The sequence below is a fragment of the Cornus florida genome, unplaced genomic scaffold (assembly GCF_030987335.1).
Source record: "Cornus florida cultivar Cherokee Brave unplaced genomic scaffold, ASM3098733v1 CherokeeBrave_3.0.0_Hap2_Chr09, whole genome shotgun sequence".
Classification (NCBI taxonomy): Eukaryota; Viridiplantae; Streptophyta; class Magnoliopsida; order Cornales; family Cornaceae; genus Cornus; species Cornus florida.
Genome location: NW_026775579.1, coordinates 56,677,383 through 56,738,330, shown reverse-complemented (window position 1 = coordinate 56,738,330; position 60,948 = coordinate 56,677,383). Strand labels below are relative to the sequence as shown.

General features: G+C 34.6%; 2 protein-coding genes and 1 non-coding gene across 3 annotated transcripts; 1 reads left to right on the top strand and 2 right to left on the bottom strand.

Annotated features, from left to right (window-relative positions):
* The first annotated feature begins 7,938 nt into the window (after positions 1-7,938).
* Positions 7,939-12,788, top strand: LOC132274025 (F-box protein At3g12350-like). Its single transcript, XM_059775169.1, has 2 exons — positions 7,939-9,025; positions 12,180-12,788. The coding sequence occupies exons 1-2, from the start codon at positions 8,120-8,122 to the stop codon at positions 12,648-12,650; spliced, it is 1,377 nt and encodes a 458-aa protein (XP_059631152.1). The 5' UTR covers positions 7,939-8,119; the 3' UTR covers positions 12,651-12,788.
* A 1,015-nt stretch (positions 12,789-13,803) lies between these two features.
* LOC132274024 (LIM domain-containing protein WLIM1-like) lies at positions 13,804-16,067 on the bottom strand. The gene is made up of 5 exons (XM_059775168.1): positions 15,694-16,067; positions 14,923-15,019; positions 14,788-14,831; positions 14,620-14,700; positions 13,804-14,309 (listed from the first exon to the last, which is right to left on the bottom strand). The coding sequence occupies exons 1-5, from the start codon at positions 15,826-15,828 to the stop codon at positions 14,082-14,084; spliced, it is 585 nt and encodes a 194-aa protein (XP_059631151.1). The 5' UTR covers positions 15,829-16,067; the 3' UTR covers positions 13,804-14,081.
* Positions 16,068-60,721: 44,654 nt separating this feature from the next.
* LOC132275707 (small nucleolar RNA R71) lies at positions 60,722-60,828 on the bottom strand. The gene has a single exon (XR_009470714.1). It is a non-coding gene; the product is annotated as a small nucleolar RNA R71 (small nucleolar RNA).
* Positions 60,829-60,948: the final 120 nt, after the last annotated feature.

The following is a 60,948-nucleotide window of genomic DNA, read 5'->3' as shown; positions in this document are numbered from 1 at the left end:
TTAGGGCTCTTTCTTTTCCTGTTGATCAAGCTCCAATAACTTATTAAATTGCAAAACCTTAACGAGCCACCAAGCAATGAGAAAAGAAATATACATACATATATTTGTTCCATCTTACCATTTGTTATCGGCCTATTTCTCCGATAGATTATCATTCTATCTCTCAATTCTTTTGTGAATCTCTCGGTTTGCTTGTGAGGCCATGAGTACACACAAATAATAATATATGGTTATATATGTTTGTATTATATGAAGGGTTGAGATCAAAAAAAAAAAATATATGGAAAGCATAATTTTATCAAAGAGAAATTATTAGAATAAATTATTAAAAATCTTTCACCCTATTCCTGAATATTTTCATAAGACAACAAATGTTGTTATTTTCCAACTCCGTTGGAATGATCACCATGCTCAAACCTTTAAAGTTACATCCATACGTTTTTAATTTCTTCCCATATTTCAATTTATCAAAGCCATATATATATATATATATATATATATATTGATGTTGAAAAAAAAGAAAAAGAAAACTAATAATAATAAAACAAATAATTTATAGGAATGAATAAGTTTCTTATTTAGCTCATTTTATAGACATTAATAATGTGAAGAAAAAAAAAAAAAATCATTCATGATATCCATTGTAAGTGAGTGACAAGATTTTGTATTATCACAAATTATATGACTCCCAATATCATACAGTAATTGTGAATTTAAATTATGAGAAAATCATAAAACATGAGGATCAAATAATTAACATGTAAAAATAAAAAAAATACTTCAATAATTAAAGAGAAAATTTTCTCTCGTACCTAATTGATGATTAAAGTATAGAGTACATTTCCATTTCAGATAATATCTGTAGAGTTCTTTGAAATCCTGCAATGTTTAATTACTACCGGCAAAACAAACCCATGTTTAAGTTTCTAAAAGTTTGGGATTATTACACATACCTGGTGTTATGGACTATATTTATTACTTGATTGAGTTATAGTCATGATATTTAGAAAAAATAAAATTGATAAAAATGTTGAAATGGATATAAAAAAAATACTATATATGCCGAAACTACTCTTACAGAGGTACCACTCTTTGTCATCGGATATTATTTTTTGTGCTGCAAAAAAAAATAATATATGCATGTACAAAAAGTGATATATTTGTACATAAAAATGGTACCTATGCATAAAAATGGTATCTCGATACTTAAAACAAAAGTAGTAACTGAAAATATTAAAAGTAGTTTAAACAATAAATAATATTTTTTAATATTCACATCAATATTTTAGTCAATTTTATTTTTTTCGAATAACTTCGTCAAATGGTAAATATCTATTCGTCAAGCCCATGTATGTTGAATAAAAGTTTTAAGAGCATCTCTAATCAAATGCTAAAAGGGTTGTCATTTCTAAAATATAGCAAGGGGACTTCAAAAGGGGCTCTTCAATGCAAAGCTAAAAGGGCTGCCAATTTTTAACTTTGCCAAAAGTTTTGCCAATTGTAGCACAAGAAATAGCTACTTCTATTTCAGAGAGAGAGGCGGGGTTCAGAGGTATATATATATATGTATAAATATATTTAAAAAAGATCATAAAAAATTTCACCAAATATGATTTTATTTGCAAAACAAGAATTACAGACCTTGATTTTAGTTGATTTAGAAAAAAAAATTAAAACAAAACCCATACGTACAAGTTAGCAGTTGCACAAAGAGAGGGGGCAAGCTTGAGAGTTGAGAGACAGAGGTTGAAGCTTGCGAACGGAGATCCCGAACTGGAATAGTGAGTGATGGAAACTGAAAGATATGGGTTTTGAACTCTGATTCTTGTTGTAGTTTGCAGTTGCAGAGAAAGAGAGAGAGAGGGCAATTTCAGAGTTGAACGAGAATAAAGATGGAGGCGATTGGGGAGGCTGAAATGATTTGCCCTAAAAACTTATATGATGAGGAGGTTGAAATGATTTGCCCTATATATATATATATATATATATATATATATATATATATATATATATATATATATATATATATATTTAATAATAATATAATTAAATATATAGAATATACATATATTGTAACGACCCAGTCATTTGCCTTCCTTTCCTTTTTCCTGAAATTTTACGAATGAAATTTTTTCGTTTAATTTTCTTTTCTGAGCTCTGTTTCGTGCCGCTTAGTGTCATCTCGAGTGCTCGGAATTGGTTCCTGAGACTCTTTTCCGTGGATTGACAACTTCCTTTGAGGACCGAGTTATTTTCACATTTTTCGTTTTTCGACACTATCACTTTTCGTCATTTTCCCTATTTCGTCATTTTCCCTATTTCGTCTTTTCCCCGTTTTACACTTTGTTGGCGTAACCACACTTTTTGTGTTCGGAGTTGGTTTTTGACTTCATGTATCACCATCTTGAGTAGTTTCCACGAAATACGTATCTTTACTTTTGCAAGAAAGTACTCTGGTTGCTCCCAGTGTTTACAGAGGCATGGATGCAAAATTCTTTGAAATTATTTTCTTTTCTTGGGGTGTTTTTCGTAAATATCTTTTGAAGATATTTTATTTCAGGGGTTTTTAAGAAAATATTTTTGGAAGATATTTTTATTCTGGGCCATAAGTGCAGTTTTCACTTTTTGGAGGGGCCATTGTGCAATTAATGAAAGTTATTGCAAAATGTCTTGTTTGAGCCTGAATCCTCGTACAGGATTCATTTTCACATTTCGTCGAGTTGTGTACTCTTGGAATTTCCTCCTGATCGATGTTTTCCAGTTTCAGGGTTTCTGGCCCCAGTTTGTGCCAAACTTGTTTTGGGCATAACTTTCTTCTTGGGACTCGATTTTTGTCGCCGTTTCTTCCGTTGTTCATATTTTATCATTTTTAATCTTTTTTGTTCACAAAGTTTTGCCATTTGAGCGCGTTTGCTCAAATTTTACTTTTTCGAACCCGACGGGGCCCGTTCAAGGCACTTTTTGAGATTTCTATAAAAGGGGGGTGAGATATTTCATTTTTCATCTTCTCCCCTCTTCATGCACGACCTAGAGCTCCCATGGCAGCCCAAGGGGTGCTGCCATCTTCTCTCTCCTCTTTTGGTTCACTTTTCCTTAATGGAAAGTCTTCGGCCTTAACGTTTGTTGTTCCCCTCGCCGTGCTCTACCTTTCTCCCTTATTAGAATTCAGTTTTGACCATTTCTTAAGTTTGGTTTTGAGGTCAAGTTATGATTTTGATGGGGCTTTCATGGGGGTTATGTTCACGGTGTTGTCCCCGACAAAACCTAGTAGTTTCGTCAGATTCGGAGCCGTTCCATTTTGGTGGGCCTTTGGGATTTTCATCTCAAATTGAAGTAGGAGATGTTTTATGTTTAAATTCTTGTTATATAGCATGCTTGTGATGCTTATACTACTTGTTTGCATGATTAAATATAAAATTTAGAGATTTTATTATTTATTTTTCTTGTACAGGATCTAATTTTTCTGGTTGCTCATGACTTGGTTTAAACATGTAGCATGATTTTATATTGCCCCTTGATATGCTCATTGTCGTGTATTAAAATTGGAACATTTAAATAAGTATTAAAGATTTTATTTAATATTTATCTTAGGTGAAAGATTAATTCACATGACCTTAACTAGTTTAAAATCAATATGTGTTAGCATATTAAATTAGGCCTTAGCATGCTCTCCAACATTGTTGAATTTGAAAGTGATTGGAGGTGTTTTGAAAATTAGTAATTATTAATTAATTTGATTAATTAATTTGCCCCGAGTGCACTATTCACTCTATTTAAATTTCGACTTGATATTCTTGATTTACATGTCATATAGTTTCACATATATTTGATTTAGAATATTCGGTTAGGTTTTGAAACCTTTTATTTAATTAAATTCAATGTTTAAGATTTAATCCTCATGGTGATATACAACTTGGAATTGTATTGTGGCATGCTAAAAAATTAAGTTTTGGTATGGTTGTTCACATGTATTAAATTGGGATTTATTGCATGAGAATTGCAACTTTTGTTTTATATTTAACTTTAGTGAATGTTTAATTCGCATGGTCGTAAATTGAATGAAATAAACTTGTAATGTGATATTACATTAGTTCTTGACATGTTTTCCAACATAGGTTAATTTGAGAGCATTTGGTTAAGTTTGAAAATTAAGAGATTTTAATTAAAAGAATTAATTAAAATCTATTTTGTAGTCCAATTAGCTTAATAAATGTTTTAACTTGATATTTGTATTGGCCATGACTTGTTTACTAGTATATATTAATTTGGGACTATTAGAAGTTATTTTAGAATCTTGGTAATTAAATTAGCATGATTTAATTAAAGTTTTACTTTGTTGTTCCAATAACCTAATTGAGTTTTAGAATGAATATAGGTGATGACCATGCCATGTTCTTTAATATGTATTAATTTAAGGTTATTTGGAATTGAATTAGAATTTAGGGGATTTAATTATTTTTATTTAATTAAATTCTATCGAATTGAGCCATGGATTTAATTGTGTTTGAAAGTCGTTTCTATATCAAAATCCTGGACATGGACTTGTTGTATATTCATTTGGTTATGTTTTGAGCATTGGATAACATAGTTGCTATGTTTATACTCATGAGAATATGTTTTCCTTATTGAATATATTGTTGCCTTGTGTAATGATTTGCACATTTCGTATTTAACATCATTCATGCATAGCGTGTAATGAATTGCACACTGAAGATTCGACATTCATTACATTATATTAGTTGTGGACTTAAAGCATGTTTTGTATAGGTTTCCAAATTTAGTTGTGCTTAGTAGATAATTAATTATCTTGCATATTCCTGTTGATATATGCGTTGTTGTACAACTTGTTGATTTTGGAAACTTGGGGATGTCGTTGTTTGACTATGGCTAGGACGTGGTTCTAGAACGGGGGATAATCCCTCTATATGGTCTAGTGCGCACATGGGGAGGTTACCAATGGGCTAGTAACCCTAAAGTAACTATGTTGTCGGTCTGATCTGGCGTAACGTCCGATTATCCACTTTGTTTGACTTCGCATTTCATTTTTAAGTTGATAACTAGATGATGTTATAACTTGTTGTTTCTTATTTGTCGTTCCATTTTAAGTTACATGATGTTAACTTTGCGAAATTGTGCTTTATGCGTTGTATTGGAAGTCTCAATATTGGTTAAATTACATCGATATTAAAAATTGTGTTTTGACGTTCTAACATAGCTTAGGATTGATCATATTGATTCATTTAGAACTTAGACGTTAGGTGGCATGAACCACCACTGTTATTTTGTGCTTTAGATTCTAAGTTGATGGCGTTGAGAACTTATACCTTATTGCATTGTATAACATGCTCTTTTGTTGTTGAATTGCATGGATAATGTGATTCTTGTTAACTTGTATTCAAATATGCTTTTGTCATGTTATATGGATTACTCTAGACCTAGTTCAATTATATTGAAAATGCAATTCATGTTAATCTATGCTCAAGCATTCTTCTTGTCGTGTTCTTAGATTATCCTAACCATGATTCGTTTCATACACGTATGTATATCATGATTCTTGTTGCTTAGACTCTAAGGTAGCTTAGGATGCTCCCCGAGTCTCATTTGGACATAGACGTTAGGTGGCATGAGCCCCTTTAACATATTTCACCTTAAGGTGATAAATTTGTAAAATGCTAGGTCGATGCATGCTCATCTCCTACGAGTAGCTTTATTTTACTCACCCCTACGATACTGGGGCTTATTTCAGGTACGAAGACTTGGTTCGTGACGCCTAGCATTCCTTAGATGTCATATACCTTTCAAGTTTCCATTTTATGCAAATGTTAGCATGAAATGTCATTTTGTAGACTTATATGTCAAAATATGTATATTTGATTCCATGTATGTAATGTGTACTTAAGTACACTTCTTTTAATGTATTTGATATGTATGAGATGAGGCCGGAGGCCAATGACCATTATATTGTGTTTTATGTACTTTTTAACTTCGTAAAATATTGTGAAAATCTTGAAAAATTGCAAGTCATTGCTTCACCATGGTTGCATCAGGTGTGGGAATTCCATTTTTATTCTTTCATAGGGTCTTATTAATCATGTTTGAAGTGTGGCCAAGGGCTAAACGGTCATTTGATCCCGTTTTGTATTTTTGGATTTCGAGTTTTCATTCCAAGTTCCATTTTTGCCTTTTTGCCCGTTGGAGGGTTGGATTTTGTATCAGTGGTATTTTTAAGTCGTAGACCATTGTAACATGTCTAAATAGGTAAGTTATGTTTGCGTGCATGGTCGTTTCCGGGCAAAACCTTAGCGTTTGTGTTTTGAGCCTCTTGTGAATTCATTTCGCATTTTTTTTGCATATTCTGATCTAAGGGCATTATGGACCTTTCACGATGGTTTTATTTTCTTCTTTCAATATGGTTGAATAGAAAACATGATTTTAGGGGAGGTTTCTTCTTCGTGTTTTTCCAGAAAATGTCGTCTTGGTACCGGAAATCCCTCGTGAAGTTTCAGCTTCTAGTTTTCATTTAGCAGCTTTATAACCATCTTCTTCAGTTCTGATCTAGGGGCATTTTGGGGATTTCACAGTGAGTTTTTTTTTTATTCCGTCTGCGATGTCGGGTAGAGAACTAGATTTTAGGGGGGTTTCTTCTTCGTGTTTTTCCAAAAAAATTCATTTAGGCCTCCAAATTCAGCCTCTGTTTTGGTTTTCTTTTAAAAAAAACACATAGCAGCTTTTGGGCTGCCAGCAGCCATGTGTGCGCCCAGCGCGCGGCGTGCATGGGCGTGCATGGTGGGCTGTCATGGCCCCCTCGTTGGGCCGCCGTGACGTCATTTCTTCTTTTGGGCGTTTCTCCTTCGTCCGGACTCCGATTCAAGTGAATTTTTTTTTTTAACTTGACTAATTTTTCGCTGTCTTTCCAACGGTGTGCTCAGTTGCACCCGGTTCTTCTTGGATAATTACCAATTTACCCTTTTTTCCTTAAGTGCTCGTTTTTCTTCGTTATGCCGTTTTTCCTTCATCCGGATTCCGAATCATGCGATTCTTTAGTCCATCTTGATTAGTTTTTCGTTATCCTTCTAGCGGTGTGCTCGGTGGCACCCGAATCTACAGTTTTCAGAAATGACTATTTTGCCCATGGGGGTTTATTTGTCATATTTTCGATCTTTTGCTTCCGCATCAGTTCTTGTTGAGTTTCACGACCTCATGGAAGGTTACTTTGACTTCTTAGAGTCTTGTTTTCTGTTTTTGCTTTTGCATTCGGATCTGTTATCGGATCATCCTTACGGTTCATCACAGGACACGCTGGCCTAAAAATCAGGGTCGTCACATATATATATATATAATATATAAATTTCCAAAAAAGAAAAAATATATATATAAAATTTTTTATATAATAATATAATTAAATATATAAATTTATATATATATATATATATATATATATATATATATATTTGGGTCTTTTTTGATTAGATATTTTAGATATTTGATTCTTTTTAATTAAGTTTAATTTAAGTTTCTTTTTAATATTTACAACTTGACTTGAAATGTGCCTAATATTAACATTTCCTGATCTAAATATAAATGGGGGAATGGTAGTTAAAAAAAAATAGTGATTATGTCAAAAAATAGCATTTTGTATAAAATGTATCATTAGAGCAGAATTGCTAAAATGTAACATTTTAATACTGTAACACTGTTAAAATATTAAATTTGACATCAGAATTTAATATTTTAGCATTGAAAATGCTCTAACAGGCAAAATGAGAGGCTCAAAATTAATTCGCGGACGCGTGTTATTATAGCTTGTGGCGCTTGAATCCCACACTCAATACACTCTATCTGTTGTGAAATGACCATTATATCCCTACTCTGCATCTTTCAATTTTCCAATATACTCTATCTTTTCTGAAATGACCTTTATACCCCTTACTCTGCAACTTCGCATATTCCATTGTTGAATCAACTCACGGACTCTTCACCGAAACAGAGAATTATTCTCTCTCAAAGAATCTTCCCAAGCACCATTTTCTATCTCTTCCCTGTCGCACAAGCCTCATCTCTTTCTCTTGTCTCGCTTACAAACCTTAAAAATCAAACCCGGCAAAGCTTAACAACAAAAATGGCGAATCTTCACGTTCCAAACGAATTGATTTCATTTCCATTCTCTGATTTACCAGAAGACGTCCAGGTCTGTATCCTCTCCTTCCTCACCCCCTCCGAGATCGCTTCATTCGCCTGCACATCGAAACGTTCATCATCGCTGTGCCAAAACGACGGCGAGCTCTGGTTCTCCATGTGCGACCGCCGATGGGGCTCCAGTACCCAGATCGACAAATGGGGCAACGGAAAAATCACATACAAACAGCTCTACAAAACCCTAGCCGAGTACGAGAATTTGATCGGTTTCTGGCGCCGCAGCGGCAACACCGGCGTCAATTCGCCGCCTCTCGTCTTCTTCGAATGGGGTCCGTCCTTCATCACTGGCTCGAGGGTTTCGCCGTCAAAGGCTGGCTCGTATCGGGTCATGAAGGCTCCGTTTTTGTGGATTAGTGTCGCTTCAAACGGCGAGCCTGTCAATTTTCTTGATCCCGAGTGTCGGTTCGAATTATCCGACGATTTGATCAATTCCGGTGATCTGATTCGGGTCAATATTGGGTTTATGGGGAAGAGTCACGTTGTTGTGGAGGAACATCTGAGCTTTGCGTATTCGAATTCACCCATGGGAAGGAATATTGGGTTTGGGAGAGTGTCCAGCTTGGGAAATGTGGTTGGAGAAGAGTATGGAGTCGTGGAGGATGTGGTAGGGGCACAGAGTGGGTCACTGGGAACCTCACCGGATCGGTTGATGTCGGAGATTTACCAGTACTTCGCAAACCGGACGAATCCCGGGGGAGATAGGGCGTCAAGGAAGCAGAGGAAGAGAGAGAAGGAGAGGCAGGGGAGGAGGAAATGGGAGCCGGAGCATTTTGTGAAGATTGTCAATTGTTCTCCCACGGCATTGCGGCCATTGCAGGGTTTGTGGAAGGTAGTGCTCATATACTCTTTTTGTTTATATATATCTTATTGAAGTCATAAATTTTGTGTCTTGCTGTGCACTTGTATGAAGATTGTTGCAAAGTTGTGATTTTTCAGTGCATTTTCCTCACATTTTGTGCATGTTTACTTAGAAGTATTCCTTCTCTTGTCAGTTAAGCAGTGAACTTGGTAATTAGTTTAGACTGGTTAAAATGTTCTACATGTTCAATGTATAAGCAGACTCCAGAATAGAAGCATGGGGATAATGATTTAATGATATCTAAGACTCTTAGTAGCTGGAATAGAGTGATACCTCGGGGCCAAACACCTGTAACTCTATACATGTATCTTTTCTTTTTTTTTTTTGCATAGGTGCAATTAGGATTTTTGAAGTGTGTGGATTAGTTCAAATTTCTTCCAAGTACTGATAGATTTACTAATGTAGAAAGGTGAACTGTATTGAGTAGTTTACTGAGATTCAAAAGTAGTTAAGACTCTTGAAATTAAAAAAAAAAAAAGGAGATGAAGAGAGAAACTTCAATACATCAAGTAGTAATGAAATATCATATATGGTTTTAAATGCATGACATACCATTAACATTCTTCTTCAACTGCATCAATTGTGCAAGAGTAGGACTTTTCACTTACCGAGCAGTAGCTGTCCAGGCTATTATGCGCTTTAAGTAAAGGCTGCTCTTGTATCCTTCCTAGCTGATCCAGTTCTGCTGCCATTTCTTTCATATTGTGCCTTTTCCTTGCATTCAGTTTTAGGCATCTTTTTTCAAGAGTAGCAACAGCTTGAATATCCTCTTCCTTACCATCCAGAATTTCAAATATATGGTTCTGTTTCATTGATGATAAAAAAATTAAGTACAAGACCTCCATTAGATATATTAGAAGAGAACTTTTTCCTGGTTAGTAGTTCAGCAAGAACAATGCCAAAGGCATAAGCATCTGTTATCATTGACTTGCCTTGTTGAAAGTACTTAGCATCCAAGTAAACCAAATTTGCCCCCACCAATGTTGTTAAGTGAGTCTTATTAAGAGGTACTGTTCTTGAAAGTCCAAAATCAGACACTACAGCCCTATAATTTTCGTCCAGTAATATGTTGCTAGACTAGATATCCCTGTGAAAGATAGATGTTTTCTCCCATAATTCTCAATCAAGTATTCTAGGACATCGTAAAAGCATGACCCTCATTGTGAAGATGGTGGGACAAGGTGCCTTTCGAGATTTATTGATATACTAGTAGTGGAACTTCAGTCTTTAAGTAGCAACCTAACAATTTTACAATATTCTTGTGAATTGTGCTAGAAAGGATAATAAATTCATTAATGAACTGTCCAATTTGATTTTCACCAACTATGTTAGACTTCTTAACAACCACTATGTTTCCATCTGATGGCATTCCTTGTAAACAGTACCAATTCCTCCTCTGCCTAGGATTCGACTTCTGTTAAAATTGTCTTTTGCCTTCTCCAACTCTTCTGTTGTGAAGACTTTTGTATGCACAACACTTTCTTTACTCGAAGAGATTTGTTGTTGCAACAACAAACTTCCATTCCTCTTCTTCTATAAAGACTTTCTCTTCGAGTAACGGAAGTGTTGTGCATGAAAGAGTTGGAGAAGGCAACATAAAATTATAACAAAAGTCATCCTCGGCAGAGGATGAATGGTACAGTTTACAAGGGAATGTTATCGGATGGAAACATAGTGGCTATTAAGAAGTCTAAATAGTTGATGAAAATCAAATTGGTGAGTTCATTAACGAATTATTATCCTTTCTCACATAATTCACAGGAATATTATAAAATTGTTAGGTTGATGCTTAGAGACTAAAGTTCTAGTACTAGTATATGAATACGTCTCGAATGGCGCCTTGTCCCACGTTATTTATAATGAGGGCCATGCTTCAACAATGTCCTGGAATACTAGATTGAGAATTGCAGGAGCACTTGCCTATTTGCACTCGTATGCTTCTACATCTATCTTTCACAGGGATATCAAGTCTGGCAACATATTAGTATATTCTGGACGAAAATTACGGGGCTGTAGTGGCTGATTTTGGACTTTCAAGGTCAGTACCCCTTCATAAGACTCACTTGACAGCATTGGTGGGGGCACATTTAGTTACTCGGATCCTGAGTACTTTCATCAGGGCAACTCACTGATAAAAGTGATGTTTATGCCTTTGGCGGCGTTGTTGCTGAACTCCTAACCAGGAAAAAAGGCCGTCTATTCTAATATATCCGTTGAAGGTCTTGTACTTAATTTTCGATCAACAATGAAACTGAATTGCTTTTTTGATAGAGATGGTAGTTGTGAATGATGACAAGGAAGAAGAGATTCAAGTTGTTGCTACTCTTGCAAAAAGATGCCTAAAACTGAATGCAAGGAAAAGGCCAAATGAAAGAAATAACAGCAGAATTGGATCAGCTAAGAAGGATACAAGAGCAGCCTTTACTTAAGCAGAATAGCCTGGACAGCTACTGCTCGGTAAGTGAAAGGTCATACTCTTGCACAATTGATGCAGTTGAAGAAGAATGTAAATGATATGTCATGATAGATTTACTTGATGCAGTGCCAATTTGTGAACTGAGATTGGGAGTGGCACCCTGTATCAAAGCATCAAGGTTACTAGGTGGTGTTGCTGTAATTTTATCGTTTCTTCCCAAATAAAAGAAATGTAACTCCTCTTTCTATACTTTTTTACTGTTGCAAGACATGATATTTATTTCGACTTTTATGAGAGTAGAAAAAGCTGTCACGTGCTTTATCAATCTCACTGTAAGATATCACCTTAGCTTTGCAGCAATTTCCTCTACATATAAGGGAACTCATTTTTATTATTATTTGGTTTAAACTAAAGAAGTGCTACTTTAAATTGGTTCTCATGATAATTTTGAGTGCCTGATAAACAAATTTATACTTGCTAATTTGCTAACCCCCTAGGACAATTTGAGAAACTGCATAATGAGTTACCCATGGAATCATATGGCCAGCGAAATTACATGATTTTTACTGGTCTCTCAGTTGTTAGTGGCTATGATTATTTTAATCTTTTCTTCTTTATTTGTATAATTGTATCCTAGTAATGGTGTTGGATACGGAAGGGCCCTTTATTACTGCTCAATATGATAGTCTCTCCTGCTTCCAACTGCAGGGTATTTGTGATGACATGAACTTGGATTTTTATCTTGTGGCATATGATGACATTGGGGGCATTGCATGCCGAAGGGTTGGTGATTCGTCTACACCTTTCTCTGGATATTCTCCAGTGTTTTGGACGTCAAACACTAAATTCATTGAGTCTCCATTTTCTTTCGAAGAAGAAAATTTATATGATAGTCGCAAACATCTTCGATCTCTTGCTGCAGCAGATCACATTCAAAGGCAAACCTCTTGGACAGAAAATGAAGCGGTCTCACGCATTCTTTATATCAATTCAAGTTATGACCTGGTACTTCCAGATTTGGTAGGAACTTCTAACCCTCGGCATGTAGAAGGAAGGATATGGCAATATAGGGATGGGACATTTGGGTTTGGGTTTATTCGGGACAATTACATTATAGACCTGAAGCATATTGCTCAAAATGGTTGTCTTCTTGATTCAGCGAAACTTTGTAGTGATTGAAATCCTTACTTAGGATCATTTATGTACAAAAGGGTTTGTATTCGGAAGCCATTAATGCATTCTGGCACCACTGTAACATATTTATCGTCAATACAATAATGTCAATTTGTTAATAATATCTGTGCATATTGTTCTTTACAGGATGAGTCAGTGTTGATCATAATATTTGAATTTTAAGATGTGAAACTGCAGAATTTTACTTTAATTTGCCCCAAAATTTCAAGGATCATTGATGATGGTGTCACTTGTCAGTTTTAGCGTCCTCTGAAATGATATGCACTTTTTTTTTTTTACCCTTTTCCGAGTGGATAAATAATTTTTGCGGGCATATACAGCATCAAGTGTAGGGTCCTGTAGGCATATTTAACCAGCAACTGAAAGTTGTGTGATTGCTTCAGCTGGACATCATCCAGCTGTATACAGAATGATGATGTTTAGTTTTCTTATGTCCTGTGCAGTTGAAGGTTTACCGTTTACATGCAGGTCCTGTATAAGCTTTATCTTGGTGAAGCTTTTCTGACAAGAGTGCCCACTTATGAAATCAGGTTATTGTCCTACTAAAAATCCCTCCGGTTGCAGACTATGTTGAATTTCATTTGTAGGCCACTGCTTTGAGTACTCATGCCGGATTCAACAGTTCTAATAGCAGCTAGATCTAGTAATTATTTTTTCGCATCTGGTAAGGGGGAGAATGTATATACATCACTTAAGCTACTGTTTGGTTATCTTAGCACACTGGAGATCACTTTTACTTGCTTAGAATCCCTTAATTTGCAACTGATTTGAACTTTGAACCATATTATTATTTTTTCCTATCTTGAAATTCTCTTGTGCTGACCTTCTATATCCAATTAGGATGCCTCTTTTGACTATGTCATGATCCAGAGTGTGTGCATAGTGATACTGATACATACAGTACCTTTTCTAACAAGTTTTCGTGGAAAATGTTCGGTTTCTGATCTGCCTGTGAGAGAGTCAACAACACAGAGAACAGGGAATGTTCTCTTGGGGGGAGGAAGTCTGAAAGATCTTCAAAAAAGCCTGTTCAGATTTATGATTTCATTTCATCTTTGATATCTATATTTGTAAACATAGAAAGACAACACTGTACACACATTATTAGTAGCTTTCAAGAGTGCAATAAGAATTCATGTACCAAAAAGAACATAACTCCTGTTATACCAAGAATGAAACTAGTTTTGTTATCTCACCTGAGCATCCACTTTCCACAATCTCACAAGAGCAACAAAAATAACACACATTGTCACACACATCAACCGGAAACAATAAGATTTCCGTTTATTGTTGTAAGCATAAAGCTATTGTCAACAGCAGGGCAGAGGTGGACCATAAAAGGAATTGCATCAATATGGACTGCGGAAAACACAAGATAATGCAGGAAGTGAAAGGGCAAATAATTCGTTCACTGGATTATGTCTCAGCAGCAACTTCTGTGACTTTGGCTTTCTCATTCACTGTATCCCTCTCGTTGTCGCCTTCAAGCTGGCTTAAGTTGCCTTTCTCTTTGATGAGTTGGGTGTGGTGATGCTTGCAGTAAAGTCGGCCCTCATGCGCGATATAGTTGGATGGGCTGATCACACACCCTCCATGGGTGCATTTGAAGCAGCTCTTGTGGTACGCAATTCCATTCACAGTAACCTTTAAACAAAACAGTATAATATTGGTATACTTTTTCAGTATCGTACACTGTTTAACAAGTATTAATATCAACTTTGAATTGTAAATGCATTTTATAGAACAAGAAATGGGCTCGTTTGGTTTAGTTTCTGAGAACAATTTTATGATTTCTGGGAATTGAAAATCAGAAAACCTCGGTTCAAAAAATTGTTTTTAAAACAATTTTATGTTTTCTAAGTTGTTGAGAACTGTTCTTAGAAAAGTGAACCAAACATGTCGGAATGTTTCTATGCGTTTGTTGTATGTTAAAGTAGAAGTCTTTGGTTGTCACCTTTTCAGTAGGATAGACAGTATTCTTACAGCCGAGACATTTTTCTCTTGTTCCCCCAAACTTGCTAGAGACCTTTTGTTTCTGCTCATAACAGAATCAAGCTCATTAGCACGTATTAGAAAAACTTTCGTTATACATCGTTAAGCACTTGGATTTCAGGGGAAGTACCTCACTGTCAATGGGTTTTTCCGGTTTCACAATTTTAGGTGTTCCTGGATGTGATTGAACAGGCAAGACATGAGCTTGATTTGGTGATCATGCTATATCGAATACGATATAAAACCTTTTAAAAAAATTCATTACCTTCGAAGCTTTTGTCCAGACTTCCAGTTCTTTTGAAGAGCTGATCGAAGTGTGGCCTGCAGTACAGAACCCCTTCAAAGGAATTGTAGTTGCCAAGCTGCAAATAAGAACCATCTGTCACTGGATTTGTATATATTAGCCGATACAGTCTCGGTTATATATATGAGTATTTTTATAAAAACAAACTGGTAAGTTTGATGAATAGAGAGATTCAAAGGCCTAGAGAAGCATGATCATGTCATCAATTTAAATTGTTCAATTGCAAACCTTCAGTTCTGGCATCGAAAACTGATACAACACAATCTCAACCCCAAAGCCGATCAGATCGGAACAAATCACAGCGAAATTAGCAAAAAAAATACAGTTGTGGTACACCTACTTCTGTTTCCAAAAAGTGAAATTGAGGATTTATTGATTCCTACAAATGTGAACTTAGCTAATTGACATGTTTGCAGTAATTTGTAGAGTTATCTATCTAATTGGATAGTTTACAATTCTATTGTATCAAATTTGGGGCAAAAGTTGTACATGTTCTTGTTTTCAGTGATGAGTTTATTCTGATTGGTGACACTTCAAGTGATGATTTTGTTCAACACAATCACAACAACAATACTGGATTTGAACCATGAATTGGTATATTGGAACTCAGATCAAATAATGCATATCAAAGTAACCAATCTGTTAGATCAAACAACATTGAGATGAACAATTCTGATTTAGTCTCCACACACACACACACACACACACACACACACACTGACACACACATACCTTGAGGGTGCCTTTGCAGTGATGGCATCTGAAGCAGGCCTTGTGGTAGATGCGGTTATCAGCAGTGAGCTTGTCCACCAGATACACAGTCTTGTCACACGCCATGCATTTCTGGGTTGTTCCTGCAAATGCCATTTTTTTTTTTTTTTGCTTCCTTCCAAACTCTCAATCTGAGTCACAGAATTCAACAAATCTCAAATATGTGACTATTTTTTTTTGCAGTTTCTTTCGTGCTAACAAAGAAACCAACAATTTGAGAGAGAAGAAGATTGGGAGGAGATAAAATGGTGGGAGAGGTTGCAAGGGGCTGCGGAGACCAAAATAAGAGTTGTAGATAATTAAAGGGAATGGCCATTTTGTCAAATCATTTTGTCCCACTATAAAGCACTTACCAACCTTTGCCAGATCTTCTTTTATTTTTTCTGCCCTCTCTGTGATCTTTCCATTAATATACATACATACATGTATATGTATGTATGTATATGTATAAACACACACATACAGTGCCCCCTAAAATTTAGTTATTTTTTATTTTATTTGTACTTTTACAAGAAAATTTCTATATAATGCTCTCTTAAAATTTTTAATTTTTAAAATTATCTTCAAAAATTTCTATATAATGTCCCTTGAGCAGTGTGTGCCCGGGGCACATGCCCCCTAGCCTAGCTCCCAAAGTATAAAATTTAGTTATTTTTTATTTTATTTATACATTTATAAGAAAATTTCAAAATTTAAATTTCTGAAACTATCTCTTAAAGGATTCTTTCTTTTCTCTGTTGCTCTTAAAATTTCTTTGATTTTCTTAAAAAATGTTAAATTTTACTTCGTCTATCAAAGTCTAATTTTTTTTCTTCAAAGTTCTCATTTTCTTTCCTTTATTTTTTTTTTTTCCTTTTTTGTTTTGCTACTTAAAATTTTTCTTTGACTTATTAATGATATGTATAGTATGTAATTTTTTTTTCTTGTTTTTATTTAAATTTATTACCATTATTTATGAAGTCAATGGGTATAATTTTCATGCATTGCTTTCAAAATACAAAGACATACAGCTATATTTAATAAAATATTAATTAATAAAATAATTTTTTAGTTCTTATATTGGTCATGTACTTATATTTAGCACATCGTGATTTAAACAATCAATATCCCTCATGAAATCCTGGCTCTACCTTTGAGTGCATTACTTTGATTCTTTCATTTATATTACGTATGCTCATTTGTTATGAATTTTAACAATGATTAAATTCCGAATCCTCTTTCGTGCACGAGACAATCCCATGTGCAAGGGACGGTGGAGATTTCTCTCAAGAGTTTTTGGTTGAGATTTCTCTTGGGAGTGGATCTCACATGCAGAGTGAATCCTATTGTTTGTGGGGTGATTTCATACTCTTTATCTAGCCCGTGCATAAGAGAGGATCTAGATTCGACAATGCGGTTTAATTATTCAAAATATCAGATTTCATATTGGGAAACTTTGCTGATGTTAATTTGAGTACTTAGAAGAATTTTTTTTCCTTTTGTGTTCTCTAAATTAAAATATTATGGTCTAAGTATTCTATTGTGACAGACCTTCATGTCCAAAAGTTAAAAAAAAAAAATCATGATCTATTATTTATTTAATTTTATAATCAATACAACTTCTGTTTAATTTTATAATCAATACAACTTCTGTTTTGGGACTATGGAATGCTATTATTAAAATTATTTGGTTGCTTCCATAGCAAATTAAAGTAATTTTTCAAGAAAAGAGACTTAACAAAAAGGTAAACACATTTTGTGATTACAAATGAAATCATAATTGTTCGTTACAAGATCATCAAGGTCACATGCCTTATAGGTGCATTTTAGCATCCTTTAATGATAGATTGCTACCATGTTCAATGGCTGGCCTCTGTACAATACCACTTAAATATATGTTCTGTCATGATCTCAAGGACCTTGATATTATTAGTTCAAGTATTAAATATATATATACACATATATATGTATATCTAGAGAGAAAGAGAGATGGGTAGGGGACCATATACAATAAAATTTCATTGGCTGGTTTTAATAATGGATAACATATAGGATATGCATCAAATTGTCCTGCCGAACATGCCACAAGCCTCCAAGTCACATTGATCAAACATTGTGGACTTTGAATTTGTATATATCATCCCAAATTAAGTAAATAAAATTTCATGACTTTGCAACTGATCTGTCATCACATGAAAGTTGGGTTGTAATTTTCACTTGATAAATCAATCTTGTCCAAACACTGTCTTTAAACAATATACACACGTATATATTTCATTATTAAGAACTCACGTCCAACTCAAAAGACCAATTAGAGACACACACACACACACACACATACACACACACACACATACGTATATATTTCATAATTAAGAACTCACATCCAACTCAAAAGACCTATTAGCTACCTCAACCTCCTATAAATAAAGACCCAGTACTTAAAAAGTCTTTATTTACCAATCACATCATCATAGTACAATTTTCTTGCAACGATATATTAAGGAGTGGGATATAGTGGCTACCATTTCTTTTCAAAGTTGAGGCCCAAGACCTTTCAAAATACCAGCACTTCACTCTCTGAAACCAGCTGGCTTGCTTTTATTTTCAAATCATTTTCTTTTCATTTCAATTTTATCTTCTTTTATAAGCATGTACAAAATTGAATGTATGCATCAGATGGACCCAAAGTATGATATGGGAACATAGATTTCCTATAAAAGCAACTAATAATATGTGTCAATCTCTCCTAACTATATAAACACATTTTAAAAATCGTAAATACAAATAATATGCAAAGCGTATGATATCTATACCCAAAACGATTCTCTTAACCATAGTAGACTATTGGGAGAAAGAAGACTTGAAACATACATAACCTTTAATAATGATTATTAATTGCAACTGTTTTCCAACTTACAATGATTTTGAGTTCTTTTGAGTTTTAGTGTTACTACTCAAAATGAGTTAAAGATCTCCTGACATGGTATGCATGAAATCTGCTAATGCAAGTTTTTAATAATCATATAATGTAACATAATGATGATTTTAATTTAAGGGGTTAGCTTCAGCGGTGAAGTCTCGGGACTTAGTGTCTCATGAAGTATTAAATTTCAAATTTGAATTTTCTTGAGTGCGATCAATTCCTTAAGAGTCGCTTTAAACGAGTCTTGTGGATTAGTCGGACAAAGCTCCAGATACCTCGATTATCAAAAAAGAAAAAGAAAAAAAAGAATTGAAGTGTAAAATTGACAAAATCAGAATGAAAGGAGCGTATGCGAAATGTCAAAACAGAATTGCGTGCAACGTGTCAACGTGAGAGTGACACCCATTGAAAGCAGGAGGCATCTACAAAACGTTGGATTATAATTGTGTGCAATGTAAGAGCATTTGATTATAACATATGACCAACAGGTCAGTGATCTAGTCGTATTAGTCCCTTACTTTTTAAAAGAATGTTAAAAATTTATGTCTCAGAAGAGATATGTGTTTGTGAGGACCAATTAAAAAAAAAAAAAAAAAAAGATTATAATCATGTGTAACTTGAAAGTGACACCCATCTTTAAAAAAAAATCTTGCAACGTAAAATGACATAGGATTCAATTGGGGCTTGCCTTTGTGGGGCTTCTGAGTTGCACTCAATAATGATGAAAGGAATTGAGTAGCCAACAGCTATCTGTCATGCATGGATGACCCACCACACATGAATTGCATATTGCCATAATTTGGTTGAGTCATAACATGCCCAATATCTAAGGAATTGAGTATGTTACAGCTCTATCTCATCCATGAATGACCCACCAAAGAAAATGAATTGCATGTTAATTACCTCTAGTAGGTTCACTCAGAATAGGACCAGGTAGCTAACAGCTCATTCTAATACAGGAAAGCAACTTGTATCAACAAACTCGAGCCTACTCCAATTTTTTATGAATTTAAACGATCATTTTTTACAATTAGAGCTAAACTTAGCACAACAATGCAATGATATAAACCACAACTTAATTAGAATTAGTCTTAAGTTAAGATAAAGGTGCAAAAGGATCAAGAGTTAATTATCGAAAAAAAAAAAACAAAGGATCAAGAGTAATGAAGCGTAGCCCGAACCCACCTAGTTTTGGGCTGGGATGAGTCCTTGTACGGGCTAACTAGCCCTAACTTTATAAGACAGTGGGTAGGAGTTGGATATGGGCTACCCCCCTCGGCCGAACCTGCTCCCCAACTGTTTTCCAACCTGCACACCTAGTATCTCTCGTCATATTTCCATAGACTCTCCCAATAAGTATAAACAAAGTAGGGTGGTAAAATGGGTCATAACCCACCAACTCGTTTATATTCGCCCGTTTAAAAATTATATGGGTGAATCATTTTAAAATATAGGTCAAAATAGGTGATCCATATTTAATCCACTTTTATAAAGGGTTAAATGGGTTGAATATGAATCACCCATATTTCACCCATTATATAAGAGACACAGTTTTACATCATTTATTTGACTCAAATTTACCTCTTCTTCCTCTCTAAAATTCTTTCACACGATCTCAAATTCTCTCTCTCTCTAAGATTCTTTCTCATCATCCTCTTTCTCTCTCGAAAATTCTTTTTAGTATTATAGTATTGGTCTGCTACATCCACAATACATATACAATGTACTCATGCATGTTTAGTCATAAAATAAAATAATATAAATTTAAAGAATTTTCAAAAAAAATTAGAGGATTAACAACTGTTGATGATGGATTCTGCGCAACCCGGATCTGATCTAACTTCCTGGACAGAGAGAAGAAAAGGTGATCCTACAAGCATTGGTGTGTTACCGGTGGAGTAGGCTCCGACGAATAAGTCAGTGTGCGAACTAATCTCTTAAGAGAAATCAAGAACTTGAGTTAGGGTTTTTTGCATACCTTCAAACGTTGATTACCTCGCCTTTTTTATAGGGCTTAGGTTAAGATGTCACGTAGAATTACCTTATTGTAATCTGTAAACTTAATTCTCATCGTAATCTTTAATCCTTATCACAATCTTTAATCCTTATCGTAATCTGTAAAGCCTATCTCAATCTGTAATCTTTATCGTAATCTGCAGAGCCTATCTCAATAGTGCGTTAATTTAGCAATCTTCCCTTAATTATGGATATTTAAATTATACATCCATCAGTTGCCCCCCGTTTCGGAGGATTGCTTGTCAAACCACCGGAACGTTAATTCCAAAATATCACACAATAATATATAGTTAGTATTGCAGAGCCTTGTCCATTAGCCTGACTTATATTGTCATTTCGCGAATACAGTCGGGGGTCATAGTATCACATTGGCAGCTCGTATATGTGGCAAGCTCGTATATTTGTCGTAATTGGCAAGCTTGTATATTTGTCGTAGTGCCACATTGGCAGCTCGTATATGTGGCAAGCTGCCATGCTGGTAGTCTACCATTATGTGGCAAGCTGCCATGCCATGCTGCCGTGGCAAGCTGTCCTGCTGGCATGTTGTCGTTATTTGGCAGGTTGCCCTGCTGGCATGCTGCCTTTATTTGGCAAGCTATTATGCTAGCATGCTGCCGTTATTTGGCAAGCTGCCCTGCCAGCATGCTGCTGTTATTTGGCAAGCTGCTCTGCTGACATGCTGCCTTTATTTGGCAAGCTGTCATGCTGGCATGCTGTCGTTATTTGGCAAGCTGCCCTGCTGGTATGCTGCCTTTATTTGGCAGGCATGCTGCTTTTATTTGGCAAGCTGCCCTGCTGGCATGCCGCCTTTATTTGGCAAGCTGTTATACTAGCATGCTGCCGTTATTTGGCAAGCTGCCCTGCTGACATGCTGCCTTTATTTGGCAAGTTGTTATGCTGGCATGCTGCCTTTATTTGGTAAGCTGCCTTGCTGGCATATTGCCTTTATTTGGCAAGCTGCCCTGATGGCATGCTGCCTTTATTTGGCAAACTGCCTTGCTGGCATGCTCCCATTATTTGGTAAGCTGCCCTGCTGGCATGCTGCCTTTATTTGGCAAGCTGCCCTGCTGACATGCTCCCATTATTTGGCAAGCTGCCCTGCTGGCATGCTACCGTTATTTTATACTTGATTTTATTGACATCTTTAGTCGGCTCGTCCCTTTAATAGGGAAAGTAGATTAAGACGAGTTTCACGTAGCTCGTAATAAGGTAAGTAGATGAATACGAGCTTCACTCAGCTCACCCTTTAACAGGGGAAGTAGATTACTATGAGCTTCACCCAGCTCACCTTTTAACGAGGGAAGTAGATTACTATGAGCTTCACTCATCGGGAAAGTAGATTACTATGAGCTTCACCCAGCTCACCTTTTAACGAGGGAAGTAGATTACTATGAGCTTCACCCAGGTTACCCTTTAACAGGGGAAGTAGATTATTATGTGCTTCACTCAGTTCACCCTTTAACAAGGGAAGTAGTTAACCCCTCATCTTTTTACGAGGGAAGTAGATTACTATGAGCTTCACTCATCTCACCCTTTAACAAGGGAAGTAGATTAATACGAGTTTCACCCAGGTCACCCTTTAATAGGGGAAGTAGATTAATATGAGCTTTACTCAGCTCACCCTTTAACAAGGGAAGTAGTTAACCCCTCATCTTTTTTACGAGGGACGAAGATGAAGCTGACCCTTCATTCTTTTAAGGGGGAAAGAGGTGTGGTCTTGACATGGGAGTCATCTCCTCTGATGGTTGTCTCGGGATGTTGGCAAATCGTTGACACTTGTCGCACTTTTTAACGAAGTCAAGTGCATCTTTCTGCATGGTGGGCCAATAGTATCCTAGTCGGATGGCCTTGTTAGCAAGTGACCTACCCTCAGCATGGTTTCCACAAACTCCTAGGTGGATCTCCCTTAAAATGTAGTCAGCTTCCTCGCTAGAAACGCATCGTAAATACGGCATGGAGAAGCTTCTCTTGTAGAGCACCCCTTTGATAAGCGTATACCTAGCTGCCCGCATCTTGACCTTTCGAGCTTCTGCTCGGTCTATTGTTAACACCCCATCCTTGATATATCAGATGATAGGATCTGCCCATTCCACACTCAATATCGCTTGTTGCACTTCAATTTGTCTCTCCTGAGATATAGATGGTTCATCCAAATATTCCAGTGGTATATTCTTATTGATCTTAGGTTCTAATGCAGTAGCTAGCCGGGCTAAAGCGTCTGCTTTCCCATTCTCTTCTCGTGGTATTTGATGAATTGAGAATCTTTGGAAGTGATTCTTTAATTCCTTCACCTTTTGTAGATAACTCTTCATCTTCTCGTCTCGTGCCACATATTCCGCTTGAACTTGTCCAGCGACCAGCTGGGAGTCGGTGTACACCTTTAATTGCTCAACCCCTAGGGCATTTGCCACTTTTAATCCTGCTATCAAGGCTTCGTACTCTGCTTCGTTGTTGGTTGCTTTGAAACCAAACCGAAGTGCGTACTGTATACTTTCTCCCTCTGGGGAGACAAGAACAAGCCCTGCTCCGCTAACCTGAACATTAGATGACCCATCCACGAACAAGTCCCAGACTACTTCTGGGCCCATCTGCTCACTTAAACCTGGTTCTGTCGAAAATTGGGGTTGTTTCTCCTCTTCTGGAGGGGTAAACTCAGCTAAGAAATCAGCCAACACCTGAGCCTTTACTACTGTTCTTGGCTTATACTGAATGTCGAACTCTTCTAACTCTACTAATGTAATACCCCTAATTTAAAAGGATAGGTTTGGAATTTATTTTATTGTTTACATTATATTTTTATTTATTTAACTATGAATTGATTTGTTTTAATTGAAAATTTGTTTATATTTCAATGTGCGTTTATTTTGTTTTATGTGTATGTCTTATTTTAATTAAATTGTTCATTGCTGTGGTTTAATTGCATTTAGTTATTTAATAGATTTAATTGTAGTTTTCCTTTAAGTGGGTTAAATTAGTTATTTTAATTAGGATTAAATGCTTTAAATGATTTAATTTAACTATTTAGGTGATTTAATCTAATTTAATATAATGGTTAATTATTTGAATTTAAGTGTTAATTATTTTCATTTAATTGTTGTTTTAATTAGGGTTGTGTTTTTTTTTAAAAAAAAAAAAGTCATGTTACAGTCGTCGTAGGAATCTAAGTAAGTTGGATGGGCCGGTTAGGATTACAGTTGGGTCTTACATTAAGCTAGGGTTTAGTAAAATCCTATAAATACATGTGAGATGTTTGGTTAGGGTTTTAGGAAAAAATAACAAAACCAAGTATACGTCTGTGGAGGCAGAGGAGGAACAGAGGAACTTTTGCAGTAGGAATCGCCGGAAAACTTAGAAGAAGACGTAGAGATTTTTAACACAAAGGTCTCAAAGGCAAGTTCTTCTCTTTCTCCTTCCCTTTGGCTTGTGTTCTGTGCACCTAGATATACTCTAGGGTTTTAATGGAATAATAATTGAATCAAGCATGTTTTATATGTAAAATTAACCTAATCTTTGCCGTGAATTAATTCGATGATGGGTTTCTGAAAGTTCATTACAGTACTTGTGCTATAAGCATGCATGGTCTGTGGAACTTGTTGATTTGTAATTTGTTTGTAACTTCTGTAAACACATCTTGGGACTATACTGGACTGAGTTTTATATGTATCTTAGATGCTATGTTGATAACCTAGATGTGTTGGAAATCTGTTATTGATGGTTCGTCCATGTTTGTTTTAGTTATGTTCTTAAAGCATGAGGAATCTGTATAACTTGTAGACTCTGTATTTATTTTTAACTTCTATAAGTACATCTTCGGGATTATACTGGACATAGTTAAAACCATTAGGGACTGTATCAGAGAGGGACAAAATCAATGGGATTCACCGGAGACGAAGCATGTGCTGAAGCGAGGCTGAACGGAAGAGAGCAGGCTCTCTTAATGAGAGAGCCGGCTCCATCTCCTTTTGGAGGCGGCTCCATGTGAGTTTAAGAGCCTGCTCAATGTTTTAAAAGAGCAGGCTCTCTAATTTTGGTGAACTTCGGATTTTTCAGCTACTGTGTGAACACTTGGGGTTCTAGAATAATTTTGAAACTTTAATGGGGGTTTAAATAATTAGTTTAACATGTAGTCAAAGTCTTGAATTGCATAAAATACCCTCTTTATATTAATGGAATTAACAGTGCGCTAATTAACAACTTTGCGTGCAGTTATCAGCTGGAAGGTAATAAATTGTCTAGTTTTAATTTGACAATTTAGGATGCTAAAACATGATTTTAAATTAAGTTTTAGATGCATGGAGAAGTCTTTTAATTAATAAATCAGTCTTATGGATTAGTGTACGGCCCTGCGTTGAAAGGAATAAAACAGAGTACAAGTACGCAACTTAGTACGCTGTTACCGGATGGAAGGAACTAAATTGTTTAGAATAATTTTAACAATTTATTGGACTATAATATGATTATGGAATGGATTTTAAATGCATGATAGAGTCAATGATATATTAGATTTGATCTATGCATGTCTGGATGTTAGTTGTTGAATTATGAAATCATTCCTTACAACTATATGGTTTAAATGCTTGGATTTAATTGCAAATACTTGGATATTGGTTTTGGATTATAAATCGCTAAACGATTATATATATATATGTGGAATTTTAATTGCTGAATTAATAGATTCTGTCAATTACATGATTGTGGAGGATGGTATGAACCGGTATGGGATGGTGTCATACTAGGGATGGTTTAGCTCAAAACACATAAACCTAACCTATTGGATTTAAGGGAAGGATTGTAAAATATTGAATCCTAAACCTTGTTTAGTCAGATCGACTGATTAAGTTGAAAGACTATCTGGATTAATTGTGTTTGTGTGTAGTCGGATCGACTGATTAAGTTGAATGACTACCTGGATTAAATGTTGGTTGTGTTTAAGTCAGATCGACTGATTAAGTTGAATGACTAAACTGGATTAAAATTCTTATGTCAATTCAATAAACAATAAAATGGCATACCTTGGGTTAGACGGACTTTATATATATGTTATCGCACCACAATATGGGCATGAGTCTCAGAGTCGTTGGTTAGGGAGCATATATGCATTGGGATGCATAGCTAGATATGATGGTTGAGGTGTACCCTGTTAGGTCTAGGTATTCATGCCCACCTTTGGGTGCGTTTTTGCATGTTGCCTTCTACTCAGGTTGAGACCCCATTATAGTCCAGTGAAGGTCCTCTAGTGTGGATATATTTATTTATGGACTAGATAGATATTGTGAGGTATTTAGGTGTATCTGCGTATCGGGTCACTGTATGGATTGCAGTTAGATTAGAACTTGTTCGTGGGCCTGACCCACTCTTATTTTTCAGGTATCGGACAGTTCCAGCCTTAGGCTTGACCGTGCTATGCAGGGATTATCATTCATTCCACCGACGACGTAGGATGTCCTTCCATATTTTAGTATTTGGTTTTATGTCAGTTGTTTACGTTTCAGTTGAGATTTTTATTTAGGGGTCCACTAGATGGATTCCCGAGTTGTAATTCATGGAAGTTTTGGAAGTTGGATTTTATTAAGTTTTATCAGGCTATTGAGGATTTTATATTAGTATTCTGTTCAGCTTTTAATAGTTATTCTTATTTCATTTTTTTTCATCTGTGTTCGTTTTAAAATACTTTAATTGTTTGATTTCCCTCGGGTTTGGGCCTGGGCCTGATCAACCCATCTCTCGGATCCGAGGGGTATCACAACTGACCACTTCATCAGTCGACCAGAGCTTTCTGGCTTGTGTAGGACTTGTCGAAGGGGTTGATCTGTTAGGACCACTATCGTATGCGCTTGAAAGTATGGTCTCAGTTTCCTGGCGGACACAATTAAAGCAAAGGCCAACTGTTCCATCCTTGGATATCTTTCCTCCGCACCCCTAAGTGCTCTGCTCACGAAGTATACTGGCCTTTGGACCCCTTCTTCTTCTCGTATCAGAGCTGAACTGACAGCTGTCGTGGAGACTGCAAGGTATATGTATAGTTCCTCTCCCGGTATGGTTCGAGACATTGGTGGGGGAGAACTAAGGTATTGCTTTAGTTCTTTGAATGCCTACTTACACTCTGGGGCCATTCCAACGCCTTCCTTAACACATGAAAGAAAGGTAGACACCTGTCAGTTGACCGAGAGATTAGCCTACTCAAGGCAGCAATCTTCCCTGTTAGTTATTGTAGATCCTTGGTTGATCTTGGCGATCTCATGTCAATGACTGCTCGGATCTTCTCTGGATTGGCCTCAATTCCTCTTCTACTTACCATATATCCCAAGAACTTTCCTGAGGAAACCCCAAAGGCACACTTGCTGGGGTTGAGTTTCATCTTATGACTCCTAAGTACCTCGAAGGTCTCCTGCACGTCAGTCAAATGGTCTTCAGCTTTTAAGCTTTTCACCAACATGTCATCAACATATACCTCCATGTTTCTACCAATTTGATGCTTAAACATTGCATTCACTAGCCTCTGGTATGTTGCACCAGCGTTCTTGAGCCCAAACGGCATTACTTTGTAACAGTACAAACCTCTATCAGTGATGAAGGCCATTTTTTCTCTATCTGAGGTGTACATAGATATCTGGTTGTATCCAGAATATGCATCCATGAAACTTAATAGTTCGTGTCCAGCCATTCCCTCAATGAGCATATCGATTCTTGGGAGAGGAAAGCTGTCCTTCGGGCAAGCTTTGTTAAGGTCGGTGAAATCCACACGTAGCCTCCATTTTCCATTTGCCTTCTTCACTAGGACCACATTTGCCAGCCAGTCGGGGTAGTACACCTTTTGAATAAAGTCGGCTTTTAAGAGTTTTTCCACCTCTTCTGATATAGCCTGATTCCTTTCTGGAGCAAAAGTCCTCCTCTTTTGTCTGACAGGTTTGAAGTCAGGATTTACATTTAAGCGGTGCTCCATGATAGTGGGGTCTATACCCGGCATGTCTTCACGCAGATACATCTCGATTCTTCCTAAGGAATTGAGTAAGTTCATCTTTGATACCTGGGGGGAGTAAAGACCCTATACTCACTTTTTTCTTGGGCTCACCATCACCAAGGATGACCTCTTCTAGCTCTTCTGTAGGTTCCTGTGATACCCCCTAATTTCGGAACATGGGTTGATCAAGTCCGTGCACAAAATTAGGGAAATATCAAAACAATTAAAGTATTTCAAACAAGCACAGAAGACAAAGTGAAATAAAAGAATAAATAATGCGCTGAAGAAAACTAATAAATAAATATTACTTAATGATTCTCCAACAATTATAACTCGGAAATCCCTTAACTCAAGGACCCCTTAAAACATTATCCAATAATCCAATAATATTTAAAAGTACATAAGATGAATAGATGAATGACAGTCTCCCAGCTGCGGATCCTCAACCTCGAGACTGGAACCTCTATTAACCTGAAAAATAAATCGTGAGTTAAACCCTACGAGCAAGTTCACTCTACCAGACCTCTGAAAACCAATAAGTAGATCATCTCTGATCAAACCAAACCTAATAAAATTTTAACTTTAATAAAGCACGATATACATGTCTATATATAATTATATATATCATACTAATCACATCCGTTAATAGGTTTATTAAATTTCCATACCTATTAAATAATTATTAAAATAATATTCATACCTAGACCAATCTACCATTTCATTTTAAAAAAAAAAACTCCTTTGACCTTAATCCCATCCTAGTCAGTTGTTTAATCATTTAAATAATAAATTATAATAAAAGGCATATTATAATTAATCTCAAAACCCGATGATGATTTTAACTAAATCACATATCTAAAATCTCAGCATTGACAAATCATCCATGTCTTCACAGGTATACTATTTTATTAATATAAAATAATACACTAACCAGTAAGTACTAGATTATTCTAATTTAAGAATATATAATCCTAATCCAGTCTATACATACAATAACCATAGATGATATTTTAATCATCTAACATATAACAATTTAATTGCGCTTTGGCAAATCAACCATGCCTCCACAAGTATATTTATTATACATTGGCAATTCAACCATGCCTCTGTGTATGTATATTTATACATTGGCAATTCAACCATGCCTCCACAAGTATATTTATTCATACATTAAATTAGCAATTCATCCATACTTTCCATATATGTATTCTATTCATACAAATATTTAAGTAATATATTTAATCCTTTGACAATTCATCCATGCCTACACTTTAACCATGAATTAATTTTAAAATTAACAATACGCTAAATCATACATAGCCATCTCATGCATATTATACGCATATCATTAATTTAATAACCAGTCCAGCCATATATACTAAGTAAGAATAATAACACTAAATATCTTAATTTACATATATATACACATATATTTTATAATATATATGTGTATAATCCTTCCTTAATAATCCATAATTATTTCAGATCACATATACATATATATCAATAATTATATATATATATATATGTACAACTATCCATACAACTCATAAATTAAATAAACCATATATACAAATATATAAATAAATAAATAAATAAATATATATATATATATATATATATATATATATATATATATATATATCATCCATCCATAACCAATTATTAATTTACTATATTACACAAATTAATGCTTCTTAATATGTCTGAGATAGTTTCCCCTAAATACTCCATATCGGTTTAAATAGTTTTCCGACACCGTCTCACTAAAATGTAAATATTTTCTAGTAGGATAGGAATCTGATAATGAAATTGGTATCATTGGAAAGAGGATGAAAAATTCTTGAATTTGAGCTCAAGAATGACCCAATTTCGATTTAAAATGACTAAGTTATGACCGTTTTAATTTATAGTGTCGAAACAGGCCAATAGTGGTTTCCCACGCGCGCCCACGCGCTTACTATGCACTTGCATGCGCTGGATTCAAGCCTCCTTGTGTGCTGGTATTGGCTAAGCTCTTTCAGCTATCGTGAGCTCACCACACTGAATCCATCACTTCCTTTATGCCGCATCCAATGGTCACAAATCAGTGCGCAAATGAATACGCTCACACTGGATTATTTTCTATTAACTATAATAGATCTAAGGTCCAGATCAGCGGGTGCACCATCTTCTCATGGTCTGCGATACACCAAATAATCCCATAGTTGACCAGACCACTTTTATGGTCCAGATACACATGCGCACCAAACTTCTATGCGCCGCGATGCACCATATCAATTCACATAAGTTTAATTAATCAAATGGCCCTAATTGGCGTATACACACTATTATCCTACACCGCGCCGCGCTGGATCAATTCCTTATTGTGCCGCCGCTCCACATGCGTCAGTTACGTAGTAAATATATATATAATTATTTTCCTAACAAATAATAGGAAAATAAATCCTAATAAATTTCTAAAAATATCAGAAAAATTTCAGAAAATTACAGAACAATTCTAGAAAATAAAGAAACCATTATTAACTCTTTTGGGTCACAAATCCACCTATAGATTGATTTTAAAATATACATATAACACCTATATATATCAATTAAAATCCAATAATCTAAAAAACAAATATAATAGTTTATACTTTTTAATTATTCCGATCTAACCATAATTTTTAAACAAATAAATTTAATTAAAGCCTTGATACTTAAGGTGAAATCCTTATGAGTTCTAAGAGGAAAGTTAGAGAAAACTCGCCTGAAGGTTTCAAAACGAAACCGACGCTTCAAGCTTTAATTATCTCTTCCAATTCCGACGTCCTCCTTTTCAGATCCGACCTTCTCCTTGTCAGCCCTTCTTCTTCCTCCCTCTCTGTCTGTTTTATTTTTCTAATGTGTAAAACCTTTAACCCTAAAGCTTTATGTGTATTTTTATACACCTTAAATTCCAAATCCTATTTCAACTAGTATTATGAATTAAAATAATAACCTTTAAATAATTTATATCTATAAACATATATTATATTACATATATATATATATATATATATAAATATATATTCCTTCCATAATTAACCCATTAGTTAATTAAATCATATATACATATATATATCAATAAATATATATCTATATATATCTTTCCATAACAATTATTAATTAATTATATTTATATATAATTATATATATATATATATATATATATTTATAATTAATACAAAAGTGATCATTTAAATAATTAAATAACCACGGGCCTTCATTAATTAACCCAATAAGGTTTCATATAAGCCCAAGACCACATCTTTTGGTCTAACTTTTCTTAAACCCAATCCAATTAATTTAAATAAATAAGATAATTAATTAAATACTGAAATTAAAATAACTAATTACATGAAACACATAAACAAACAAGAATTTACAACTAAGTCACACAATACCAATAAAATCAACACACCAATAATTCAATCAATAATCAACCACACAAATAATCAATCATCATACATAATCACGAAATATAACTTAATTAAAATAAGATAATTAATCTAGCACTCAATAAAATAAAATAAATCATTGAAAAATAAAATAAAATAATTAGTCCTAATTAATAAATCCTTTAAAAATATCGGGGTATTACAGTTCCGCTCTATGAAAGTCTGGTCTATCTTTCCCTTCCAGCCCTTCAATCGTAAATGCCTCTTGCGATTTTGTTTTCTAAGAGAGGCGACATAACATTCGCGAGCTATTGTTTGGTCCCCTCTTAACTCTCCCATACCATATTCAGTTGGGAAACGCATCAGGAGATGGTAAGTGGACGTGATTGCTTTCATGGCATTCAATGTTGTCTTCCCCAGGATAAAATTATATGATGATGGGCAGTCCACCATTACAGTGACCTGCTTTGGATTGGCTCCTGCAGTAACTGGAAGGGTAACTGCCCCCAGTGGATATACTTTGTCGCCTGAAAATCTCACCAGTGGTGACTTCATGGGTCGGAGCTTCTCTCGGCCAATTTTCAATTTCTCGTACGCCCTAAGAAATAGTATGTCAGCCGAGCTACCATTATCTATCAGTATTCGTCGAACAGTGAAATTAGCAGCGACTATGGAAACTACCAGAGGGTCATCATGGGGCTGGTGAATTCCCTTGTCATCTTCTTCAGAAAAGGTTATGACCGGCTCCTCAACTCGGGGTAATTTTGTTGGAGGACTTGTCATTCCAACTTCATTCACCTCTGAAAAACTCCGAATTCTCCTAGCATGAGCCCTCCGAGCCGAACTTGTCTCACCACCACCAGTGAAGCCACCCGATATAACTTTGATCTCACCCATTGGTTGGTGTTGAGGAGGGCGATCATCTCGGCCCTCCCGGGCTGGGTTGGAGCCTCATTTTCCATTTCGAGTTGTGAATTTGCATAAATGACCTTTACGAACAAGGTTCTCGATCTGGTTTTTGAGGTCGAAACAATCTTCTGTGTTATGTCCATGGTCCCGGTGAAACCTACAGTATTTACCTAGAGACCTCTTTGTTGGATCAGCTTTTAGATTTGGCGGCCATTTCAATGATGCGTCATCTTGAATCTGCAGAAAGACTGGCTCTACAGATGTATTTAGGGGGTATAGTTATTATACCTGCCTGGGCTCACTGGGCGGCGAGATGATCTGTCAGCCTGGTTGTTTGAGAATTTCTTGTACTTCGATTCTTTTTCCTCCCTAGTGTTAGGTGCTGGCCTCTTCTTCTCCGACCTCTTATCTTCACCATCTTTGTTTTTTCGTGCATTCATAGCATCCTCAGCGTTCATGTGCTTCCACGCTCTAACCATCAACTCTGTCATGCTTGTAGGGGCTTCTTTTGATAAGGAAAATAGGAACTTAGAAGTCTGTAGTCCTCCCATAAAGGCTGTGAGGGCAACCTTGTCGTCCACCTCTTTTACCTGCAGCATATCAGTGTTAAAACGACTTATGTAACCATGGAGATGCTTTCCCTTCTGCTGTTTCACATTCAATAAGTGTGTTGCTGTCTCCTATGCCTCTGCCCAACGATGAAGTGTCCAATGAATTGTTTGCTCAACTCATTAAAGATTTCAATGGAGCCTGGCTTTAATTTATTGAACCAAAGACGAGCCCAACCCTTTAGTGTGGTAGGGAAAGCCCTGCACATAATCTCATCCGGTACGACTTGCAAATACATAAGAGCTTTGTAGGTCTCTAAATGATCGAGAGGGTCCCGCGTCCCATCGAAGCTCTCAAGAGTTAGCATCTTAAATTTGCTAGGTAGAGGACAACTCATAACATAACAGCGAGGCTAAATGCTAGGTTGGTCTTCTATACTAGATCGTTCACTGTGGCCTGGCCCTTCTCTTTCATTGCTTGCATGACGTCTTTGACCCTAGTTCTCAGATCTTGCATCTACAGATTGAAATAAGTGACGTCTTCAGTCTTGTCACCAACACAACCAGAGGTACCTGCACGGAGCCTGGTATTATTCTGTTCAAGAGACCGATGGTGATGGCTTCTCTGTTGACCCCCTATTTGACTAAGCTCAGCGTCGTTGTCAATCCTACGGGAGTCATTATTGGGTACTTCATTATTCTCCACCTCATTAAGGTCGGCTAAGCGTTGTAGAATCATTGAATTTTTCTGGACTAATTGGTTCATTCCCTTATTTAAGGTTTAAACCTATTGTTCCAACGCTGTGACGCGTTCCTGATCGTTTGGGACGGCGGGGGGTTGCCTCGTCGAGTCCCTTTGATCATAAGTTTGCAACGCTTCGTATTCGCCAGCAACCAGACCAGATCGCAATCGAACCATACTTTATTTAGAGAACTAAAATCGTTCCCACAGACGGCGCCAACTGTTGATGATGGATTCTGCGCAACCCGGATTTGATCTAACTTCCTGAATAGAGAGAAGAAAAGGTGATCCTACAAGCATCGGTGTGTTACCGGTGGAGTAGGCTCCGACGAATAAGTCAGTGTGCAAACTAATCTCTTAAGAGAAATCAAGAACTTGAGTTAGGGTTTTTTGCGTACCTCCAAACGTTGATTACCCTGCCTTTTTTATAGGGCTTAGGTTAAGATGTCACGTAGAATTACCTTATTGTAATCTGTAGACTTAATCCTCATCGTAATCTTTAATCATTATCACAATCTTTAATCCTTATCGTAATCTGTAAAGCCTATCTCAATTTGTATTCCTTATCGTAATCTGCAGAGCCTATCTCAATAGTGCGTTAATTTAGCAATCTTCCCTTAATTATGGATATTTAAATTATACATCCATCAAGAATCATCGATACATATTTTTAAGTTTTTATTCATCTAAAATAAAAAACTATAATAATGAAATTATCCAAAATAATAACATTTCTTTTTCTTAAAATGGGTTAGTGTGTCATGATGAGTTAACCCAATTCATATTTAACCTGTTTATTTTTTACCTTACCCAAATCCAACCCAAACCATCCGTTTATCACCCCTGAAACAAATTATGAAATATACAAATAATTTAGGGATAGGGAGATGTTATTGGCTCTCCAAAGAAGTCTTCTGGTGCTCGCTCCATTCTTAATTGAAATGACCAAAGTAGCCATCCTATTGAATCCACACAAGCCCTTTCTCTTTTTACTCGCCAATTTATCTTCATGGTCTCTCTCTCACCTAGCTGATTCTTCTTGTCCAACATAGTCCCATTCAGAAAGTAATTCATTCAATTATTAAATCAGTTCAACTAATCTTGGAGAATTTCACGGATAGTCCCATTGTTTCAATCAATAGGCTTTAGGGTTTTGGTTGCCACCAAAAATAAAATTTTCACAAAAAGAACATAACAATTGACCTAAAGTATTTTGTGTGTGTGTGTGTGCGCGCGCGCACAATGGGAGTTACTATGAATATTTTTGTTCCCACTATAATGCATTGTCTGTATTATTCATATTTGCCACGTATAAGAAAAGAAAGTCTCGATGCAGAAGCAGGGGCGACTTAATATAATTTGAGGTATTAGACAAAAAAAAATAAAATGATCTTTTAATAGAATCTACCCATATATTAATGCTAGTAATATGTTCATTATTTGTTTTGTGATTTTTAAGCATGGTACTAAAAAAATTTCAATCTCTAGTTCAATCGTTAACTAATTGACTTTATACTTTCTAAAAGACATATTCAACAATATAAATAAAAATGATGACAACTCACCAGCAAAATAAATAATTTTATGATAACAAAATTTAATAAAATTATAAACTAATTGAAGTTATAGAACAATAGAAACTGATTTCGAAGAATTTGGTCCAATACTCCAAAAAATTCTTTAATTGAATAAAAGTTCATTCAAAGTCTTGTGACGTAGTGAGATTGTAAATTGTAGAAGTGAAGAAGAAGAAAAAAAAAAAAAAATTTATAATGAGAGGAAAAAAAAATATATGAGGAATAAGAAAATAAAAGTTAATAGGCATCTTAAAAAAATATAGAAAGTTTCACAAGTCATACACTCATGTAATAAAGATGATAGAGAGAGGAAAAAAAAAAAAAAGAATAAAAAAAGAAAAAAGTAATAGAAATATAGAAATATTTGGGGCCTAATATTAAATTTCTTTATTTATTGAGGTTTAATAATAGAAGAAAATAAAATTTGTAGGTAACTTATAATATATAAGAAAAAAAATTTGGGGCCCTGAAAAGAAGAAGAAGAAGAAGGTAATAAATAATAGTAGAAATCTTTTAGGTCACTGTCAAATCCCTCTATTTATCGATGTTTAATAATTTATATAATTATTTTAAGAAAGAAAGTTATAATATATAAAGAAATAAAAATTTATGAGGCCTTCTTATTGGTTAGGCGACCTCCTAACTCACCTAAGGCTCGAGCCTCCCCAGTGCAGAAGCATCATATGAACAATTTTTTTTATCCAAAAAAATATGGAGGATAAGAGTATTGTGGAAATTCCACATATTTATAAATAAAATATACATACAACAATGATTCAAGATAATGAATAGCACCACTGTGGACGGAAAAATCCCCCTCCAATAAAAGTCATTCACGTGGCAATAATTAAATCTTTATTTTTATTTCCTTTACGGGTTGCAAGGGCCCAAACCTGTTCAAGCCCAGATAAAGGTACTCACAGCCCAAAGAGTTAAGATTAAGTTTCCGGCCCGATAATACTGACATTCGGACCAGTATACATTTAGCCCAAGTTAACTTCATTTAAAGAACAAGACCAGTCCTGCTAGGCAAATGATTCAACAAAGAAGGCAAGTTCTGTGCAAGGAAAGTTTTGCATGGAAAGAATTGTAATAAGGAAAGAATTCTAATCGTAAATAATGTTGTATATGGAACGAATTGGAGGACAAACAAGACGAGTCCTACCATAATTCTACCACTTTATTTCATATAAATAGAGGCCTAGACCTCCAATAAAGCCATCGAGCAATTTACACTTGTCTCTGAGTATTATAATTACTTGTTCTGAGTGAGTTGTATTTTTTCTTTTCATTTCTTTTAAATAGAGAGAAATTTTGCACCTACAACCACCAATCAAAATAATCTAAGAACGATTCTTTCATTAAATTGAATAATACATCATTTGAACAATATGAATATAATAGTGCACATGAAATTAACAAGATAAATAGTTCAGTAATATGATATTAATATTAGCTCGAAAATATAAATTAAGAAGTACAACGATAATAATAAAATAAGTTAGAAAGTGCTGGCCTAATTGTTAAGGCATGTGTAAATACATTGATCTAAAGCTAATAGTCCTCCCCTTCATGCGGGTATTGGTAAAACTAGTTAGCTCCAAGATACAACTCAATCAGCTTGCAGCGGCGTCTTCTCCATGTGCACGACTATAGGAAGACTAGGTCCAAGTCTATATAAGTCTAGTTGCTCATAAACTCAATATGTAAAATATTATACACATATACATATATGAAAGAGTATAATAGATAGATAGAAACCTATTCTTTTAGAGTCTCACTCATACTAGATATACATATCCAAACTTTGCCCCTTTAGAATGATAAACATCTAACCTATTTATAGTGTAAAAGAATGTAACGGTTATATCAACATAAATAGAGAATTTAAATATAATTATTTCATCAATAAATATAATAAACCATTCTATTAAATAATATTTAATATAATGTAACTTAATATATAATTTAATATATTTATTAATTTTATTAAAATAATACCCAACAATCCCTATTTATGTTGATATAACTATAAAATAATACCCAACAATCACACGGTTGCGGCCTCACGACGACTTTCACTTAGGTGAATCCTCTAAGAGTATATGAGACCTATACCCTGCGAGAGTATGCTCGCCTCGAATTTATTCAGGGCAAAACCTTTCCTTAACGTCACATCACAACACGGATGCCATAGGGATGAATAGGAAATAATCTCCTCGAGAAACCTCCTAAAAGAGTGTTGTCAATGAGTCATGCTGTGCAGATTATTTTTACCCATTGAACCTTTCGTCATGTGATTAAATCGCCAATTAGAAGGTGACTCCCTTGGGGCTTAGGCCCATCCCCTTCGACAAATATAGGATTATGCCCTAATAAGACACTTGGTCATTTTAATTTTCTTTCTTTTCCTTCACAACCCAACTCATGGGTTTATCCTTTCTTTCTCCTCATTTTTTCTCTTCATATTTTTCTCTCGTTTTCATTTTTCTTTTTCATCATTTTTTTTTTTCCTTTCACGTTTTCCACCATTTTTCTTTTTTTCACCCCCACCACTTCCTTCTTTTTCTCTCTCAATTTTTTTTTTTCATCATCTTTTTTCCTCCACAAAATAATATCACTGAATAATACCTCATTGGAAAAATATTAAGATGAATACTTTTGTTAGCTTTGTTAATTCTATCCGGATAGAATGTTAGTATATACTTTGGTTGCAAATTGCAATGTTGGAAGTGGCATAAGAGAAAATTAGAGTCACATGCATGTGCACACACACCACATCGGATGACAGAACCCGGACAATTCCGTGCGATCTCTCTCCGCCACACAAAATAATAATTTTATTAGGATTGACCTGCCATGCAAGTGTGGTCCATGTAAATTATTACATTAACAGTAAACATTCATCCTAGCGTATAAATCTGCTGATGGTGTTCAATTAATTCTTTTACGTGGTGCCATGGGCCCATATCTCTCGTGCTCTCTGCTACTGGCCTCTTGGAAGACTTTGAACCCCACCTTTTTCCTCTTCAACATTGTACCTCATGAAAACAAAACAATTCTGTGTGAGTTTTCTACAGAGATAATTTTAGCCTTAAGCACAATTTTTTGGGTAAGTATAATAAGCTCAAATTTTAGGAAACTATATAATTCATGACATATAAAGCATACACCATAATCACCAATCTAACTTATGTAATTAATGAATCCTGTTGTATAACACGTAATCTGGGATTGTATATATGCATGATAGAAGTCATACTCTTAAATTTACAAATAGTAATGTTCTGTAACAGCTATATATATTTACGCACACATTATTACATTAATGCTTATAACAGTTACCTCTTTAAAGATATATAATTAATTTATTCTTTTACAATTACTATTAAGTCAAGAAACAATTTAAATTCTCTTTGTAACTGAGCAAAGCACAAACTGTCATTTCTAAGTTAATTAAAATTAATGCCACAATATGAACAAAATATATACAGCACCAAATATAACTTATCATAAAGTTTTAAAATAAATTACTGATCGGTTTTTTTTTTTTTTTATTTATTAAATAAAACAATCAAATGGTTTCAATTTAGAGTAACAACTAACTCACTCCAGTTTAAAATTTAAATGCAAATATAGATCAACTGAAGACCGTATATGCATATATATTTATTCGGTCAATTGTAGAGAACACTAATGTTGAAATAGTAACCACACACTTTAATAGGAACATTCCCTCATAATTATACACATTCACTCCTATATATATATATCAATGTCATATAAAGAATAATTAATATCAATTCACGTTGTCTTTACCTTATACAATGTATTGGTCTGTGAAGTGCACTAGTGCAGTAGCCAAAACACCAACATCCTAAGATGTACAACAATTTGCAGTCAAGCCGGTTGGAAAATAAGGAGTATATAATAGACCATGGAAACAAAGCATATAAATTTATAGGAATTTATAATATACAAAATTTTCAGAGTATATGCATAACATCAAAAGTGATATACAAAAAATGACATAAAACTCTTACTCACAAGCATATATTATATATGCCTTTATTTCCTTTTTCTATATTAGGTATCTGAGAATCTCGGAACATAAATATAAAAATTCAAAGTTCCAAATATAAAAATGCCTAATGCAAGCATCAAAAGTTAAATGTAAAAGAAGATATACATAAGCACAAAATAATGGATTTACCATAATATATTCCTTGGATCATATAAAAGAAAACAATTCCTTCAAATACTGAATTTTTCCATTTATCATATTTTATAAATAAGAGTATTAATAAAATATATCTTAACATTGTATGAGATATATCAGCTTTAGACTGTTGTGAAAATTCCACATATTTATAGATAAAATATACATACAACAATGATTCAAGATAATGAACAACAACACCAATCAAAATAATCTAAGAACGATTTTTTCATTAAATTGAATAATACATCATTTGAACAATATGGATATAATAGTGCACATGAAATTAACAAGATAAATAATTCAGCAATATGATATTAATATTAGCTCAAAAATATAAATTAAGAAGTACAACGATAATAATAAAATAGGTAAGAAAGTGCTGGCCTGATTGTTGAGGCATGTGTAAACACATTGACCTAAAACTGATAGTCCTCCCCTTCGTGCGAGTATTGGTGAAACTGGTCAGCTCCAAGATACAACCCAATCAATTCGCAGCGGCGTCTCCTCCATGTGCACGACCACAGAAAGACTAGGTCCAAATCTATATAAGTCTAGTTACTCATAAACTCAATATGTAAAATATTCTCAAGCATAGTATACACATACACATATATGAAAGAATATAATAGATAGATGGAAACATGTTCTTTTAGAGTTTCACTCATACTTAGATATACATATCCAAACTTCGCTCCTTTAGAATGATAAACATCTAACCTATTTATAGTGTAAAAGAATGTAACGGTTATAACAACATAAATAGAGAATTTAAATATAAATATTTCATTAATAAATATAATAAACCATTCTATTAAATAATATTTAATATAATGTAACTTAATATATAATTTAATATATTAATTAATTTTATTAAATAAATACCCAACAAAGAGTACCGTGGAGAAGAGAGTGTCAATACAATTTATGTTGCGAGGGATGATTTGGCTTTTTGTCAGTTCAATTATTTAAACATTAAAATGGAACGCTTAAGTATTTTAGTGGAATGCAAATATCAACTCCCATAATTTATAGTAATTTGTTTCTTATAGTTCTTGTTTCTTTTAATTATAAATTTATATCTATATCTATAAACTATATCTTTCTTTCTTTCTATTATTTTTGTTGGGATTTATATGCCCTGGCATAGCAAATTATTATCTGGATTATAATGACATATATTCCTGACATATCTGAAATATTTATGATTTATATAATTGGTAAATTCAATGTATTATGTTTCGATTCACTATGAAATTGATAATGTCCATGTAATTACAAGAAATATTTATATATATGTATGTGATGGCAATCAATGCATGATATATAAATAGTAATTATAAATTATTCATAGTCGGTAATTATGGATGGACTCATAATTAATTAAGACTTGAACTGGATCCGCGTTAGGTTGAGATATATTGCGAGAGCCGTCGTATGCAATTACTCCTTATCACCGTCATGACATTTGACTCTTAAGCATGAGAAAAGTATAGACTCTTTTATTAATTAATAATTACTTTGATTTGTTCGGTGGATTCTTCGGGATCCTTAGACCGACACTTTGGGTAGTTATGTAATTAATAGTTAGAGGGTTATATTTTCAATATTTGCATCATTGCTACTTGTATTTATTTTGTATTGATTATGGTTGATCACAAAGTAAATTCGAAGGCCTTCGTGTGTTTTTAGACAAAATAATTTATTATATATTTATTTATTTAAATTATTATTTTTGTCAAACAAATGTTTTATTGTGATCGAGCCAGAAATAATCAGAGGTACCAAAATAGATATATTAATTAAGTAGTCGGATTGATGGCTTTATTTATCCGATAACTAATTATGCATAGAGGGGTCAAAGTGCAATATTGACTTAGAGGTTATTTATTATTTAATTGGAGTTCAATTAATTTCTTTTAGTGGAGTAGAAATTAATTTATGAATTAATTGAATTGGGTCTATGGACCGGGCCAATTATTAATTCATTATAACCAATAAAATAATAGGCCCAATGGATTCTCACTCATAGCCCAACTTGATATTGGAATCATATTAGATTTGAGACATATGAATTAGAGATGGAGAAGGATTTGTTGTTTCCTTTTCTTTATTTTTATATATTGCCTATAAATATACATGGTCTATGTATATTTTAGGGAGTGATTTTATTAGAAGGAAAAAGGAATATATTTTCTCTCTTTAGAAAATTAGGGTTTATGTTCTCATCTAATGGAGGCTCCCACAAGGCTAGTTTTCCAAGGTCATTCATGGAGGCTTATGAGTGATTCCTAAAGGCAAAACAATTACCAAGAAGATGGAGATCCATGGAAAAGGTGTCTAGCAAAAGGGATCTACAATAAGTGAGAACATTCACTTTAGAGGAGAGATCTAAGATTTACTCAAACCTTGATGTAAGTATTCAATCTTTTAATTGAATGATACATCATGTTTTATTTTTGCATAAAACTTGTCTCTATGTGATGAATCAAGATCTATGAATTTAAATCCCTCGAAAAGTTTTTAAAACTAGCACGTTTCCAAACAGTGGTATCAGAGCATGGTTTGATTCATTACTAGAGATCATGATTTTATGAAAATCATCATTCATGGGTCCAAAATTATATTCATATATATTTTTATTGATGTATGTTGATGTATGATTTAATATATTGATATATATTGATACATGATGATGTATGTATAATTGTGAATGGATGATGATGTGTGTTTGGGCCATGGATGAAGCTTATAGGTTAATTGAATGTAATTTTATCTTTGAATGAATGTAATTAAGGCTTTGATTTAGCCGTTTGAAAGTTCAATGATGTAATTTAATTTTTCCCATTATATTTCAAATTGTAAATTTATTTAAAGCCATGTAATATTCATTAAAGGGTGCTATGAAGCTTCAAGAAGGTCTAAGAGGATTAAATTAGGCTTCAGGAATTTTCTGGGATTTTTTAGAAAATTTCCGGAATTTTTTTGGAATTTTTTAAGGCCTAATTTAATTTCTGGAAATTTTTATTAATTTTTCTGGATTTTTCGGTGTTTTTCCGGTGGCCGGAGCATCACCGGCGACGAGAAGAACTACTGGAGGAGGCTGGGTTCTGGTGCAGCGCACCAATAATGAATCTGGCGCGTGAGGAACACGCGCCAGAAGTGGTAGGTGAAGAATGGAATCTGGCGCGTGGGTTCCACGCGCCAGAAAAGTCAACCATTCCGGCGCGTGAGGAACACGCGCCGGACAAGCCAAATCAACGCCACTTGGCGCGTGGCAGCGCGTGCCACGCGCCACAATCTTTCCCAAGCGCGTCTGAGCGCGTAAGGAGCGTGGAGAGCGCGTGAGCCGCGCGTGGTGGTGCGTGAGACTGCATATGACCGGATTTTGTCTTTTTCAGGCGTAGAGATACTTACAGATGACCTCCAGGCTTATTTTAATGATTATTTTGTGCTGTTATCGCTCATTAGGGAGTTAATTATTGCCCCAAAGTTGATTTTAATATTATTCTCCATTATTTAAAGATAGTGGGAGTTTCATAGGGTGCAATAATTATAGCACTTAATAATTATTTAGTTTTTAATGTTAAAAGCTAAATCCATTGGCCATTTTATTTGCTTTATCTGTCATTTATTTATTTATGCGATGTATGAAATGCATAGAATATATAATTGTTAATTAATTATTATTCATGCATTGGATCCATGATATTTATTTAAATGGCTTGATTTATATTAATTAAGTTATGAAAATTAATTGGATTTAATTACTAATTAATTTGAGGGCACCTATTGGGAAATGCAAAATTATTTTTGTAAATTATTTTTAAAGTGTGCTTCAAATTAAATATTAGTGAATCGTTTAAAAGTCCAAATATTTTCTAAATTTAATTGGATTAAAATCAAGACGTTTTGCATGCATATATCATGTAAATAAATAAATTCAAAACCCTAATTATGAATGATTAAAAATTGAGTGGGAGCGGGGATTTTTATACATTACCCCATGGCCTTCATTATTAAAATCATTGTAATTAGATCTTCAAAAATAAGGTCCCACGCATGATTTGAAGAGTCTTAATATTACAAGAATGGTTGTCTCATAAAAATAAATATATTAAATTTTCATTGTAATTAGATCTTTAAAAATAAGGCCCAACGCATGATTTAAAGAGTCTAAATTATAATGACAAGATCTTTAATGTTTTATTTTTCATTAGAGTATTAATAATGTTATACACTCAACCTAAAATCAATAGTGTTAGCTCCCCAACGGAGTGGTCTACATTAGGTGATTTTAGAAAGGCTAAACATAATCGGGAATCATTTCATATAGATAGACAAGGCATTGTCTTAAGAGATATGGAGATGATGGGATTTGCCCGCCAATAGCAATAATGAACTTCGCCAACCGAATAAGTTATTGGTGTATTGGTTATCCAATTTTTCATGCAGTGGTTAAGGGACACACATACTATTTTAATGGAAGTGCTCACCTAATAGTAGATGAATCTCAATAATAGTAATAATGAACTCCTCCAACAGGATAAGTTATTGACATATTGATTGGTTGATTTATTTTGCTACAGAGTTGAGGGACCCGCATTAATTAAAAGGGATTGTTCACCAATAATGATAATGATCTCTTGTTCAATTGAGATTTATTATATTATGTGGTTAACAAACTCATTTTAATTTTAAATATGCATGACAGTATTAATAATTCACCTTGCATATTGTATGAATGTATTTATATTCAGATTAATTATGTCTAATCCAGTTTATCTGCTTGCTTACATATTCAATGTAACTGGATCTCCTTAATATTGACTGAGAAAGGAACTTAGATATTTTATTCACAACGTAAGGGTACAAAATGTATTTAATACTCCTATACCTAATTCATTTACTTTAAGATACTTAATGAGATGTTTTAGTGAGATTAGATAGACAGTATGCCAAAATACTATGTCAGACTTGAATAGCATCAAGATAGCCTAAGGAACTCCAGTATGAAATCGAATTTTGGAAAATGATTGTTTATTATTTAAAATTAGCTGGAGATCAATAGGGTTGACTTGGGTGGTAAGTTTCAAGTTGACATGATTATTGCCTTGTTACCAAACTCGTTCGACTCTGTTAGAGTGAACTAAATAAGGAATCAGTTTGAGTTCATACTCGCTGATATTCTTATAGAATTGGTAACAGATGAATGGATAATCAAAAGTATGGGCGTTCCTATCAATCTAACCTAGTTTATACCATCTTCTTCTAGGCCCAAGTGGACGGGCAAAGCAAAGAAGAAGGATGATAATAGGACTAGGCTAGCACAAAACATGGGTATCCAAAAGGTTAAAGGGAATAAGGCAGTGTATGTTGAGGGCAAAGAAAACTGTTTCTTTTGTCGCTAACTAAGACACTAAAGGACAAACTGTCTAAGCAATGACGTGGCATAGGAAAATATATATTTAATCATTGAACCATGTTATTTGGTTGTATCTATTAATTCCTGATGAATAGATTCTGGAGCCACTAAACATGTTTGCAATTCATTGCAAGGATTTCAAGAATCCAGAAGCCTCGATGATATGGAATATATTTGTACTTGACCTGATGTCAAGGTTGTAGCTGAGTCAGTGGGAGTATTACATCTGAAATTAGAGAGTATGAGGATATTAGTATTAGAGAATTATCTTTATGCACAGTGGTTAGACGCTATCTAATTTTTGTTTCACTTGTGGTTTATAAAAACTGTGTTGTTATTTTCTAAAACTGGTTTTATAAAATTGAATAGATATGCGATTGCTTCTGGTGCATTGAAAGATGGTTAATATACTATAATCACAAACTCTTAAGATTTGCAGGATATAGAAATTAATGTTGCATCTTCTAGATTGAATGTTAAGAGAAAAATTGTTATTCCTGACTCATTGTATTTTTAGCGTCTATTTTTGGGTTGTAATCAGTCAAAATGAGATTCAAAGATTTGTCAAAGAAGGTTAATTACCTAGTGAGGCAGGGGAGCCTAAACCAAACTTGTGAACCCTGTTTTGAAGGATAGATAACTCTTAGGGCTTAATCAGCCAGATGAAATAGACATAAAGGACAATTGGAGTCGGTACACACTGACACGTGTGGTCTTATGAACATCCAAGCAAGATTACTCACGTTTTGGATAAGTTTATCTGATGCAACATAAGTCTTAAACTCTTGGTATTTTCTGAGAAGGTTAAGACTGATGTGGAACACATATTAGGTAAACTTGTCAAGACACTTCGATCTGATCGAGGATATGAGTATTTCTTGGGATAGTGCAAAGACTATATGGTCAATGAGGGTATTATGTACCAGTTTTCCGCAATTGACGCTAAATGTATTTAGGTGTCAAATAGGAATAACAGAATTCCACTTAACATGGTTAGATTTATGATCAGCTATGCTACATTATCTCTTTCATTTAAGAGTTTAGCGTTAATGACATCGATGCGCATTATAAACTGCATTCCATCTTAGTTTGTCTCAAGGATACCGTTGAGCTGTGTTTTTGTACTAAATATTAGTTTGAATCATATACACATATGGGGTAGTCTTGCACATGTGCGCTTGATATGGACCAGTAAGTTGGAATCAGATCATAGGCATGCTAGATTTGATAGCTACTCTAAATGTCACTAGGATGGATTATTTTATGATCTCAAAGATAAAAGTTAATTGTTTTCACTCACTGTTTATCTATAGGAGAATCATATTATGAATCACATACCTAGTAGCATAATGTTAGAGAATTTGGTATGAGTACCAGATGTACCACATGTGAACACATTTATTATAGAGATTGAGAATAATATATGAATTCCCTATTGATGCATTAGCATCATCTACTACATAGATTCTTGCATCGGTACATTGATGTAGTGGGAGGATTATCATCCAATTCGACAGAATCATGTTTTTAGGTGAGACCATTATAGACATCCCTGTTAAACATGAGTTAGACCCAGTAAGCTACACGGAAGTGTGAACCGATGTGGATACAGATCGTTTTGGTGAGTTATTATGAAATCAGAGTTGGAATCTATGTATTCTAATAAATTTTGGGATCTTGTAGAACTTTCTAGTAGGGTGATTCCTATGGAAGGCAAGATAATCTACAAAAGGATACCAGAAGATTTCTTAGTGAATAAATCATGAGTGTACAAGGGAATGTCATTGTTTTTCTAATTCTATATATATTGATGACATCCTACTCATTTAGAATGATGTGGAAGTTTTGTCATCAATAAAAAGGTAGTTGTTCAATTACTTTTAAATGAAGGATTCTTAAGATGTAAGCTATATTCCTAGGATCAAGTTTTTGCAAGATCAGGTTAAAAGGAAAATAGGCTTATCTTAATAATCCTACATTGATAAAGTTTTGACCAGGTTTGGTATGCATAACTCAAAGAATGAGTTCTTCCTTTATTGATATGGATGGCTCTCTCTAGTAAGTAGTTTTTTCAAGACTAGCAGAGGAGATTGAGCAAATGAGACTGGAACTATATGCTTTGGCATATGGGAGTCTCATATATGCCATGGTCTATACCAAACAGGACATCCGCTACATTGTAGAGATAGTCAGATGATATCAGTCTAATCCTGGACTTGATAACTGGTCTGTTGTGAAAAATATCATTAAGTACCTAAGGAGAACCAATGATATTATACTCATTTATGGATGTGATGATATGGTCCTAGTCAGGTATGCTAGTTCTGATTCTCAATCAGAAGTAGATACTATGAGGTTCATGACTTAGTGTATGTTCATTTAATGGAAGGGAAATCAGTTGGTAGATTGTTAAGCAGATTTCAACTGCTGACTCAAATCTGTAGGTGGAATACATTGCAGCCTTAAAGGCGGCAAAATAAGCCTATTGGTTTGATCTCACTGATTTAGAGGTTGTGGAGCATACTAGCCTGCTTATCGAGCTATATTGCGACAATAGTGCAGAAGTAGTCCAAACCAATGACCCAAGGTTCCATAGATGAACAAAATACACTGATAGGAAGTATCATGTTCTACATGATATTGTCCGGCAGGAAAATGTACTTGTGGCTAGAACATTGCATTGGAACACAACTTTGTTGATCCATTAACAAATGTGTCATCGATCAATAGTTTTGATCAACACCTGGATAACATTGGAGTTAGATGCAATTTGAATTGGCTATGAGGGCAAGTGGGAGCTGTTGGGATTTATATGCCCTGGCATAGTAAATTATTATCTGAATTTTAATGACATATGTTCCTGACATATCTGAAATATTTATGATTTATATAATTGGTGAATTCAATGTATTATGTTTCGATTCACTATGAAATTGATAGTGTCCATGTAATTACAAGAAATATTTATATATATGTATGTGATGGCAATCAATGCATGATATATAAATAGTAATTATAAATTATTCATAGTCGGTAATTATGGATGGACTCATAATTAATTAAGACTTGAACTGGATCCGCGTTAGGTTGAGATATATTGCGAGAGCCGTCGTATGCAATTACTCCTTATCACCGTCATGGCATTTGATTCTTAAGCATGAGAAAAGTATAGACTCTTTTATTAATTAATAATTACTTTGATTTGTTCGGCGGATTCTTCGAGATCCTTAGACCGACACTTTGGGTAGTTATGTAATTAATAGTTAGAGGGTTATATTTTCAATATTTGCATCATTGCTACTTGTATTTATTTTGTATTGATTATGGTTGATCACAAAGTAAATTCGAAGGCCTTCATGTGTTTTTAGACAAAATGATTTATTATATATTTATTTATTTAAATTATTATTTTTGTCAAACAAATGTTTTATTGTGATCGAGCCAGAAATAATCAGAGGTACCAAAATAGATATATTAATTAAGTAGTCGGATTGATGGCTTTATTTATCCGATAACTAATTATGCATAGAGGGGTCAAAGTGCAATATTGACTTAGAGGTTATTTATTATTTAATTGGAGTTCAATTAATTTCTTTTAGTGGAGTAGAAATTAATTTATGAATTAATTGAATTGGGTCTATGGACCGGGCCAATTATTAATTCATTATAGCCAATAAAATAATAGGCCCAATGGATTCTCACTCATAGCCCAACTTGATATTGGAATCATATTAGATTTGAGACATATGAATTAGAGATGGAGAAGGATTTGTTGTTTCCTTTTCTTTATTTTTATATATTGCCTATAAATATACATGGTCTATGTAAATTTTAGGGAGTGATTTTATTAGAAGGAAAAAGGAATATAATTTCTCTCTCTAGAAAATTAGGGTTTATGTTCTCATCTAATGGAGGCTCCCATAAGCCTAGTTTTCCAAGGTCATTCATGGAGGCTTATGAGTGATTCCTAAAGGCAAAACAATTACCAAGAAGATGGAGATCCATGGAAAAGGTGTCTAGCAAAAGGGATCTATAATAAGTGAGAACATTCACTTTAGAGGAGAGATCTAAGGTTTACTCAAACCTTGATGTAAGTATTCAATCTTTTAATTGAATGATACATCATGTTTTATTTTTGCATAAAACTTGTCTCTATGTCATGAATCAAGATCTATGAATTTAAATCCCTCGAAAAGTTTTTAAAACTAGCACGTTTCCCAACAATTTTAATGATAGAATTTTTTTGAAAAAATTATGAACTCTGTGATGTTTATCTCGAAAGATGTACCAAAGTCTTTTTTTTTTTTTTTTAATTTCCTTTTAAAATATAAATTATTGAAATAACTAGGGATGGCAACAGAGTGGGCTTTGCTAAATCCTACCCTGACTCGTTATAAAATTCGTCATACCAACTCTTTCCCTACTCCGGTGCGGGTTTGTAATTGGTATTCCATTTTCACCCCTATTTCGGTAGAGGGTACTTCGTTTAATTACATAGCAGGGTTAGTTATGCCATTTTTATTATGTAATAATAATGAATAATACATAAAAAAAATTAGCCCAATGTGCTCAAAATTACTAAGTAGAAAAATATTAATTGATTAACTGACACTTCCAACAAAGTAATAAGAGTCTTAAAAATAATAAATATTATATATATATATATATATATATATATATATATATATATATATAATTTAAAGGTATATATATAATCAGGGCGGGGCGCAGGATGGGTTCATCACTAAATCCCTGCCCTAAATCATTACAAATTTTTAATTATTTTGTTATACCCGTCTCAAACTCATTTAGGGGCCAAATCCGCCCCATTAAGAGCGGAGTGGAGCATAAACCCATCGGTTCGGGGGAAATTGCCATCCCTACTTCCCTAGAATCAACAATGTATTTGGGGATATCACTCCTGTGATGACTGTGTCATTTTCTCTTCTTTTGGGATTTATTTATTTATTTACTTATCATTATTATTTATTTTATTTGTTTATTTCTTTTCGTGTTACCTTAAGGTTTTGTTGAACCCAAGATAGGATTTGGTGTCCGGAATCAGTTTTTGGCATCTCATGCATTTTATTTTACTGTCAATGCATAGTTTAATTGTGTAGAAAAATATGCTTATTTAATTTTAATTCTTGGGAGTATGATTGCATAGTTTCTTCGGAAACATTTTCATTTTTCGGGATTATTTGTGCGATTATCTTTTTGAGATATTTTGGCTTAAGGACCTTTTTACAATTATTTTTGTGAGATATTTAGAAGAAGGACTTTTTTTGTAATTTTTTAAAAGTGTGACAAGTGTCACTTTTCCTTTGACCATTTGTTGACTTTTGGTTGGAGGCACTTAGAAGGCTTGGATTGTGATAAGCGTAGGATATATGTTGAATCTTGTGAGGGTGCATTGCATTGTGACAAGTGGAGGGGTGTGATTTGTGTGTGTGTGTTGTGTGTGTGTGTGTGAGGTAGTGTTAGTATAGTTTAAGTGTTTTACATTTCATTAGTTAGTGGAGAAACTAGAGAATTCTATGTCTTCCTCATTTTCTCTCACCTAAACCACCATTGATGCCTTTAAATCCTAGCCTTATATCTTGTTTTCAACCCTCTTCCACTAACATTTTGGCCTAGCTCTTTGAAGAAAAAAGCTCCCTTACACCATTGTCCTCAACACCCAGTTCTTGGATTTCACCTGCACACCTTTCTTGTGGTTTCTAGAGATTCTAATCTCTAGTGAGGTAAGGAGTGTCTTATGTTTATATCCTTAGTGTTTTATTGTGTTATTTGAAGTTAATATATATTGTATTCATGTTATATGAATTGTAGGGTTGCATATAGATGGAGGTTATATGTAATTGACCTAGGATTTCATATTGTTCAAGGCATGTATATGATATACCTCTTGTAAAGATGTTATTTCATTTGGTGGAGAATTAATTTCTAGTAATTTCTTATAGTGTAACTATAGAATTCTTATATGATTATTGCTAATAATTTTATTGTGAACTTAATACTATGTTGTTGTTTAATCAAGGATTTAAAGCTTACTATATTAGTATAGATGGATTTCCTATGTTGACAACATTGTATTAACATAGTTTTATACACATTGTGAACTTGGCATTGCAAATGCCATTGTAGTCTTGAAGACTTAGAGCATAGAATGTGTGCTTCCAACCTTGATTGGGCATGGAAAGTGATTAATTGCATTGTATACACGTTGTGATATTATTTGTTGATTTTGAATTCTTGGGGCATTAGTTACATGACATGGCTAGAGTACGGCTCTAGTACGGGAGGTACGAGTTCTCCCCAAAATAGTGCGCACTTAGGTACTTCCTTGCGGGTTAGTAGCCCAAAATAACTAATTGTCTTGGTTGTGATGTTTATAATCGGATGTTGTGTCCAAGATATTCCTATTGTTTGATTTCGCGTTTCATTTTCCAAGTTGACAATACTATGTAATTGTAACTTGTTGTATTGCATTGGAGGTTCCAATATCATTTAAATGCATTACTTATTGTGGATTACGTTTAAAATGTTTCAAATATAGTTTTAGGATGATTCCTTAGCTTCACCTTGAAACTAGACGTTAGGATGCATGATCCACAAGTATTCGTATATATTACACTTGCAAAACCCTTGAATCTTTAGGTTATACGCATACGCATTTCCTATGGAGTAATTTCAATTACTCACCCTAGTTGATTATTATTTTTCCAGGCAAGGAGGTACTCTTCTTGGATGCACATCATCCATAGCTCAGACTAGTGTTTACATTTTGGACATCTTTTGTATGTTATTAGCATGCAAGTGTTAGCATGTTGTGTTTGTCTTTTGAGATTGATAATGTGTAATGTAATTAGAAACACGCTTTGCTTCCTTTTGAGTGTGTAATATGTACTTAAACACTTTCTTTTGTGTCAACTTTAATGTATGTAATGAGGCCAAGGGCCAAACACTTTCAATGTATGTGAATTATGTTGTTTTGTATCATATATTTATCTCTTTGGCATTTCATGCACTCGGGGGCATTTTCGTTATTTTACTTAACTTATCATTCTTAGTTTGGACCATAAGTGATCTAAGAATCAATTTTGAACAGGGGTTGCTTCACAAACTTTTTCCAAAAAATCTCATTTTCACCAAGATTTTTTAAGGTTGCAGGTTGCACCTGCAGCCAATCGTTCGCAGGTACCTGCGATCGATCGCAAGTGGGTGCGACCGATCGTACCTGAGAACATTTTTGGCTTTTCATCGTTCATGTACCTCACAATCGATCGCAACTTTAGTGCGATTGATCGCATCTAGAACTTTTTTTGTCACTTCATCGTTCGTTATATGGTGCGATCGATCGCACCTGAGAAATTTTGGTAACTTTTTAATGAAATTTCGAAACTACATATCTCTTTCATTCTCACTCTAAATTAAGTGATTTTTTAGTTTAAGTTTATTGATTTTTTGTTAGCTATCCAATGGTATGCACGGTACCATCCAATTTTGTTTTAAAATGACCATTTTACCCCTAATTCCATTTTTTGTCCGCTTTAAACTTAACTTCCGCATTCGTTTCCTATTTGAGTCTCGTGACTTCTTAGAAGGTCACTTTTTCATTTTAGAGGTGGTGTCCATCTATAAACCTCCTCTCTTTTCTTGCTTTCGTGTTTTGGGACTTGTTATCAAGTCAATTTTCGAGTTACTCGTTAATATATCGGATTCTAGAAATTCGGGCTGATGAGCGCTAAAAAGTGCGCATTTAAACACCTTAAGCTTAGGTATTCTAGGATCTTTATCTATCTTACTTTCCCGTTTTAGACTAATTTCGTGTTATTGCCCTTTTTAGGTGCTTATCCCCAAAATAAGCTAATTCAGCCAAATAAGAGCTTAAAAGAAGCTAACTCAAGTTGGATGGAAGAAAGGAGCAAAGTGGAAGCAGATTGAAGCAAAGTATGGAATTCTGCAGGTTCGATCGATCACAAGTATATTTCAATCGATCGAAAGTTCATCGATCTAGATATTTCAAGATGGATCCAAGCTCTTTTGTCCTTATCCAAAGATCTCACAAAGTTCGATCGATCCAACAATTCTCAGATCGATCGAAAAGATTCCATTTTATCATGTTGTACCACCCCACCTACCACTTTTGTCTCTTTCCCCAAAATATCTCAGATCTATCCTTATCCAAAAAGGCGCCGCCATGGGAGGATCGATCTAGCCAAAGTTTGATAGATCTCAGCCATGTTCGATCGATCTCACTACAAGTTCGATCGATCGAATTTCCTCGAGCCCGAAAAAAGACAAAATCCAACTCATTAAAGGTTGGCTCATGGTGCAATCATTGGAGGAATAATGATGTGCAAGCCCAGACTATTGGGTGTAACATTTTAACCTACCTATATAAGGAATATGAGCCATTCTTGAGAGCATACTTGACATAACTTACATATTGTATAATATATTCTTGGAGAGGAGGCTAGAGACATTCTTGAGAGGTTTTCTATCTACTTCTAGAAGATGAGCATTTCTACCATGGAGATAGCCCTTGAGGGTTAGAAAACACTATTCCTGAATGGCTAAACATCTTCTTAGGGCTAGAGTTAGCCCTAAGCATACTTTATTTATCTTGATTTATGTATTTTTGAGGGGATTTATGTTGTAATACATGTTTTGACATCTTTATATACATAGATCTTGTTTATTCAATGATTTGTGTGGTTTAATTCTTTCAATTGACCATTGCATTCTATTTATATGTCTATATATGCTAGAATAGATGTTCATGTGTTTATCTCTATTTCTTGTGTTGTTAATGCATGTCTATGTGCATGAATGCTATAGATCTAGAGATTGTCAAGACATAATGCTTAATATAATGCTCTTGTGGTTTATTTAATGGTTCATACTCATTTCTTGGTGGATTATACCTCTCCCTTAGTCTAATTAGTTTTATTTGTCATTAGCTTAAATGTAGTGTAGTTACCTTAGTTGTTAAATGGGAGGACAATCCATGCTTGTTGTTTGATATTCCATACTTATGAATGCAAGTAGTGTATTGCTCTAATTTTGTGATGTGTTTGAATTGTGAGCTTAAAGAAGGATTAATGTCTTACTTTGATATATTGTGCTATTCATTGTATTGTCTAGACAATATACACTTAATTGGTCATCCATGTTTGTTGAAACAACCACACACACTCACTCTTTTTGCAACATATGCCTTCCCCTCATTAATTGTGAATTGAGTATAGAGAAAAGTGATGCTTAGTGGTGATCTCTAAGTTCTAAGACCTCTCTCTCTTATTTTCTCTATCCTTTAATTACTTGCTTGATATTGATCTTGTTTAGTTTTAATTGTAGTTTAATCAACCAAACAACCTACCTTTGATCACTCGACCTACTAACCATAAGCCTTGTTTCCACTGCTAGTGCACCCTTAATCCCTTGGGACGATCCCTGTTCACCCTAGCTATATTTTTAGTTAGCGGTAGTAGTGGCATTTATAAATTTAAAACTTGGCCACATTGCATATTCACTACCTTTTGAATATCTCTTTAAGCTTCTGTGATTGACAGCCACTAAGTTTTTGGCACCGTTGCCGGGAATTGAATTGGCAGCGCCATGTTTTGGAAACAATTAGGGATTAGTACTCTTTTGATCATGTCTTTACTTTATTTTTATTTTTGGTTACTTATTCTGTTTGTTCTTATTTGACTAGGTGAAATTGAGTAAGGAGGTTAAGCAAAGGAGACTTCAAAACAAGGAGCTAAGCTAAGCACAAAAAGGACTAAAAATCTAAAAAATGCAAAGCAAGCAAAGCTTGGAAATTGAAAATCAATTGAAGTTGCTTAAGGACCCTTTGTGAGATCTTTCTAACTCAAACTCTAGTTAAATCGTCGGCCCGCGTGGAGGCTTGTTTTTTATTTCTTAGATAAATCGTGAGCCCGCATGGAGGCAATTTACTTTTCTTTGCATGTTGTTTAAGCATGGGAGTATGGGATCATTGAATGTGGAGATTTGTTGATTTATTTGTTGCGGAGGCGAAGTGAATGTTACTTGCATGCTAGTGTATGCATGGTTGTAGGTTGTAATACTCCTAATTTTAAAAATGAAAGTCCTGATATTTATTTTATTGTTTCAATTGCATTTTTTTTTTAATTGTTGATATGCATATGTGTTAATTTTATTGATTTAATTGTTGGTTAATTAGTTAATTGTTCTCATTGTTGTGATTTAATTGAATTTACTTATTTAATTGTTCTAATTTAATTGATTTAATTATAGTTAATTATTTGGTTGTTGTAATTGAATTAATTTACTTAAATTTAATGGTTTAACTGTTTAATTGAATTGTTTAAATGGACTTGATGTAATTAAATGTATTTATGTTTTCAACGTGACTGTTATATAGTTGTACATTAGGTTTACAGCTGATATTGATATTAACCTAGATTTCCCCATGAGCCGAGTAAATCCAATTAGGGTTTAAGAGAGCCTAAGATTAGTGTGGCCTATAAATATTCACCTAAGTTGTCCGCTTAGGGTTGTAGAATAAAATTACGACATAGTAAGGTTGAGAGAAGTTTTGGAGACGGCTGCGAAGAAAACAGAGAATAAACAAAGGATTCGCCGGAGAATTGAGACGGACGTCGGTGTAAGGCAAGTTCTATCCTTACTCTCTCCCTTAGGCTTCGTGTTCTTTGCATTCTTAAATAGTTCTAGGATTGATTGAATCAATTAAAAACGTTTTCAGTTGTGCTAAACTTGAAAGATAACAATATGTTTTTATGTTTTATAAAACTGTTAAAACATGATGGTTGCTTGCATGAATCTCTATTTAAAGCTATGTATGTAATGTAAACTAAACTTAAACATGGACTAGGAACACACTGGGGTGTGGTTACAGTGTCTGGAATCCATAGCAGTGAGGGTTAAAGGCTGCAGAAGACGTTGGAGAAGAAGAGACGAGGCAGAGAGGAAGAGAGCCGGCTCCCTTTGATTGGGAGGCGGCTCCCAAGGTGTGGGAGCCAGCTCCACACTTGTTGGAGTAGGCTCCTTGCTCCAGATTTTTATTTTTTCGTTTTTCTGTGAGATATTGCATGCAGTGGATGGTTCTGTGTTTTCAGATACAGTTATGACTGTATGGGGAAAATTTATATGAGGCATATGGTTGTTTTAAGGCTCCAGAAGTAATGCTCATTAACTAATTACTTAAATTAGCTTGGACAGTAGAGGACTTAAACAAATAAGTACACTGTTTTAGAGTTAAAAGAATTGCACTGTTTAATTCTCTATGTTAGCAATTTTCCCATGACGGATATGATAATTGAAACATGTTTCACCATATACCATAATCGTGTATCTGAATTATACATGTGTAAGATGTGTTAGTGTTGAATGATATTAAGTTTTAAACTTAACATTAATTAGATTTTGTGAAACAACCTAAACTAAGCATGTCTATATACATATTGTAATTCTGTTTTGATGCTTGCATTATTACTGTTAGTATCAACTGTTGGAGGTATGGACTTCGTTAATGTTTACTCTAAATGTCTGTAATATCAACTGCGGAGTGTTGAATGATATTTTGAATTAATCTTGTCACTATATCAAATCTTGTGGAATAACCTAAACTGAGCAAGTTTACATATATAGATTAACTATGCTTATTGATGCTTACCTGATGTGATACCCCTCGGATCCGAGACACGGGTTGATTAGGCTTAGGCCAAAACCCGAGGGAATATCAAACAATTAAAGTATTTTAAAGCGAACACAGATGACAAAATGAAATAATAAAGATAGAATAAAGCTGAAAAAAATACTAATTATAAAACCCTCCATGTATAAGTGAATAATAAAACTCTAATCCTCTAAAACTTTAAGGTTACAACTTGGGAATCCACTGGTGGACCCCTAACCAAAAGTTCAACTGAAATTGAAAACTGAAAATAGATAACGCTAGAAACATCGAAAGAAGTCCTACGTAATCAGCTGAATGTGAGATTGTCCTCAACAAGCACGACCAAGCTCTAAGGGTGGAACCGTCCTGTACCTGAAAAGAATAATAAAGGAGTGGGTCAGACCCACGAGCAAGTTCTAATCTAACTGTAATCCATACAGTGACCCGATATGCAGATACACCGTAGACACCTCACAATATCTATCTACACTAAGGGACATTCACTAGTTTATAATAGGGGTCTCAACCTGAATAGAAGGCAACATGCGAATACGCACCCAAAGGTGGGCATGAGTACCTAGACCTAACAGGGTACACCTCAACCTATTATAACCAGCTACGCATCCACCGCATATACGCACCCTAACCAACGAGTCTGAGACTCAAGCTCAACTCGTGGTACCATAAACATATATAAAAAGTCCATCCAAATTCAGGGTATGTAGTTCAACTATTTATTAAACTGACATACAATAAACCAACTAGTTAGTCACTCAACTTATTTAGTTTATATGACTTAACTACCATCCGTTAATCCAGGAAATCATCCAACTTGGTTATAGCTAATCTGACCCAGACACAAATAGGATTCAATATCTTTCAATCCATTCCATTAATCCATTAGGTTAGGTTTATGCGTTTTGAGCTAAACCGTCCCTAGTATGCCACCGTCCCATACCGGTACATACAATCCTCCATATCCATGTAAATTACAACATATATAACAGTTCAATGATTTACAGACCCAAAACCACCATCCAAATAATTGTAAAAAAATATTTAAAGTTTCAGCAATTTAAATCCAAGCATTTAACCATATAGTTGCAGGAGACGATTTAATAAATCAACAACTAACATCCAGAGCCTGCATAGACCAAATTTAATATGTCAAGGACTCCATCATGCATGTGAATAGGTTAAACAATCCTATTATTATCCAATAAATTGCTAAAACAATTTTAGAATATTGTTTAATGTTTCAGCAATTTAAATCCAAGCATTGACCATATAGTTGCAGGAAACGATTTAATAATTCAGCAACTAGCCTCCCGAGCATGCATAGATCAAAATTAATAATTAAATGACCTTATCATGCATTTGAATGCATTTTAAAACAAGTTTTATAAACACATTACATTCCATCAAATTGCTGAAATTGAATTCAATAATTAATTTATCTTCCATTTGTTAATAACATAGGAAGTGCCTTAATTTTTACAGTGTTAGTCCCGAAAATTTAGAATTAAACTTTAACCAATTTAAGGTCTTAATAACACCCAAATTCAGCATTCTAATCTCTCTGTGGAACCCCAGAACCAACAGATTAAATCCCATGCTCCAATAGTAAAACACAGTACGTAGAAAAACTAAAAAAAAATTAAAACAGAACGTAAAATGAAAAGGGAGCCTGCTCCAAAATTTGGGAGCAGGATCCTTCAGCCTAGAGCCAACTCTAGGAGTCCTTGGAGCCGGTTTTACTTGTGTGGGAGCCGGTTCCCACTTCTATGGAGCCGGCTCTCACCTCTTTTGAGAGCCTTCAGTCCCCGGTGCTTCGTTTCAGCTTCTCTGCTCCTTCTCCGGCTTATTCCTATCTTTATGTCAGTTTTTAAAACTAATCTTAGGTGTCATATTAATACCCAGTAGCATCCCAATGGCTTGATAACAACAATTAAAATCAATTACAGAGATTAAATTTGCTACCGAACTAACCCGCGTTAGGAACAAAACTGAAACTATAATTCTATTCCAACCTCTCTGTTCCTCTTCACAAACTGATCTTAGAGTCTTATATCATCCCATTAACATCCCCAGGGTTCGTTTACAAAAGATAAAAGCAAGAATCGTAACTAAAATCTCAACAGATTTTAACATGTTTTAATGAACAGAACTGGAAGCAACCATACACGAACTGTAAATAGATTTGAATTCAAGGTAAACAGATCATCAACAGAGCATATATTAAACACGTAAGTTTCAATTACTAATTAGTTAAACCCTAAAGACTATCTAGGTGCACAGAACACGAGCCAAAAGGGAAAGAGGAAGATAAGAACTTGCTTGTACAGTTTTATAAACAAAACTTTGTCGCCGTTGTTCTAAGCTTTCCGGAAACCACTGCAATAATGTCTAACCTCCTAATACTTTTGCCCTTTCCTTCTCCTAGGTTTGGCCTTGATATCTCAGTTGAGAACTCACAAACTTGCTCTGTTCTCTTAAAACCTCACTCTGTAACTCTCTGTATCTATGTTACGTGAGCAGGGTTTTTCCAACCCTTAATACAGATTATAACTATGTATATATAGGCGTAAAAATCCTAAACCCTAATCCTTGTTTAATTAGAGACAGAGCCCTAATTCTAATCCTAGCCGGCCCATGAAACTATCTCTGTTACCATAGTACGGGTTACCTATACGTGAATTGCAACCCAAAGTTAACTGTAACCTAAAACATAATTAAATTAAAATTCAATTAAATAATTAAAGACATTTAACCAATTAATTCCAATTAAATACCGCAATTAATCAATTAAAACACTTAAACAATTAAATCAAATAATAAATAAAAACAATAAAATAATAAAACAATAAATAAAATGCCGAGACTATCCTTTTAAAATTAGGGGTATTACACCTGATGACTGTTAGCATTAGTGACGGATGTATGGATTTAGTTGATATTTACCTTAAGTGTCTGTGTTATCAACTGTTGGATGGTTGAATAGTATACACTGGTATGGGACGGTGGTATACTAGGGACGGTTTGGTTTCAAAATACCAAAACCTACCTACTCGGGATTAAGAATTGGATTAACTAAAAGTTAAGTCCTACTGATTGTAGTGTCATGGCAACGACTAGTTGAGTGGCACTACTAGGATACAGGATGGATTTTAAATATATTGTTATGGTACCTCGATATGAGTTTGAGTCTCAGGATCGATGGTTAGGGAACGTATATGCATTGGGATGCATAACTGGATACGATGGTTGGAGGTGTACCCTGTTTAGGCTTAGGTACACATACCCACTTCGTGTGCATTTTAGCATGTTACCTCTATTCAGGTTGAGACCGGCCTGTAGTTTAGTGAGAGTCCTTTAGTGTGACTATATATATATTTACAGACTATTAGCTATTATTAAATTGTTTAGGATGTACATGTGTATTAAGCCTCTATTTGGATTATAGTAATATAGAACTTGCGCGTGGGCCAAACCCACTTCTATTTTTTCAGGTACACGACAGTTCCAGACTTAGACGTGTTCGTACTGAGCAGAGGTTTCTACTCACTTTACCGACGACGTAGGACTTCTCTCCATATCTTATATCAGGGTATTCTTTCAGTTGTTTTAATTCAGTTTGGATTTTTATTAGGGGTCCACTAGAGATGGATTCCCGAGTTGTTAATCTATTGGAGTTTTTGGATTATTGGGATTTAAGTATTTATCTTTAAAGGATTTTATTTTAGTTTCTTTCAGCTTTTAATATTTATTCTTATTTCATTTTGTCATCTGTGTTCGTTTTTAAAATATTAATTGTTTGATATTCCCTCGGGTTTAGGCCTAGGCCTGATCAACCCGTGTCTCGGATCCGAGGGGTATCACATAGGTTATTGAATCCTACTCTTGTCCCTCCTAATTTGCATCTTGAATCGGTTGTTCATAATCCTAGGGGAAGGGGTAGTTCTCATCACTCCATTTCACCAATGGAGGATTTGAATGACGATCATGTGGAGGACCTTGGTCACATAGACCAACAAGGCAACCTCCACCCTAATGTGGATCATAAAAATGTTCAAGTACCATTAGGCATGCCTAGACCATTCATTCACCAACAACAATAAGGCCAAGTTCCATTGGGAATACCTAAGCCAAGATTTGCTCCATAACCCCTCATAGTTCAAGCTAATCAAGGTGTTCGTCTAGCACCACCAATTGTGAATCCTCCCATTGCGTTGAGAGACCATTATGTGCTTAATGAATACAATGCACCTACTTGCATTTAATTGCCTCCATTTAGAGCACGTCACTATGAAATTAAACCATAAACTATTCAAATGCTTCCAAACTATCATGGACTTCCTAGTGAAGAACCTTATAAGCATTTAGTTGAGTTTCTTAAGTGTGTTCCACCGTGAAATACGCAGACATGCCGGAAGAAGTGTAAATGCTTAAACTTTTTTCTTTTACCCTTAAAGACAAGGCAAAATATTGGTTCAACAATCTTAGGCCTTTTTCGATAACTTCTTGGGTGGAAATGCAACAAGAGTTTTTGAAAAAGTACTATCCGGTTTCTAAGACCAATGCCATGAGAACTTCCATTCGTGAATTTTTTCAAGGGGATGGGGAAATTTTTCATGAGGCATGGGAAATGTTTAATGATTTGCTAAGAAAATGTCCACATCATGACATACCTAAGTGGCAACTAGTTCAATATTTCTTTAAAAGTTTACCAGATAATCACAAGGGTATGGTTGATGCATCAATGGGTGGTTCTTATCTTGACAAGCATGAAAATGATGTGTGGCAATT

What these genes read in the sequence shown, in the direction of transcription:
- LOC132274024 (XM_059775168.1), bottom strand. Translation starts at nt 15,828, where the DNA reads ATGGCATTTGCAGGAACAACCCAGAAATGCATGGCGTGTGACAAGACT. An exon ending in ACTGCAAAGGCACCCTCAAG is followed by an intron (nt 15,020 to 15,693) that starts GTATGTGTGTGT and finishes TCTTATTTGCAG; the next exon opens with CTTGGCAACTACAATTCCTT. An exon ending in AAAAACCCATTGACAGTGAG is followed by an intron (nt 14,701 to 14,787) that starts GTACTTCCCCTG and finishes TGTTATGAGCAG; the next exon opens with AAACAAAAGGTCTCTAGCAA.
- LOC132274025 (XM_059775169.1), top strand. Translation starts at nt 8,120, where the DNA reads ATGGCGAATCTTCACGTTCCAAACGAATTGATTTCATTTCCATTCTCT. An exon ending in CATTGCAGGGTTTGTGGAAG is followed by an intron (nt 9,026 to 12,179) that starts GTAGTGCTCATA and finishes TTCCAACTGCAG; the next exon opens with GGTATTTGTGATGACATGAA.